This window comes from Vombatus ursinus, unplaced genomic scaffold, assembly GCF_900497805.2.
Source record: "Vombatus ursinus unplaced genomic scaffold, bare-nosed wombat genome assembly UNPS02014841.1, whole genome shotgun sequence".
NCBI classification, from domain to species: Eukaryota; Metazoa; Chordata; class Mammalia; order Diprotodontia; family Vombatidae; genus Vombatus; species Vombatus ursinus.
Window position 1 is genome coordinate 20,920,592 of NW_020954619.1, and position 72,089 is coordinate 20,992,680.

Below are 72,089 nucleotides of genomic sequence, written 5' to 3' on the forward strand. Positions count from 1 at the left end.
CACCACCACTCACAAAATTTATGGCCTAGGGCAAGATACTTAACCTCTATTGGCATCCATTTTCTCATCTATAAAATGAGGAATTTGGACCAAATAACCTCTAAAGTGGCTAGGTGATACCACTATACAGTGAGTAGAATGCCTGACTTGTATTCAGGAAGAAATGAGTCTTGTTTTAGACATGTACTAGCTGTGTAACACCCGGTAAAAAGTTTAACCTCTCTAAGCCTCAGTTTCCTCATCTGAAAAATAGGGATAATAATATCACATATATGTTGACTTTAAAGCAAATAACAGTGAACCTGCCTCTTTAAAAGTATATCCTAGAGGAAAAAGTCATCATTATGTTAGGGACAGAGAATAGAAGTGGGAGTGCACAATGGATAGAGTACTGGACCTGGAATAAGGAAAACCTGGGTTCAACACTGGCCTCTGATACTTAACAACTGTATGACCCTGGGCAAGTCACTTAACCTCCGTTGGCTTCAGTTTCCTAATTTTTAAAATAAGAGATAATAATAGCATCCAAATCCCAGGGTGGTCATGAGGATAAATGAACTAATAAATGAGAAAGTAGCAATAAATGCCAACTATTAGTAATCCTGAATTCTAGCCCTGTCATTAGCCAGTTGTATAATTGTATATAAGGTACATCTCATCTCTGAGCTGATTTCCTCAACTATAAGTGAAGAGTTTGGAAAAATGATCTCAAAGATCCTCTTTAGTTCTAAAATTCTATGACTATTTGAGGCATTTTATTCAGCCAAAGAAGACATGACCTTGTATGAGTCATCCCCCTTTGTGTCTTTCTATATCAAACTTTAAATTGCCACCTAACTCATGTGGATGCTAGGAGTTAAAAAAGATCCTAGCAAGAAAAGGTTATACTGTGGCTAAAAAGAAAAAATATTCACATAACACATTTTTATTAGAAAGAACCCACACACAATGTTTCTTCTCATTGTTAAAGTTTCTTAGTAGAGAATAGAGCTACTTGAATACAGCTTTCTGGAACATAGCAGCAATTTACAGCAGGCAGGCAGACTTTCAAAAATACAGTATCAATTTGCTATATTTAGACAGTACCCATGGTTTCAGTGGTGACTATAAAGGATCTCTCTTTGAACCCATATTTAATAGTTAGCCAAATTTTCCATATCCTGTTCTAGGCAGCTTCAAAAACATCTGTTTTGATTAAGAAAGAATCAGCAAAGTGCTCTCACATCTTGAAGGAAATGAGTTTTGTTTAATATGAATTGTTAAAACTATAAACTGCCTGCCCTCATTTCTAGCGGGTAGCTGTCACTGATGTCAGGGAACCCTCACAGTATGTGTCCTATTAGTCTGAGAGGTAGACGGCAACATGTTGACTATTTACTCTGGTTATGGAAAGAAGAATTGTGCCTAAAACAAGTTCTGGGCAAAGCTAAAAGAAGATTTTATAGGTCTGTGTGACCCAAAGTTGAGCATAGAGAGGCATGAGAACAGAATGCTGAGAGGTTTGTTCTGGAGAGACTGAGAATCATCCGTATGAGCTTGGAATTGGGACCATGGAAGTGGGTACAGTCCTCAAGAGATACATGACATAGTTTTATGCTCAATCATTCAGCAATATTTACAGGATGTTTATCATGTGTATCTTAATGAAGGAGTATCAAGAATGTGAAAAAGAGCAAGACATAGTCATTGCCCTAACCATAGTCAGGTAAGAAACAAAAAAACTAGAAAACTCTCACACAAACTCAAGAAACACAATAGTCTATGGTCATTTAGCAAAGGACAAACAAGTCAACATATGCTCATTGCTTTACTATAGCAGTGGTCTCCAAAACAGGAGTCAAGGTCTACTGAGAGGGGCAGTAACCTCACTCCAAGGCATATATGATCAGTCAAAAGAAACGAAGAAGGGTCACATCTCACCTTCAATCGCTTCTGGGTATTATCTTCAGTAGAACTATATCTATCCTTTTTGCCCAAGACTCTCCCATATCCCTCCCCTTCCACTGTGTAAGCTATCAACCTATTGCCTTTCCTCTACCTCAAGTTGGCCTCTAAACATACTGCTACCCATGCACCAACAGCAGCAGCCATTCAGGTACCACTGGGAAAATTCTGAACCCCACCACCAACATCATTCCACCACCACTTCAAATTTATAACAACCTTCTACCCCTCAGATCCACTTGTGGCTCCTACCTAAGGCCCTTGAAGAGTGGGTTTTGCTGTCTGAGGTTAGTAACTGGTGAATAAGAGCCCTTCCTTACCCCATTTGGAGTGAGACAGTGAGTCAAATATGGTAAACAGTTATGAATGGGCTGCAAAATATTACAGATTTCATTACATCATCTTCTTTCCCCAACTCATTCAGTTTCCAAACTTTACTATTAATTTCAGGACACCCTCATCCCTCCTGTCACCCAAGTTTACATTCTTAATGTAATCTTCACCTTTTCACTATCCCTCACCCTATATATCCAATCAATTACCAAATCATATTATTTGTTTCCACGTCTTTCTCATCTGACTCTCTTTACTCACACAGATATAACCCTAGTTCAGTCTCTCATCACTTCTCATCTAAACCATGGCAATAACCTCCCCCTGCCTGAAGCCTCTCCATAAAACTGCCAAAAATGATTTTTCCTAAAGCATAAGCAATCCTAATGGCTCCTTATCTACTCTAGGATTAAATATTATTTCATCTTTATTTCATCATTTTAAATTTCTGATTTTTGTGTCAATTTTAATATACACAATTATTGAGATAGTACATGTATACAATTTATTTTTTTAAAAAGTAAATATATGTAATTCAGAGAGTATACTCAAAAAATTTTACTAATAGGGGCATATGAGCAAAATGTGGCAATTGATAATTGATAACATGACTACAATGTGATAACTGGGCTTGAAAATGATCATAGATTTAGAGCTGAAAGGAATCTCAGAGGCCATCTTTCAAACTCCTTCATTTTACAGAAAAATAAAAAATCACTTATAATCGCAGTCTAAAACAAAGTAAATAAAATCTGAGGCAATTTCTCAAGGATCCTATGAACTAGGGTATCTGAAAGTAAAAGTTCCAAGTAAAGATTATCTCTTGTAGTCCCCACAAATGTGAAGGGTCCAGTTTTATCATAGACAAGGCCAGGCTGCTTGCTCTATCTTCCTCAGGATTCCAGGTTTGATGTGTCCTTTCTTAGTCTAAGGTCATCAGCGGGAGCACTCATCTATTGTTTTCTCCACTGTTAGCCACCAGTTCCATTTAAAATCTAGTTCCATTGAGCCATTTATCAATTAGCTTTTACAAAGAGACATTTACTTCAAAGATACAGCAATAACAAAGGTACAAACATTTCCTTCCAACACCTCAAGAGCATATTCTTCCCTATGCCATCTTGGTTTCTGGGGATGTAACTTAGATTAGCATTAGTGGTCCCACCAAATTCATGTCCATGTTCATGTCCAAATGTGGATTTCTGTTGGATGAGATCTCATCTCAGTCACTCCCAAAGGTCACTCTTTGTTCTCAGGGAACTGAGACTGTGCTGGCTATAACACCTAAAAGTTGAAACACTGGAATGCCCAGAAACTTAGAGAATCACCCTCTTGACCTTCCAAAACTCACAAAGTCTCCAAACCTTTTACCTAAAACAGAAAGGAACAAATGCAGAGACAAAGGACGAAGGCCCATTTCATCAGCTTCTGTGTTGAATTCAAGATGGGAGAAGGCCCAAGGCCTCTCCCCTTACAGCATCATCTCTTAACAGCAAAGAAAGAAAGAGATAATTTTCACCTATTTCTCAACAGTTCTATTAAAAACCCTCTCTTCCACCTCCAGTAAATCCCATATTCTCTAGTGTATGTAAATATATCCAATACTATAAAATATCCTATTGCATATCTCTTTCTATTAATAATTATTAACATTTATTAAACAATCAACATATACTAGATGCTAATAAAAACATGTGAAAGGACCTAGTCCTTAATCCCAGCAGTTTACAATGTCAAGAGTAAAGCACTGAAAAGATTGATAATCAGTGAATTCTTCTCCCAAACAAGACTTTTCTTTTGAATTTTTCACTCCACATGAGAGAAGAAAGAAATAAGACCATCCAGGGCTATATTGCTATTATAGTGGGTGGTTAGGTGACTGGATAGGGGAGTCAGAGGGGAGAAGGACTTGGAGTAAGGTTCTTGCTAGCAAAAGCTCTCAATTCTAACTACATGAACCTGTGACCCTCCAGACACCTCTTTCAGTAAGGGAAGTCAAGCTTGGGCAGAAATATGTGGAGACAAAGAAAGATACAACATAGTACTGTGTCCATGGAAAAAGTGAGGAAGCCAACACCAGAAAAAGAAACCCCTACCCAGGTCAATCAGGGATGCTTTTGGCTCCACCTCTGAAGTTGTCTGTAAGGACAACAATGTAAGGAACAAACAGTCAAGAACAAGGCCACCTGTTATACGTGGGAAAGAAGACTGCTGGGCCTGAGCAATGTAAGCAGCGCCTTCTTTCTCTTCTCTCCAGGTTAGTCCCACACCTGTGCCCTCCTTTGTATTGCAATGTATATGTATGGCCCCATCATTAAGCCTCTGGGCACTTTTATCCCAGGTTTCTGGCCTCTTGTGCAGCCAAGCACACCTGGCTTCCCATTCTATGCCTGTTTGTGAGTCCTGACAACAGCCCTAAGTTACTCTACTTAAATGGATGGTCGGAAAGGAGTTTGGAGTGGGGGTAGCAGGAATGGTTGCACAATTACATACCTGTTCTGGTCCCATTACTGTTACTATGCACACTTTTCTGCTCCACCTTATCCCAAGCTATTTTCAGCCTCACCCATGTGGAGTGAAACACCTGTAATTTTTCCCCCAAGAGTGTTCTTCTTATGGAAGAAAAGGAGCAGAGAAAATGGATCTGGCATTAGGGCTTATGAGTTCAAATCCCACCAATTCACTTAATTTGTCCAGACCTGTGTTTTCTCACCTATAAAAAAGGTAATGTCAGACCAGATGGATTTCAATGGCCCTCCACATATAGATCTTATTATCCTAGAGAGCTAGATATCTCAAAGATCTCTTTCAGCTCTAAATCATACGATAATGCCTCTGACCATTTAGCCCCTAAACAGATCATCTGTATTGGGGATTGTTTGACTGTCTAATAATCTCATGGAACCATGATCCTGCTTCAGGGAGCCGAGAAACTGGGAAATGGGAAATGGAGCAAAGAGCTAGGAAATAGGCTGACCTTGCTTCAGCTCTGGGTCAGAGCTGGGACCCCAATCTAACTGACCAGAGGGATCAATGATTTTCTATGTTGCTGCTTGGTGCCAGTTTCCCTTTTAATTGAGGTGGATGACTGAGCATGCCAGGCTATTAGGTATTTTGGTTTGGTTTTAGGGGTAGAACATGATAGGCCTGAATCACCACTTCTTTCACTTGAAATAAATATCTTTCTCTGGGCTTTTACGTTCCAACCCTCCACATTCAATAAATCTGTGCATGGGTAAAATTGATTAAATAGGAAACAAACAAATAAACAAAAAGCTTCTTGTGACATTCAGAATTTCCTGTAAATTCACTTTTACTCTTCCCTAGTATTACAAGATTCAATGACACCTAATGAAAGATTAAGAGTATTGGACTTGGCCAGTAACAATAGATGACTGTGGTAGCCCTGGAAAGTCAAAAAATACATGGCATTTTCATCAGAGAACCCTCTCAGCAAGTCATCATTCCTTGAGGACCAAATTTATCTGAGGGGCAGAGAGGAGATGTGAGGGTTGCTACTCACCCAGCATAATTTCTAGGACCCGAAAAAGGTCTGGTTGCTCACTTAAGCCTCCCTCATTTGCAATCTGGTGCTTGAAATTCCTTTAGGGCATAGGAGGAGGAAGGAAGCCTTGCATTCAACAATTAGGGATAAGGATTAAAAAGCAACTACACCTTGGAGGTGTAACACAAGGCTAAAATTCACACTATATTGTAAACGACTAATAACATACTTTTCAGACAGCAGATTTTGAGGGAACATGTTAGGACCAATAACCATCAGGGATCCTCCTTCTCCCTGACACATGGGTTAGGCCCTAAAAGGATACAAAGCTGGGACCTGATTTGCCCAGGGATGGGACAAGGCTCAAGCTGTACCTCCCTTAATGAAGCTTCCTGGTAGCTGCTGGCTACATAGAGGTGACTTATAGGCCTCCGAAGGGCATAAAAAGTTTCACTTGCAGGCACTCTTCAGACTTGGTGGATATATTGAGGCTACTTGAGTCACCACAATCTGCCCTATTAACCAGACCCATTTCTGTACGAAGACCACAGGGGCCATATCTACCAAAGCCAAGTGTTACTATATCCTTGTTTAATGTTGTTCTTATGAAGCCTAAGTAAACCACCTTTTGTCTACTGTTAAATGAACTCTGAGTCATCAAATCTGAACTAACAGGGTGCAAATGTCATGCCCACCCCTAACAGGGAGAAATCATGAACTAGACCTCTCAGGGAAAAGTAGGGAGACCTTTCATGGCAAAGGGATAGGTTCAAAAAGAGGAGACTGTGAGCACCAAAGGCAGGTTTTACCTGCTTCACAATTTTCCAAGCGCTTACCCTTTTTTACTTCTCTTCTCCAGACCCCTTACAAAGAGAGCAACTGAAAAATAAATGAAACATCAACAAGGTACATGAAAACACAGCAAGGAAATTATTGGAGTAAATGCATTCAACCTAAGGTAACTGCTATATCCCACCATGTCTTAGCTGCCTAATAAATAATGCATCAACCTATATGCTCAAAAAATCATGTTTTACACAGTGTTGGCAGTACCTTTACCAGGAGAGATGGCAACCACACCACTGTCCTTTATCCTAAGACATTCTTATCCATATCTTTCCATCAATCCTCCATAAAGCATCTACTCAACTTACTGGAGATTTTCCTTTGATATTTCTGCTATCTCCAAGGTAACAGCCATTCTGGTTGTCTGGAATCTTTCTTCTTGCTCCTGACAATCCATCTTTTTTCCTAATTATATGTGTCTCGATATTTTTATGCATTTCTTCTATATAAGTCACTATTGGGAATATGCCACAACTGACTTGCGTCTACCATGTATCTTCCCATTGCCCTTTGAATTATTTATAATTCTGATTCCTCTGAAACTCTGATGTTCCAAGATTAGAAGTCATGTAGTATTATTAGGAGAGCACTAATATTAAGGACACAGGCTTTTGCGTGGCCAAATGCTTTGGGATCACTGAAATTTCCCAAATTTGCAATTTGCCAAAAGTAAACCACCATTTGGGAGTACTACATACATTAATAAGAACTGCTATCTCTATAAAAGTAATAGAATTCTAGATCCAAGTTGACTTATGGGAAAATAAAGACAAGAATCACATAGGATAAAAAGGTATATGGAGAAGTTGTGATCTACAGTGATGGAAGGAAGATCCAAATACACTGATGAAATCATGGATCAAAGCAAAGTTGTATGAAAAACTAAATGGCTCAGTGGGTACAGTGTTGGACCTGGAGTGAGGAAGACCTGAGTTCAAATTCAGCCTCAGGCACTTATTAGCTATGTGACCCTAGGTAAGTTACTTAGCCGCTCTCTGACTCAGTTTCTTCTTCCGTAAAATGGGAAGAATAACAGTTATAGAGTTGTTGTGAGGATGAAATGAGATCATATTTGTGAAGTACTTTGTAAACATTAAAGCACTACCTCTGTATGTAGCTGTTATTATTATCATATTGTAAAAGCTCAGAGAGATCAGAATCACAGAATTTTAGGGCTGAAATAGATCAACTGGTAATACTAACATTAACACCAGGGATATGATAATGTTATCAACAATAATGTGTAATTAAAAGGTTTAACTAAAAGCTTGATTCAGGATCTGAGATAATTCCAATATAAACAGTTTTCAAATGGCAACCTGAATCTGAATGAACTCTAGTATGTCACCCTCAAAGGGAGTGGAACCAACTTTTGTTCTGTGCTCATCTTTTGAGGTTTGGAACTGTCAGGACTGGTCTCTAGATCAACTACACTCAGATAATCTTCTGAGGTTGGTTTGATTGTATGTGTGTGTGTATGTGTGTGTACATGCCTATCCCTCCCAATCTGTATCCTTATTAAAAGGTGGCTGCCAAGAGACCCCAAGGGACCATCACAAAAGAAATACATATGAATGTGAGTAGGACTGTAGCCCAAGAGAAACCTCCACACACTTTTTAACATATCTTGGGAAAGATCAGACGTTTCCTACCCACAGATTTGAATCAGTCCGAACTTAAAGTATTTGATTTCCATATTTATAGCACTGGTTGCCATTGGTATATAATACAAACCATCACAGGCAGCTGTGATTCAGCCATACACTGATTACGGTTAAACTACCCAGAATTCTAGCTCAATTTCAGAAGACAGAAATGTGCTTTTTTTTTTTCTTCTTTTGGTCATAAAAGATCACCCAAGGAAGTAGCATGACAAAATGCTTCCTGATGCTATTACAGGCACACAGCTGAAATTCAACCTCATACACATCTGTACAAAAACTGAGTAACCCACAAATATCTGAGCTTTCTGGCAGCATTAACACCCCTGGCATCAGTAAGCCTTCTGTTGCTAATTGTTTGAGACATCTGCAGGTTTGTTTCTATAACATTCTGAGCTGTTTATTAAAGAGGTTATAACATGAGAAAGTATCTGTGCCTTCTTTAATAAAGAAAAAAATTGGGGGATGGGGAGGAAAGGGAAGGAAAAATATTGTTGCAATCGAACAGCAATCCAAATTATGTCTATAAAGTACTTTAAATCTTTAGAAGAAAAGATCTATAGTTGAACAGCACAAAGCAGCATTATTCTTGTTGTTATAAAAACTCTCTGTAATAGTTTGTACAAATGTAATATACCTCATCCAAAGATCTCTAAGCTCATTATAAACAAACAAGAAACACCATTTTGTACATTGGAGAGGCTGGCAAAGGCATTGCCATCTTAATGAAACCAATTATTTCAGAATGTTTCCCATTTTCCCTAAATTTTGTAAACAAAGAGTCTTATGGTTTTGTTTTGTTCTGTTTTGTTTTTATTACTAAAAGAAAAGAGATGCCAAGGAGAAAGGTGACCTTAAGTTCTATTCTCAGGACAAGAAACTTCTAAAGTCAAATACTGGTTCAGTAACAATTATTTTTACTCATGCCTTAAGTGACTAAGCAAAGTCTTTGTCTCACAAGAAAACTGGAAAACAACCATGTACTATAAGAGTTTTATGGATATTCTTTTAATAATTCATACCTATGAGTGAATTAAAATAAATATCCTTTAAGGAAACATTTCACAGCTGAGGTTTCAACACCAGATAACATCAGCGTTAGCTGCTAAGATAAATGAAGAACAATGGGCTAATTGAAGCGCTGTTGTTGCTGACTATTATCTTTTGGGGCTGCAGTGGATTTACCTACCTTGCCGCTGGAAGCCTCAGAGCTCAGAGCTAACTGCACTACACATTCAATCTTGGAAAGATTGCCATTATGCCAACTACATCGATTGTTCTTGCTTTGTTCTTGATTTAGATGGGATCTCATTGGCTAGAACGCGGAACTTGGTCTTTAGCTGGGATGTGCTTCTAGGCATTCTGAATAGTTAGGGTACTCTTAAAAACTGGTCTATAAAGAGCACATAAAGAATCACTACCCTATTTGTCAAGGGTTTTCTTCACCTGAAAAATTATTGTAATTTTAAGGTGTTTATGTGGAAAATACCAGGAGTTTGGGGACTGGCTACATTGAAAGAGACAGTGCCTCTAGGAAGTGAGAAGTTATAGTAGTCTCATCGTACTCTTCTCTCATCAGATCTCGTCCAGAAAATTGTGTTCAGTACTGGGCACCAACATTTAAGTAGTACATTGTTAAATTATGGAGGGTCCAGAGCAGAGTAACCAGGATAATGAAGGGCCTTGAGTCCATGGCATATAAGGCTAATTTTTTTTTAAACCAGGTGTGTTTAGTCTGGAAAGGAGAAGACTAAAGAGATACATTATAAATATCTTGAAGCTTCTGAAGAGCTATTAAATGGAGGAGAAATTGGACTTTTTCTGTTTGGCCCCAATGGGTAGAATTTGCGAAGAGGAAAAAATTGGCTTAATGTCAGGAAAAACTCTCTAACAATTTGAGCTGCCCAGAAGTGGAATGGGCTGCCTAGAGAGGTGGTGGGTTCCCCTTAAACAGAAGCTGGATGACCTCTTATCAAATATGTTATTATGAGAATTGCTTTTTGTGTATAGGTTGGTCTAGACAGCTGCTGGTGGCTACTTCCAACTCTCAAATTCTGTGATTCTGATTTGAATAGAGATCATACTTTCCTCCCAAATCTGATTTGCATAAAATAATAAGAATAGTAATAAGGATGTTGTTATTGCCGTTGTTGTTCATCCTGTGTTTTCAAAGAGGACCAATGACATCATGCAGCGATGACTTGGATTTAAGTGAGGCAGAGTTGCACAAAGTCATCAGCCTCACTCTCTCTTCCAGAGTCATCAAAGTCCAGTGGCAAGATGAAAAGTCAGGACAACTGCCAATGGCTCAGGATTCAGTGGGTAACCTTGGCATCTTCAATCTCTGACCCCTAACTAAGCACTCCACAGTGCCTGCTGCAGCCACTTTCATGACCATTGGAACAAATTGTTCTCAATGATATTAATAAATAATTAAAATAACCATCATTTAGATTTGTTGTTATTGTTCAATGTTTCACTCACATCTAACTCTTCATGACCTCTTGGAACATAGAGTGCCAATAGTGTTCATGGGCTTTTCTTGACAAAGATACTAGAGTGGTTAACCATTTCCTTCTACAGCAAATTAAAGCTAATAGATGTTAAGAGACTTGCCCAGGGTCACACAGCTAGTGAAATTCTGAGAGTGGATTTGAAGTCAGGTCTTCCTGACTCCAGGCACAACACTCTATCCACTGAGCCACCAAACTGCCTCCAACATTTAGATACCACTTAATATATAAATGTTAGTTATTATTATTTTTTTAATCATTATTTCAAGAACAGTATGTAAGAGATATTGTTTTCCATACCAATCATATTGTAGCTGGATCTGAGATAATATATGTAAAGCACTTTGAATACCTTAAAGTACTATACATAATTGTTAGTTATAGCTATCACAAATATGTGAGGAGTCTGTAGGTATAGATACAGGTTCCTGAAAGCTATTCCAGATCTTACCACTGTAGAAACGCTTTGAGGACTGGTCAGGTGGCAGATAGACAGTGTTGGCTATTCAAGGACCAGCCTAGTCAAATTTTTGAGAAACTCATCTCCAGGCTATCCAAAGGATGATGAAATGTTCAGCCACGGTAGTTCTTGAATACTACTTACTATGTTTATAGGATTGTAGAATTAAAATGAGAAGGGATTTTAAAAGTCATCTCATTCAAATCCTTCATCTTGAAGATGAATAAAATGAGTCCCTGAAAAATCAATTGACTTGCTTAAAGTTCCAAAGTAAGAGGTAGAACCAGGATTTGAAATCAGGTCCTCTGTCCTCAAATCCAGCATGCTTTTATTTCTGTGTTAGTGGCAAGAGCACCCGTACTGGCTGTTTACAGTGAGGTGGCACAATGGTTAGAGTACAGAGCCTAGAGTCAGGAAAACCTATGTTCAAATCCAGCCTCAGACACTTACTAGCTGTATGACCCTGGGCAAGTCACTTAACTTCTGTCAGCCTCAGCTACCTCAACTACAAAATAAGTATAATAATATCTGCTAGCATTGTTGTAAGGATCAAATGAAATAATAATTGTAACACACTTAACACAGTACCTATAACATTAATTACTATATAAATGTTTATTATTATTGTTGTTGTACTTAGATGTGTAGCTTCTATTCAAAGGTAATAACTTTTATATTTGCCTCAAAATAGACTATTTGGGAACAATGTGGGTGTATCTCTTACTAATTGTATAATTACCTATAGGCTATACCAAGATTGTTAGGATTTATGTAAGAGTCATTCTTTACTGGAAAGTTAGGGTAAAATACTTGTTTTTCTTCAAGGCCTTCAATCACAGATTAGAAATCTTTAAAGTCATGAATTATCAATCATATCTGTATATTTATCTCCTTAAAGGATCAAAAGGCATTATTCTATAATAATTCAATAGATGGTAGAATAGAATGAGTACTGGATCTACAGTCAAAGGAACTCAATTCAAATCATAGCTCTGCCTCTTACTGCTGTATGAACTTGGGCAAGTCACTTACCATCTCTGGGCCTCATTTTCTCCATCTTTAGAAAGAAAGTTTTGAATTACATGACTTCTGAAGTTCCTTCCAGGTCTAGAAATATGATCTTAAAATTTCAAGAACTTGAATTGTCACTGGTATGAGTATTCTCATCACTGATGCACATCACAATGGGGCTTCTTAATCTAGAGGGTTTTTTCATATTTTAATATAATTGGTTTTCTTTTTAAGCCTAAGCATTTTATTGTATTCATTTGAAAATATTGTTGTAAAAAGAGGTACACAGGCTTCACGAGATTGTTAAACAGGTCCATTACACAAAAAAATCCTTGTTCTACAGGTTGGCAGATTGTCTTCATGGGTTGTTGCTGTGGCCAAAAAATTTGCCACCTTAAGGGCAACATGGTTAGGAGCCTCTCCAAACCAGGAAGGTACTCAAAGCCTCCATGTGGTAGAACTTAAAAGGAGGTTATACTTCCCTAGCATAGCCTTCTCTGAATAACCCAGGTCACCTCCATGCCTTGACGAGCCACTGGAAGAGGCCTTTAGTAGAAATACTTCATAAAATAAACTTTAAATGACCAATGTTTAAATCCTAGAAAGTGACATTATGCCTTAAATCAGGACCAAGAAGACATAGGCCTGAGGGTTTTCCTGCCTAGCTGCTTATAAAATCCTAAAAAAGTAAAATATAGGTGGCAATCTCTTGCTCTTCATCTATCTAAGTTAGTGTTGCTAGCTTCCAGAAGAAAAAAGAAAGAAAAAGTTCATAAATAGTGCAAAGCATTGACATTTTAGTAGAAATCTTCTTCTGCTCTTGCCCCCAAACAGCCACCAAGTCAGATGATTCCAGTAAAAAAAAAAACTATTTGCCATGCGTGTTATCATTCAGAATGATCTTCATGAGTTTATGTAATTTTTCAAACTTTTGAATGTTTTATTAATCCCAGTAATTTCCTCAGAGAATTTATTTCCTGCTAAATGATGTCAATTTTTCCCTCTAAGCTTTTTAATCATTTTCATGACTCTCCTCAGAAGTTTCTCCAAGTTCTTTAAATCCCTGTCAACTAGTGGAGCCCAGAACTGGAAACAGCTCTAAGCACAATGGGATGACTAGCCTATGGTTCTTCTATGTGCCACCCTCATAGTAATCCCCAAATTATGCTTACTAATTCATGTTCTACTACTTGTCCACTCAGACCCAAAGTTCTTTTTCCTGATCTAAGACAAACATTCCATATCTTATATTGGAACAGTTTGATCTTCCTCAGTTTTATTTGAATAGTCATTTATATTTTACAAAGCGTTTATTTATACATTATCTCGTTTGATCTTCCCCAAAATCCTCAGAAGCAGCTAGGAAAGCTATTACTATCAAGATTTTACAAATGAGGAAACTGAGGTTCAGAGAGGCTTTGAGACTTGCCCAAACAAGACTCTCCCCAGACAATAAATGGAAAAAGTGTGACTATGCTGAATTGTTCATTAACGTACTATTGACCTGGACCCACTTCTCTAACTTTGTTGTTGTTCAGTTGTTTGAGTTGCATCTGACTCTCCATGACCCCATTTGGGGTTTTCTTAGCAAAGATAAGAAGGTTTACCATTTCCTACTCCAACTCATTTTACAGATGAGGAAACTGAGGCAAATAGGGTTAAGTGACTTGCCCGGGGTCACACAATTAGTAAATATCTGAGGTCAGATTTGAACTCAGGAAGATGAGTCTTCCTGACTCCAAGCCTGGCACTCTATCCACCATGCCACCTAGCTGCCCATCTCTAACTTTATGTCATTTCAGTGCTAATGTCCAAGATATTAACCAACCTTTGTCACTGAGTCATAGAGTCTGAAAATTTGGAGAGAACCTCAGAGTTAGTAGTCAGTCAATAAACATATATTATACAAGAGCATGATGGAAATGGACAATTGCAAAGAAGTGCATCTGGGTGGGAAATGAAGAGATTAAATGGCTTAGGCACCCTTCCTAAATTTAGATTTGGGGAAGAGCTGTCCACTATATCCTGTAATCAGAGAGTACTGATGAGGTATGAGTACCAAGTCTGATGTATTTTTGCAGGACGATGAGGCTCCAGGTGGCATAATGGGGAAGTCCATAGGAGTGCCGCTGCGGGCAAAATGAATCTAATCCAACCTATGCCTGAAGAAGGAATCCTTAAAAATTGATCATCTAGGGGGCAGTTAGGTGGCGCAGGGGATAGAGCACCGGCCCTGGAGTCAGAAGGACCTGCGTTCAAATCTGACCTCAGACACAAAGCTGTGACTCTAGGCAAGTCACTTAACCCCAATTGCCTCACTTAAAAAAAAATTGATCATCTAGATGCTGCTTGAAGATTTCCCCAAAAAGGAACTCAACTATATCCCAAGTTATCTCATTCCATTTCTATCAATCATCTTGTGAATCAAGAAAACATTTTAAGATTAAAAATTATTCAAAAATATCAAATAAATTCTTGATTTATTTCATATGAGAATAAATGAAATCATAAAAGCAAATTACCAAAACTCTGTAAGCATGGGATAGATGTCAAATACCTTTAATCTTTTAATAGACCCAATTAATGTAGATCCTGTTCTCAACAATGCAGAACTCAATTCATTCATACCTTCTTATCCTTGATAAATCCTGTCCATGTTCTCCCATAAAACTCCCACAGGGTATCTACCCAACATGCTAGGGGCCTTCTTCTAGCTCTCTTGGCACTGCATGAGCATCAATGGCAACCTGTCCATTAACTATCCCTCATACTTTCTATGTAATCCTTTTCCAGTCATATGAAGTGATATAAAGGATGCCTGATGATATCATTATACCACTTCATTAATTTTTCAGTGGTAGTATGCAGCAACTTTTTCATACATAGACACAGAAAAAATGAGCTTTTCTATTGGCCTTTTGGTGACCTGAAACTTTTATTTTTTGGAGACATTGACATTTTATGACTTAAAACAATACAGTAACAATACTGATGGTAAAAACAATGCATCTTTATTTTGGGGAGAAACTCAGGCTACGTAAGAGAACTGTATCTTTTCCCAAAGGCATTTCAGCTGCCTCTGTTCGTTCTATTCAGTTTTGTGTACAGGTTGTTGTGCATTTATAGATGGCCCCAAAAAGGCATTAAAAATTGGTAATAACTTAAATGACATAGATATCAATGGGAGAAAAGTTGGACACAAGGCCAGTATATGGTCCATAACAAGGAAGTCAGTCAAGAGTCATTGATAGAATGTGGTTTTGATGGGTAACCACATTTATAAACAAGAGCTCAGGACTTGATCCCTTCTGTTTTACCAAGTCAATGTGAGTTTTGTCTCTTTAAGAAATGCAGAACTTAGCCATCAAGTTGATATTCCTATTGAAGAGAAATTGTTTTATGCTCTCCCTTCATATTTCAAAATGACTGTATAAGTGGTATGAGTTACAAGTGATATTCCTTGCATTTTTCATCCATTTTCTCCAGATATTGACATTTGAGATATAACCAGGGACTCCACATCACATGGATGAAGTGGTGTGTGCTGATTAATGTTCTTTCAGTTCTGATATGAAACATATGGACTGTATTATGGATATGATGAATGAATTGATACATTGGAAACTGCCTTCCTATTAGAGGAACATGACTTACTAAAGCCAAGAATGTCCTAATGATTAAATCCTATCCATGTATGGGAATCAACAGATTTCTTTCTGGAAGAAGTCCATTGAAACAGACTACATATATGATGGACTACCACTAGTCTTTATCAAGCCAAAGATCTTTATGTTCATTGAACAGAAATAATCATTTGCTCGTGCAACTTTGGAAGTGAGAAATTAGGCTGACAGTGTAACAATAAATTAAGCTCATTTGCTCCTTGATCGTTTTAATTTAAATCCTAGTTCAAATATGAAGGAAGTTAAGAAACACTAAATACAAACCAAAAGCTTGTGTTTTTATGGTTATGAACTTTCCAAATGAAGTGATGACTTCATTTTTTTCCAGCTTAATGGAGACTTTTGGGGGTGTCTACTGAGTATAAGATAGGGTCTTATCATTAAATCAACATTTTAAATTTCTCTGTTGGTAAAAATCTATCTATAGACATACAGTAACAACAAATTAACCTCAATCTGACATGAATGAAAAGAGTTTCTAAGTGGTTATAGTTTCTAAAACAGAATCTATATACAATAAATGTAATTATTTCACTGAAATTGTTTGCACATGTTTCTTTTCTGCAACAGACATGTTCCCTGTACCATCTTTGTGGCATTCATCTGTTACTTAGCAGACCTTTCTTTGCCTGTATCCTTGATTTAAATTTATCATGACACATTTTTAAACAATAGCAGGAAACCTCACTTATGACTTTAATTATAAAATGGTGTTATAAAATTATATCCACATTTTCCTTTTGGCAGTCAGCAATCCTCATTTAACATGAATAACCCTTCTTGGCCCCTGTAGTTCTCTTTGGTTGATTTCAATGCTTACTGTATGTAATTGATATAAAAACACAAGGTTTAGGAAGCACTTATTGGAACTTGTTAAAAGAAGTAGCCAAGTTCATAAATGCATTCATTTTGCTATAGAACATGCCAAGAGAATTAATAACACACTTGTGGGAATACAGGAGAAATTCTGGCTTTTTAAAAGAAAAACTGATTGTAGCTACAGTATTCCACTCCTGTGTTAATTGTTTGGCTCAAAAGTCTAGAGCTTTGTTTCTCTGCAAATCACAGCTGCTTCTAATATGAAAGGAAAAAAGTGACATACATAAATAATGCAGCTGTGATTATAAATACCTGCTAATACTTTAAATAATTCTGTTGTCCTGTATTAAGGAAAACAAACACAAATATGTCAGTCTTCTGGCATATGGAACAGAAAATAATAGAGGAAAGACCATCCCCAGAAAAGTATAGTTTAATTCAGCTCAAGATTAAGATTCAGTTATTTTCTAAAATAGCATTTACAGGGAACAAAAATTAGTGATTCATTTCCATTAACCTACTTAGGCAATTTTAAATATTCTTAAGGCTTAAGATTCAATTTATCCCTTAATCATAACAAGAAGAAATGGAAAAATCCAAGGGGCTTTTTTTTCTTGGCTTAAAGGGCATAAAGAACATGGGGAGGTGCAATAGAGAAAGAACAAGGGAGAATGTGAGTGGGGAAGTAAAGAAATGAAAAATAAGAGAAGGAAAGGCTTTTTATAATCATAAAACAAAAACCCTATGTCTATTCAAACTCCATTGTATACACTAATCTTTAAAAAATTCCAGTATATGCCCAAGTGAGACTGTCAGCAACCTGCATGCTCTGGTATCCATCAACCAACAAACAATTATTAAGTGCCGACTGTAGGGCAGGCACTCTGCTAGGCAATGATAACACAATAACAAAAAAAAAATAGTCTTTGCCTTCAAGAAACTGACAGTCTATCTGAGAATTTAGGGGAATGTTCCCATAAAAGAGAAGGGGCATATTCCCAAATGACATTTGAACAATTGTTAATATATGCAGTGGCTAAAGAGTCAATCTATAAATCGTCAGCCTGAATCTATTGAGGCTTACTGTGTGCTCCATGTTGTGCCAGGCTCTTTGAAGAACGCAAACACACAGAACACATTCCCTGCCCTCTGGTAGATTTAAATCTAACATACATGGAATTTGGGAGAACCATAGTGTGATAAATTGTATGACATTAACAATAAATGCCATATGAATGATAATGGGAGAGATTAAGTTGGAAGAGGCAGATAAGACTTCAAAGACAAGGTAGAAATTGACCCATGTCTTCAAGAATGATAAAAATTTAGATAAGCAGAGAAAGAATGCAGGTATTTAAAAAAAAAAAGGAGTTACACCATGAGCAAAGGCACAGAAAAATAATATAGTGGCCACCTTGGAATATCATAGACTACAAAAGGATGGTCAAATGACACATGATTATCAGCACACTTCCACAAAGAAACTAAATAAACAAAAACTAAAAACTGCTGTTGAAAATTAACCTATGGTCAAAGGATATGAAACAGTTCTCAAAATAATCATTCTAAACTACTAACCATAAGAAAAATTGCTCCAAATCACTAAAAATAAAAAAGGCACATCTAAACCACTTTAAGGATTTCAACTCATACCCAGAAACTTGATGAAGATTACAGAAAATGGGAAGAATTAATTTTGGAGGGGCTATGGAAATACAGGCACAGTAATGTGACATTAGTAAAGCTATGATCTGGTCCAAGCATTCTGGAAAGCATTTTGAAATTTTGATAATAAAGTGACTAAATATATTCCTCTTCTAGATATTTTGACCACTAAGAAGGTCAAAAACCAGAACATATAAAGCAAAATATTCCTAGTTGCAAGGCAGGTAGGTGGTACAGTGGATGGAAGGCCTGGAATCAGGAAGATGAATTCAAAATCAGCCTCAGACACTTACTAGCTATGTAGCCTGAGCAAGTCACTCAACCCTGTTCCCCTCAGTTCCCTCATCTGCAAAATGAGCTGGAGAAGGAAATGGCAAAGCACTCCAATATCTTTGCCAAGAAAACCCAAAAGGGGTCAGGAAGAATCAGAAACAACGGGAAACAACTAAACAACAACATTCTTAGCTGCAGTTTTTGTGGGAGGCAAAGTAAATACTCATCTATTGGGAAATGACTAAACAAATTTTGCCACATGAATGTAATAGCATTTTACCATCACATTAGAAAGGATGAATATGAAAAATTCAGAGAAGCATGTAAAGACATAGGAACAGATGCATAGATAAGTAAGCAGAACCAGAAAAGCCATATACACGACTGCAACAATGTAAACAGAAATAATCCCCCCAAAATAAAATGAATGACATAAAATTAAAATGACCAAGTTTGTTCCCAGAGAAGAGTTGAGAAAATGCATATCCTTCTCTTTACTGCATAGGTGGAATATTGCATATACCATAAGACACAAGTGATGTGTCAGTTGGTTTTGTTGAACTGCTTGTTTTACAAGGTTGAGCTTCCTTGGGTTGGGGAAAGGAGATATATGAGGAAATGAAGGTGATGTAAAAACAAAAGCTATCAAAAAGATTATTTTTAAAATACTTTGTTCTGGTGGATATGCAAGCTGAATAGATCAAGTGACAAAATAGAAACAGTGTTTGAAAGGAAATGACCACAAACCATTAAAAAAAATTCTCTTTCATCAATTACTTCATTTCCACTCCGACTGTCCCAGTTCTAGTACAGGCAACTAACATAGGCAGCTAGGTGATACAGTGGAGAGAGCACTGGATCTGGAGTCAAGAAGACCTGAGTTCAAATCCAGTCTCGGATATTTATTAACTGCATGACCCTGGGCAATCCAGGGTCTGCTTGCTTCAATTTCCTCATCTGTAAAAAGGAGATAATAATAGCGGCCTCCCAGGATTGTCATGGAAATCAAATGAGATAGTGTTTGTAAATTGCTTTGAAGAACCTTAAAATATTGTATCAATGCTACTGTTATTATTAATTATTATCCAGGTCACCATTACCCTTCACCTAGAATACTTAATAGTTCCTGACTCCAGGGACTATTTTCCCCTCTCCATCCTTAATAATATTGCAGCATTGCACTCGCAGTTGATTGTTTCTGTCCTTAAATGGATTTTCTAGCTACATAAGACGAGGTAGAAATTGACCCACGTCTTCAAGAATGACAAAAATTTAGATAAGAGGAGAAAGAATGCAGGTATTTCAAAAAAAAAAGGCTCCAACACAGCCCTGGTCAGGTCCTATCTCTTCTATTTAAGAGTTAATTAATCAACTAACCAACCAACTAATTAAGAAATGTTTAGAGTTTATTGAGGACCAGAAAATTACTAAGTAAATAAAATGTAATGGGAAAGGAGAAAAAGAATTGAATTCTTTGGCATGAAGAAGTGAATATTCAGAGGTCATAAAGAGCCATTCTTCAAGTATTTTGCCACTAATGTAAAACTCAGAGAGTTTCCTAGGACACTAAAAAATACAATGACATTCCTAGGGTCACATAGCCTGAATGTATCATGACCATGAACCCAGGTCATCCTGACTCTGAAGCTGTCTCCCTTCACCATGCTGCCTCTAGTTCTTATTTTTGGATTGAGTATGGTGACCAGCTGTTCTGTATCTCCTTTGGAAAGGTCAGAAAAGGAAATAGCTAACAATAGCTAACATAAAGTTAAAGCATAAAGAATTTAGACTAAGTGTAAGGAAGTCTGTCCTGACAGTAAGAGTTTCCAAATTCTGAAATAAGTAAATTTCCAATTTACTGAAACAGCTTTTGGGGTCTCCTTTAAAACTCAATCTGTCATAGTTTGTGTATTATCCCATCCAAAGCAGGGTTTTCCAATATAATATGCTAGAATCTGATTCATAACTTAACAAGTCTGGCTCCCAGGGTGAGCAAATCACACTTCAGAGCAAATAGAAAGATGCCCTCAAATTAACTTTTTGAGACAATTCGGTGGGAAGTGGGAAAGGAAAACACCCACAATCTGGAACACAAGGTCCCATGGGGGGAGAAGAGAGTCTGATGCACTATTTGGTAGACGGAAATCAAAGAGACCTACAGCTCGCTCCAAGGCCACTACTGGGAAGGTCACTGACAGAGGAGGAAACAAGACAAGACAAAAGAAACGAAAGCACCTGGGATGTGGCCTACAGGGTGAAAAGGAAGAAAGCATGTCATCTACTGTAAACTTCCAATTGTAATGAGTTATTCTTTCTAAATAGATGTTAAACTCAGTTATTCCTAACTCCTAAGGAAGTATAAGTACTCTTAGAACCCTCTAAATTCTGGTACCCTGGGTTGGGGGGAGCAAAGCCCCAGTTGCCCCACCCTGCTTATGGCTCTGGCTTGACCATACCTATGCAAACTATCACTTACTTTATGGATGGGTAAACTTTTTTTTAACAATAGCTCATACCTCGAACAAAGCCTCGGCTAAAACCATAACACTTGTCACCTTCCCACCCACTTTGATTCTCTTCTCCTGTTCTCAATTTTCTTTCTTTTCTCTATTCATTTTCAAAGTCAAGTGTACACTTTGCAAAGTATATATACTTTGAGTATATAAAATAATTTCACAGCTTTAGGCAGCCTGTTCTAGATAAGAGTATTTGACTGGGAAACAGGGAAGAAAGAAGTGTTAGTAGATTAAATTACAATTAACTTCACCTCTAATTGCTGTGCCTCTTTGAGTGAGTCAGTATTCATTAATAAATGAGGATAAGAAGAAATGAAAATGTCCTAAAGATTGATGAGGGTTACTACTAACAGGCCTGTGACAACCCATCTTGGCAGCCAGATGTTTACATATTTCCGTTATTTGAGTGAAAAATACCAGAGAAAAGGGGGAGGGAGAAATAATTATTTAAGTAAATAAACTATTACCTACTCTTTGAAAAGAAGGTCTCTTTTTCAGTTTTGCCACATTTCAAATCACATACTTGAGCTGTTCTATACCAGGAAACGTGGGTAAATTAGAACCAAAATTTCAGATTTGTCCCAATCAGTTTTTCCCATCTGTATATTATCATACTAAATCAAGTCAGAAATTTTAACGGCCAAAAAATATCATGAACCAAAACAAACTGGAAGTGTAATTTCATATTTGGAGGGAAATTAATGTATAAATTCAAGCAGAACAAGTTTAGCATCTCACACATCCCCACCCCACCCCTAAAAATAAAAAACCATTAGCACCATAATACAGCTTTCTTGCTCAAAAAAAAAAAAAAAGTACCTGGAAGTAAAGACTGGACTTGGGACTTAACTATTATAAGGATCCCCCGAACAAGAGAACTCACTCAACCAATGTAGATCAGCATTTTCTATGGAATTTGTCATCTTTGTGAGTTGCCCATAGAACTGAGGTTAAGTGTCCAGGCCATAAGTCAGTATAGGTCAGAGACAAGACTTGAACCCATCTTCCTGGCTCAGAGAACAGCAATCTATGCAAAACACCAACCTGCTTCTCCTGAGAAATGAATGAATTCAGGTCACAGGTCCATGGAACATAGGTTTGTTGTTTTTTTTTTTCCTTTGGATGAAATTAAGTGGTCTGTATAGAGGTCAAAGTCAAAAAACTCGGCCTTATTGTTACCATAATGTAATCTTTACAGATATTTTAGTATTATGCAGAACCATAACTGGGGCAGGACAACTGAAACTTTGTTTAGGAAGCTAAGATTTGGAAAGCGGCCAGCTCTTATGGTCACAACTAAGTTTAGCAACTAGTTAGTAAAAACAATTAACTAAAATAGGAAGCTGCCAGATGACCATACTTCCTCTCTCCTCCACCTCCAGTAACAATACCTACGGCGGACTCTACCACAACCAGGTACAACTCTGTTCCCTCTCTAGCAATAACTTCCATGTGTTTTAAGACATTCACCCATGGAGTCTTTGCCTCCCCACATTAATGGGGTCTACACAAACCCTTCCTCATATATGGTCTCGTATGCAATGTCTGCACTCTCTCCGTGGCCACTCAACTGAATTTGTCTTAAAATGTTGATTTGAAAGTATATTTTTTTCCCGGTGGAGCAGTCAGAACACATACCGCATTTATTGGTTAAGTTTTCCATATTATATGGACATGGTATGGTGCCCCAAAGCAATTACAATTGTAACATCAAAGATCACTGATCACAGATCACCATAACAGATAGAATAATAATGAAAAAACTTAAAATATTGTGAGAATTGCCAAAATGTGACACAGAGACACTATGTGAGCAGATGCCGTTGGAAGAGAGTATATTTTGTTGTACTTGCACCAGGTACAAGAATATCTAGTTATAGCTCTGGTGTCATAAGCATATTTGCTTTGAGCACCATATATTGAAAAGGATGGTTGAGAAAAAAAATCACCTGAAAAATATTTAACCATTGTCCTAAAATAGAACAATGTCCAACAAATATATATATTAAACATACGCTAAATTCTATGCTGAGTTCTGGGGATACAAAGACAAAAAGGAAAAATATTTTCTGCCCTCCAGGAACTTACAGTTAACTGAGGAAGTCAGGTAAATCACACACACGCACACACACACACACACACACACATACATATGTACATATTTATTAAATAGAATGTAATTTGAGAAGGAAGTACTAGCAACTGGGGAAATTAGGGAAGGCTTTGTAGAGAAGGTAGCAGCTGAACTGAGAGATCAACATCAAGGACAATGAAGAGTGAGAAAAGGCTGTGAACAGAGAGAAATCAAAACAATCCATCCCGCTTCAAAAGATGAGCAAGAAGACAGAAGGTATGTGAGTTACACAAGAAGCATCATGCAGTATATGAATGTAATGGAATACTATTGTGCTAGAAGGAATGCTGAGCAGACAGACTTCAGAAACACCTGGAAAGCCTTGCATGGACTGATGCCGAGTGAAGTGAGCAGAACCGGGAGAACGTTGTACACAATAACAGCCTTGTTGTGCCATGACTAACTTTGACAGACTTAACCCTTCTCAGTAATGCAAGGATCTAAGACATCTCCAAAACTCTCATGATGGAAAATGCTATAGAGTTTGAATGCAGATGGAAGCATACTATTTGCTCTTTTTTCTTCTGTTTTGTTTTATTTCCTCTTTCTTGTGTTTCCTCCTATTTGTTTCTAATTCTTCCTTACAACATGACTAATGTGAAAATATGTTTAATAGGAATGTATATGTATAGCCTATATCAGAGTGTGAGCCAATTTGGGGAGGGAGGGGGAGAAAAATTTAAAACTCAAAAGCATATGGAAGTGATTGTTGATAAATCAAAATAAATTAATTTTTAAAAATCTTATAGAAGTGATTGTTGATAACTCAAAATAAATTAATAAAAAATTAACAATGTCAAAGTACCAGAAAGTTCACTATAAAAAAAGCAGGAGACAGGAGATGGAGTGCTGTTTGTAAGGAACAGAGAAAAGTTGCCAGTTTGGCCAGACTGTAGAGTATATTCTCTTTTGCCCCTCGTTGTATCCCCATCACTTAACACAGTGCCTGGCATATAGTAAGTACTTAGTAAATGCTTATTGACAGACTGAAAAAAAGAAGCACCTTGCAGAAAGCTTTTTTTTGTTTATGGCTCAGGTGGGACAATCACATGAACCTTGGTCTAGCATCACCATCTACTATTGGTTTCTCTTCAAACCCTGGTGGGCCAGGGGTGGGGGAGAGGGAGTTAGAAGGAGATGTTCCATCAACCAAGAGTAGCACCTTTACTCAGGACCATGCCCCTCCTCCTTCCTAGAGACTGCCTGTGTCCTAAGTGAACAGAATAGCAAGGGAGGGGCTGCCAACCACTACAAGTGACTTCAGGTGGCTTATCTATAATATGAGCAGGGAGTTAAACTAGATGATGTCTAAGATCTCTGTCAAGTCTAATATGCCTTCTATGTTACAATAGTTCCAGGAGACTAGATGCCTTTGCTCACCATAATTCTCTAGGCCCTGGAACTACATTCAGGCTTCCCAGTTTTATGTGACCCTAAATGAGAATGGCCTTATCCAATGTCACCTCTTGTTTTTGAGACCTGCCTGGCAGGCAGATTCTCTCCTTCCAGGGAAGTAAGAACCCACCTACTCCCCTTAGATGCCAAAGTATAAAGGATTTATTAAGGTGTCAGTTCTTCTAAACTACATTTCCATGGGAAATCTTGATTCTAAAGGTCATTTAAAGGCGGCCGATGACATTTATCTGTAACCACTTTTATAATATACCACAGTGACTTCTGTAACATCCCTAGAAAGCAGTACCCCAGATGGTATTTTTGGAATCTGTAACCCTTGCAAAGGGCTCTTGAGATGCAAGGGGCACATAAATCTGAGTTTAATTTCTATGTTTTGGGAGCTCAGTGATTCCTGTTCTCTTTTGGCAATGCAGGGCATTTGTAAGTGTTCACACACAACCAAAAAGCTGTCATGGAATACACACAACACTCCTCTGCCAGCGAGGCTGTGCATTTGCCGTGGAGGCCACACATACGTCTTTCTTTCTCCAACAGATGTTGCAGTGTTTCTGGATAAACAGAAGGCTGGCTGCACCTAGGCAATGGAAGAAATGACTACAGAAGCCTCTGATACCCGGGGGACGTTTGTGCTTCCTTGCGCCAACTTTGATTTTGCTATTTGGGTTGGGGGCTAGTCAAGAAAAAGTTTTTCTTTCCTTAAAAGTAACTATTGCTAGCAATATTTAATGGGGTTTCTGTCATGTTATTGCTTAGCATTGTAACTCCATAGGATCAATTCCACTTTCACCAAAAAGATTATTATATACTTGTGTTCTTCCTCAAAGCAAACTTTTCCTCTGAGGTTGCTAATTTCGAGCACAACTTGAGAATAGTTCAGAGTAAAATAAAAAAACAAAGATATTTCATCAGACTTGCAATCAGAAAAGCATTGGTGAGAAAACTGAGGCATACTGCTTCAGTGATTCTCTACCTGGGGCTCTGGAACTTCTGTGGGAGAAGCCCTGTCCTTGGCTCTTTTCCCAAGATGGAGGGAAATGTTGTGAGAGGTCCTCTCTTGACAAAGTCAGTCTTGGTCCTGGGAAAATGGAAACTTTAAACAAAGGAAGGGTGAGACCACAGAGATACGTGGGTGGTGGGAACACCACCTGAGCCAAATATCTCCAAAATGGTGAGAAGCGTGGGATCCCAGAGAGAGAGAGCCCTACAATATCCAGCCAATGGAATACTGTTCCCTTGGTGGTTCTGAGGCATCCTTTTCACAATGACACTGTTATAAAAATCATTCCACACCAGTATGAGGTAGGGCTTCCACGTGCTGAATGCCACTGGCCTGAGTAATTCTGCTGCCTGTTACATGGTGAGGTTTGGCACTGAAAAATATCCGAGGTAAGCTTCCATTGAGTTAGAGGCTGGTTTAGTGCCTATATCTCTCCTCTGACAATGCTCTCTTTTGAAGTGACAACCTTATATGATGCTCAGTTCATTATTAGCTTACATTTAAAGAGGAAATGTGTTTGGTCAAAGAAGGAAAGACAAAAGCCTCAACCATCCAAATGGTCGAGGCACAGTGAGAAAGGAAAAAAGGAGTAGGAAGAGGGAGAGAAAAGGAGTAAGGAGATACGGAATAGAGAGAGAAGGAAAATCTGACCTTCCGTTTTGATCTAGTCATCCCATTAATGGGACAAAAAATCCTAAGGATGTTATGGCACACAGGCAGGCAACAGGCATTTATTAAGTACTTACTACGTGGCAGAAACTATGCTAAGACAGTCCCTGCTCTAGAGGAGCTTACATTCTAATCCTAGAAGACAAAGCTGAAAAGCAGAAGGTGAAGGGAAAAAATGCCTGCAAGGAGGGGGATGGTGTCAAAGACCCAAGAGTCAGAATCACAGCTGAGAGAAGGATGAAACATAACCAGCCAGGGCTCATTCCCAAAATGAAAGTCCCTCCAGAAGAAATTCACCAGAGATGAGATAAGACGGTAAGGGGAGGTTTCAGTGTAAGAAGGCCCCAGACACTGAGGAAAATCCCAAGGTGAGAAGGCAGCTGAGTCACGGTGGTAAATTTTGGAAGAGTAAGAAGCACAGCCAGGAGGATAATGAAAAGGAAAGAAGTCCCTTTGTGTACAACAATATGTATCACAGATTTATTTATAAAAGTGAAACATGGTAGACAATATATATTTGGGAAATAATTCAATGAATTGTGATCTAGACATAAAATGTCATATTACTGCATCATAAAGTAGGACAAAGAGGAATGGTATAAGGAAGCATGAGTAGACTCACAGAAAGTGGTACAGAAAGAAAGCCGCATTAGAAGTGAGAAATGTTGACTTCACAAGAAAAGGGAATAGATGGAAGAGCAAAGCAAGTAAGAAGTTGTAATATTTTGTTAAAGCTTACATCTTTCTTTTTTTTTTTACTAAAAGTCTGCATGAAGGGGTTGGACAAGGTAATCTCTTAGGTCACTTTCAACTCTAAATCTAAAAATCTTATGATAAAATACTGAAGGTGCTACCAGTTAAGGTAGTCCTCCCTGAAAACATTTACAAGAAGAAAATTAACAGCTCTGAATTCAAGGTTGCAGGGGTATAATAAATGATCTTACAAAAACAATTATAGACTTGCATGAAATAATGAAGAGCAAAATGAGCAGAAACAAGAGAACATTGTATAAAGTGATAGCAATATTGTTTTAAGAACAACCTTGAGGGACAGCGAGGTGGCGCAGTGGATAGAATGCCAGCCCTGGAGTCAGGGGAACCCAAGACACTTGACACTTACTAGCTGTGTGGTCCTGGGCAAGTCACTTAACCCTGATTGCCTCACCAAAAAAAAAAAAACAAAACCTTTGAACAACTAAGTCATTTTGACTATTATAAATACCCAAATTAACTACAAAGGTCCTATGAAGGCAGATGCTATCTGCATCCAGAGAAAGAACTGATAAATAAAAGTATGTATAGAATGATTTTACATATATATACATAATAGTAACTATCTCTAGGGTGGGAATGGGGGTATAAGGAGAAAAGAAAAGAGAGGAAAGAAAAAGTTAAATAATAACTTTATTATATATTTAAAAGGAATAGTAAGTAGTACATGATAGATTTGCAGTTTCATGTACAATCATCTTTTTTTCTACAATGTTATGGAAATGCTTGTTTTATTAAGTTCAGAATAAAATATTTTTCAATGTAACTGAAGTTAGAAGATCTTGGTTCAAGATACACTCATATAAATTTAATGTATATAAAACTTGCATGTTATATATGTAACATATATAATGTATAATATGTATATAAAATCTTTATATGTAAGATATGTATATGATATATATATATATGTAAAGGTCCTTCTCTGCTGCCTACAAACTCACTCCTCTCTTCCATCCTTAAAAAAAAAAACCTTCATGTGACCCACCACCACCTCAAGCTTTTATTCTACATCTCTCTTCTCAACCAAACTCCTGGCAGCAGGGTGGGGCACTGTCTATATTCATCACCTCTCCTTCCTCCTCTCTCTCTCTCTTTGCAATCTGGTTTCTTATTTCATCATTCAAATTGCTCTCTCCAAAGTTACCAACAATCACTTAATTGTCCAATCTGATGGTCTTTTCTCAGTCTTCATCCTTCTTGACCTCTCGGTAGCTTTTGATACTTGACCACCCTGTTATCCTGGATGCTATCTCTTAGGAGTTACAGCAATACTGCCCTTCATTGGTTCTCTTCTACTTATATGATCTTTTCTTACTGTCTTTTCCTAAATCATCATCAAAATCAGATGCCCATAACTTGAATGTTTTCCCCTAAGGGTCTGTCCTAGGCTTACTTCTCTTGATACACTCTCCTTTTTGGTGACAGCATTGGCTCACTTGGGCTCCATTATCATCTTTGTTTAGATGAATCCAAAATCAAGCTCAGCTCTCTCCCGAGTTCAAGTTCTGACACACCAACTGACTGTTAGACACTTCCAACTATATGTCTGGCAGGAATTTCAAATTTAATTGTCTCCACCCCAACCCCCACCACTACCTTGGTCTCATCTCCTATGCAAATCTATCCCTCTTCCATACTTCACTCTTGGTATCAAAGTTCCCATTACCCTTCCAGTGACTCAAATTCACGACCGCAGTGCCTGGAGTCTTTACTCGTTCCATATATCCATTCGGTTGCCAAATCTGCCATTTCTACCTCCACAATTTCTCTATTATCCATCTCCTTCTTGCCTTGCCATTCACACAGCTATAAAACTAATTCAGGCCTCTCATCTGGATTGTCACAGTATCTTCTTCATTGGTGTCCTTCCCTCTCCAAGCCAACCTCCACAAAGTTGCCAAAATGAGTTTCCTAAAGCGTAGGTACAACCCTGTCTCAACTCTTCTCGATACGCTACAGGAAATCACTTCAACCACTAGGAACAAATATAAACTTCATCTGGCATTCAAGGCCCTTTACAAGCTGGCCCCAACCTATGTTGCCAATGTCATAACACATTATTCCCCTTCATGCACACCATGGTCCAGCCAAACTACTCATTACTGCTCCTCATCCATGGCGCTATATCTTTCATACATGGGCTATCCCCCATCCATTGAATGTACTCACTCTCCACATCTGCCTCTCATAATGCCTAACTTCCCTGAAGGCTCAGCCCAAGTACGATCTTCTTTGTTGCAGTTGTTGCCCAGTCCTTCAGTCGTGTCCAACTCATCAAGACCCCATTTGGGTTTTGCTTGGCAAAGATACTGGAGTGGTTTGCCCTTTCCTTCTGTAGTTCATTTGAGGAACTGAGGCAAACAGGGTTAAGTGACTTGCCTAGGGTCACACAGCTAGTGAGTGTCTGAGGCCAGATTTGAACTCACAAAGATAAGTCTTTCTGACTCCAGGCCTTGTCCTCTATCTACTGCACCACCTAGCTGCCTTTTCTATTCCCCTCCAACTACTATTATCTTCTCCGAAAAATTACATTGCATCTATTTCATATGTATCTTTATATATGCAAATTGTGCCTCTAGCTAGATTATAAGACAAGGACTGTTTGGCTTTTGTCTTTTGTATCTCCAGTGCCTGGCATGTAGTAGGTGGTTAATAAATATTTGTTAATTGATTGCTTGATTAATACTTTGATCCTGGAACTGCTGGGGATAACAGCTATGCTTTGCATGCTTTATCAAAAATGGTAAAGTTTTTTAAAAAATATTTAACTGAGCTTCACTGGTAGGAAATTCATTAATCAAAGTATCACTATATTCCAACAAACTTTTTACAGTGGAAAGAAAACAGAATTAGAAACAAGTAGGCCTAGATTCTGGTTAGTCATGCCACTAACTAGCTGCATGACCTTAAACAAATCACTTCATTTCTAAGCCTCAGTTCCCTATCTGTAAAATGGCAGGGCATGGGAGAGTTCCTTTTTGGGTTTTATATTCTTTGAATTTGTGACGAATATAGATACAATAGGCAAGCATCTGTGTCATATAATTTAAAGGGACGATGAGAAAAATAAACACAAAATATTTTCTCTACAAACCTGTTACTAAGACTAAAATTCCAAATAGACATATTTTTACTACAAGTTAAGGTCATTGTCTCTTGTTAAAGTGTAAATGTACTAAATTATAGGAATAAGAATAACTAACCTTGATATAGAGCTTTAAGATTAGCAAAGTGCTTTGGCAAATAGTATCTCGTTAGATTGATACAACAATCTTGGGAGTTAGGTTCTATTGTTTTACATATGAGGAATCTTAGGCCGACAGAAGTTAAGTGAATCTTGGAGCCAATAAGTATGAGGGGTTGGATTTGAATTCAGATCTTCCTTACTCAAAGTTCAGTGCTCTACACATTGTGCCACTTACCTGCCTCAATAAACCACTATCCATCATCAACATTTTTACAAAACTCAGATCACTACAATAATTCAGATCTGGCAAACAACTCAGTAATAATCTCTAGTCTAGTGCTTCAAGGATCTATAATTGGTATGCTTATCAGTTTGCTGATGACACAGAGTTGGGGGTGCAGCTAACATGTTGCAAGAGAGAATTGGGATCCAAAAGGTATCTCAGCAGGCTAAAATTGTGGGCCAAATCAAGTAAAATGAAATTTAATAAGCATATGTAAGTATGTACATATATACATATATATGTGTATATATATATATACACGTGTATATATATATATATATATATATATGGTTCTACTCCCTTTCTTATTGTTTACTGTCTCCCTCCCTTTCATATATCTTGAAATTGATTCCTCAATGCTCTTAAAATTCTATCAGTTTAGGTCAGTGGCTTTTACTTCTTCAACTACTTTTTTTTTGTTGTTCAGTCATTTCAGTTATGTCCAACCCTTTGTGACCCCATCTGGGGGTTTTCTTAGCAAAGATGATGGAATGGTTTGCCATTTCTTTCTCTAGCTCATTTTACAGATGAGGAAACTAAGTCAAACAGGGTTAAGTGACTTGCCCAGGGTCACACAGCGAGTATCTAAGGTCACATTTGAACTCACAAAGGTGAGTCTTCCTGACTCCAGGCTTAGTACTATATCTATTGTACTGCCTAGCTGCCCTCAACTACTTTAGTTTGCTTCTAATTTTTATCTGTTGGTCATCCTGAGTTTCATATCTTACTGTACTTGGAATGGCTGGCCTCAGTTGAGTCTCACACCAAACTTTCTTAAGACATACCTTTCCTTCTCCTTGCTGTTTTGTGAAGTAGTATGACTTATATTCTTCTATGATCCATTTCTGTAAAATATTTTCAAATTATTTATGTTGTAAAAATAGTGTTGCCCTTAACAGCTATGTCTCTCTGGATCATGTTTGCTGGCTTCATCAGATTCTGGATTCTTCTGACTTCCTCTGTGTGGCAACTGCTTTATGTTGTTGAACTCTGAGAGAAAATGATGTTATCTCAATATCTTTTTCCTTTACTATTTTCTCATTATTTTTTTTGCATTGATACCTTATGTAAACAGGTCAGGTTTAGAATATTGTTAACTACACACAATCTTTTCTCATCTATAATCTTTTTTTTTTTTTTACTAATTTGGTGTTTAGATTTTTCCTCCAACAAATTGATAGTCTTACTAGAAACAGCCAATCCTTAGGTGACTCACATTAGTAATTAGTAGTTACCTACCTGTTAAGATATAATTAAGTACACTTTTTTGCAATAAACTTTTGCACCTGCCATGCCTAGCACCTGCCAGCTCTCCTCTTTGAGGAAAGTATTCATATTATATAGGTGTCAGGCTTTTGAGTAGTCTCTAGGTCATTGACCTCTTTTCTTTCTTAATCTCGGGCCACATTTTCCAACATATTTCATAGTCCTCTCTGTGCTCACCTCTGTATTGAAGTAACTGAGTATCCAAGTATACATTGGCTTGGTTTGGTGAATTTGGATGAGTTCTTCATAGAGCTTGTCTACTTTATTCTCTGCAACAAAGGTTCTATTTTTGCTTTTGCTCATCATGATCACTGCATGGTGAGGTGACAAAAGACTCCATGAAATTATGGTTCTTGATGCACAAATATTACCTGCACAAATACCTCTTTTATCCATCTCCCTAAGAAAGACTTGGGAGTCATGCTTTAATTAGCTGTAGATTTTTACATTTTCTGGTTTCATTTAGAGTAAAACTGTCAATATTGATCTGATTCTGCTCCTCATTGTCAATCAACAAGCCAAGTTAACAAGCATTTACTATGTACCAAACCCTGGAAATCAAAGAAAGGCCAAAAAAAATTTTCTACCCTCCAAGGGATTAAAAATTTAATGGAAAAAGAACAAAAAAAATTTAATGGAGTAGACAGCATTCAAAAAACTACATACATACAAGAAATATATAGGATAAATTGGAGGTAAGCTCAGAGGGAAGGCACTAGCTTCTGTTTGGGGATAGGAAGGAGGGATGTCAGGAAAGGACTCTTACAGAAGGAAGAATTTGAAATGAATTTTGAAGGAAGCCAGCAGGTTCACACAAGGACAGTGAACATTGTAGGCATGAGCAACAGTTAGTAAAAAGACATGGGGTCATTGCTATTTAATGATTTATCCACTAAACAAGAATCTTGCATTTAGAGTACTAACTGTTAATATATAGACAATCTTAGCACCTTCTGTCCCTTTTTTCTGCTACTCTGCTACCATCACAGAAGCCACATAGGAAGGAGGGTCACTTTGTAGTTTTCATTCACAGATGGCCATGGCCAAAGTATTCATCACCCAGTGGCCTATTTCCATGCTGTTAGGCTAGTCCTCTTTAAAAAAAAAAAAAAAAAAGGATAACAGTTTGTCTTTGGAGTCACATTTATATCACATGGTACTGGCTTTAAGAACTTTGGATCACCTCCATGTCACAATGCAACTTCGGAGTAGAGCGTTTGGAAGGAAATCTGAAATATGTAAACAATTGAAAGCGAAGTATATATCTGGATAACATGCACATGTGAGAAATCAGTAAGACAGTTAATCAACATGCATTTATTTATTAAATACTTAACATATATCAGGTACTGTGCTAAGTGCTGGGCACACAAAGAGGAGAAATACGTTTTCCGCCCTAAGGAGCTCACATTCTAAGGGAGAGCTAAAATGCTATGTGTGAGTGTATGTATACACATATAAGCTATACACAGTGTAACTGGAAAGTAATCTCAAAGGGAAGGTACTAGCTTTGGAAAGTTGGGGGTGAAATGGACAAATTTTTTGACTTCATCTTTAATGAAAATCTCTTTGAAAGAATGTCCTAGGGCAGTTATTATAATATCATGTACTTGTTATAGTAGTAATAATAATAATAGCATTTGTATAGCACTTTAAGGATGACAGGTAAACACTATGATTGTCCCCATTTTATTGATGTGGAAAATGAGGCACATAAAAGTCAAGTGACTGGCCCAGTGTGACACAGCTAGTAAATGGCTGAGACAGCATTTGAACTCAGGTCTTCCTAACTCCAAGTCTTGTGCTGTATGCACTGCACCACCTAGCTGAATCCAAAACAATTATCTTGCATCAAGACAAATATAAGTTTGAATTATGGGCCTTTAAGTAAAATTGTCTTACATTTTAGGCAACCATCCCCAAGAAATTCCCTTGCTCCCCCTTCCATGGACTCCTAAACATTTCAAGAACTGCTGGCGTGGCAGCTGCACCTGAAATTACATTTCCTCCTAAAATTCCTGATGTCTCGGTTCAGCCAGATCTCCAGTGATTGACAGTTCTACAGCCGGAGAGCTTCAATTGAGAAATTTCTTCCTTTAATCCTTCCCCTGGTTATTACTAGGTATGGCAGACAGATGTATGTCAAAAGACTGGTGTGTCTGATGATCCCTTGTAGTAGAATCAGTAGAATTTAGCCTCTCATTTGGTAGAAACGGAGGAATTTTAATCAGCAGAATTCAGTAAGGTACTGTAAAAAATGAGAGACATGAGCAAAGAAAACATGGACAGGTAAAGAAAGTATGGGGACCACAAATAACTTTTCTTTCTATCAAAAAAAATTTTTTAAAAACTCCAAAAAGGCATAAATACAAACTAGGAAATGAGATGGATATAGACTGTCATATCTCAAAAGACATTAAGCCAACAAGACATAAAGCAGGATTTAATCCTTTGGGTATAGAGACAAGAGTAATGCAATATTCCCTATGTGCCTTTTTAGAGAGCCTATGAAAGTTGAGTAGATATGCTTTATTTGAGTTTGGGGGGCAGGGTATGGCTACTACCAATTTAAGCCCCCAAGTAGACCCAAATCTTATTTTGTTTTTCTCTTCAGCTCTTAGAAAAAGTCTTATTCCCTCTCATTAGAATTTTTAAAAATAATCCTTAATTATCCACATGATGCTTATTCACTTCAGGAAGTACCTAAAGACTTAAATAATAATATATTGTATTTACATTGTGCTTTTAATTTGTTAAAGCACTTCTGTATTTGCTATTTTCTGAATCACTTAAAAATTTCATCCTTTCAGGAAAAATTATGTCTCCTATCATGAGGGTTGTTTCCATGTACAAGAATTATCTTGATAGATTACAATTTGTATTCAGCTAGGAATTTCCCTGATGATTTATATACTTGTTAGTCCCCATTAAATCTCTACCCCCAACTCCTGAGCAAATTTTTCTATTTATTTAGTGGCATTCAGCCCATCAAACATTATACTGGCCATTGCTAGAAAGACCCATACAGCATTCATCCTTAACATATCTGGAGTGTTGCCATCTCATTAACAGGCTTTTGGCGGGGAAAAAGTGGGCAAAGTATCAGCCAAAGTCTAAGTACTCATAGCATCCTTCGAGCTATTATCTAACATCCCTCTTCTGGTCCCTACTAAATTTCTAAAAAGAGTTCTATAGTCACTGCTTTCATTTATTTCAACACCCACTCAGTCCTCAAACCCCTGCAATCTGGCTTCTATCCTCACCACAACCATCCTAACTTTCCAATCTTATTTCATACTATACTCTTTCAAATATAACTAAGAGTTCAGAACCACAGCCTATGACATTCAAAACAACCTCCTTATGCCCATCAATTGGTGAAGTTTTGAATAAATTTTGGTATATGATTGAGATGCAATACTATTGTTCTATAATAAATAATGAGCAGGAGGATGGTTTCAGAAAAACTTGGGAAGATTTATATGAACTGATGCAAAATGAAGTTAGAAGAAACAGGAGACCATTGTGGACACAGTAACAGTAACCTTGTAAGGATGATCAACTGTGAAAGACTTACCTACTCTGATCAAGACAATGATCCATGATAATTATAATAAACCCATGATGAAAATTGCTATCCACTTCCAGAAAGAGAACTGATGAACTCTGAGTGCAGATTGAAGCATACTTTTTTACTTTATTTTTCTCTTGTGTATGTGTGTGCGTGTGTATGTGCATTTTCTTTTGCAACTTGGCTAATATGGAAATATGTTTTGTATAACTTCACATGTATAATCGACAACATATTGCTTGACTTCTCAGGGGGGAGAAAAATAATTCGGAAAAAACTATTTTTTTTTGTTCTGTTATGACTTTATTATCCCAAAAGGGTAGGTTTAATAAGACATTTGTTGATGTTGGTTCAGAAAAGTGACAGGTGTGCTAACTACCTTTTCTGACCCTCTGCACTCTTGCCTGATGGCATAGACCTTGAGTCCATGTTTCTTCCAATTATCTTCTAGACAAGGGAAGGCAGCTAGGGATGCTCACCATTAGGGGTGGGTTTTCTGGGTCTTGTGGTCATTATTTCAGAACCTGGAGTTAGCAGGGATCATACAGTCATCACAGTTGCCTCTACCTGTATTTTGAAGTTGGGGAAACTGAGGGAAGCGATTTTCCAAGGTTATGCAGCTAGTAAGTTGTTGAATCCAAGCCTCGTGGCTCCAAGGTCAGGGCACCTTCCAGTAAACCAGAAGGATCACTGTGTTGTCTCCAAGCAGATTAGGCAATCCTGGTCCTAGTCTCTTCTCCCTGCCCTAGTCCTCCTCTGTGCACAGACCTTGAAAAAACAGTGGAAGTTACCATAAAGGGTTAGCCATGAGGCCGTCTTGGCAGCATGCCTTCTCCTTGCGAGGAAAGTGATCGTCCCCTTTCTCTCTCCTTGCCTTCCCTCCATTGTTTCTTTCTTTTTTTTTTAAGTTTTCAACATTTACTTCCACAAGATTTTGAGTTCCAAATTTTCACCCCATCTCGCCCCTCCCCCCACCCCAAGATGGCATGCATTCTGAATACCCCTTCCCCTAGTCTACTTTCCCTGCTATCTCTCCCCCGCTTCCCCTTCTATTTTCCCATAGGGCAGGATAGATTTCTGTACCCCATTTCCTGTATTTCTTATTTCCCAGTTGCATGTAAAAACATTTTTAAATGTGTTTTTAAAACTTTAGGTTCCAAATTTTCTCCCTCCCTCCCCACCCACCCTCATTGAAAAGGCAAGCTATACATGTGCAGTTATGCAAAACACTTCCATAGTAGATATGCAGTGAAAAACTAACTCTGTTTCCCTTAATCCTATCCCGTGCCCCCATTTACTCTATTCTTTCTTTTGACCCTGTCCCTCCTCAGAAGTATTTGCTTCTGATTACCCCCTTTCCCAATCTGCCCTCCTCTCTATCATCACCCTACTCTCTTGTCCCCTTCCCCTCCTATTTTCCTGTAGGGTAAGATAGATTTCCACACTCCATTGCGTATGTTATTCCCTCCTTAAGTCAAATCCTATGAGAATAAGATTCACTCACTCCCTCTCACCTTCCGTGTTTCCCCTCCACTGTAAGAGCCTTTTCTTTTCTGTTTTTTTTTGTGAGATAATTTACCCCATTCTACCTTTCCCTTTCTCCTTCTTATAGTATAATCCTCTCTCACCCCTTAATTTTATTCTCCAGATACGACCCTTTCATCTTCAACTCACTCTGTGCCCTCTATCTATCTATCTATCTATCTATCTATCCTCATACATACATACATATAATTTTTTCCCTTCAACTACCCTAATACTGACAAAGGTCTCATGAGTTACAAATATCATCTTTCCATGCAGGAATGTAAACAGTTCAACCTTAATAAGTCTCTTATGATTTCTCTTTCCTGTTTACCTCTTCATGTTCCACATGAGTCTTGTATTGGAAAGTCAAATTTTCTATTCAGCTCTGGTCTTTTCATCAAGAATGCTTGAAAGTCCTCTATTTCACTGAATGACCATTTTTTCCCCTGAAGAATTATACTCAGTTTTGCTGGGTAAGTAATTCTTGGTTGTAATCCTATCTCCTTTGCCCTCCAGAATATTATATTCCATGCCCTGCAGTCCCTTAATGTAGAAACTGCTAAATCTTATGCTATCCTGATTGCGTTTCCACAATACTTGAATTGTTTCTTTCTGGCTGCTTGTAATATTTTCTTCTTGACCTGGGAGCTCTGGAATTTGTCTACAATATTCCTAGGAGTTTTCCTCTGGGGATCTCTTTCAGGAGGTGATCGGTGGATTCTTTCAATTTCTATTTTGCCCCCTGGTTCTAAAATTTCAGGGCAGTTTTCCTTGATCATTTCTTGAAAGATGATGTCTAGGCTCTTTTTTTGATCATGGCTTTCAGATAGTCCAATAATTTTTAAATTCTCTCTCCTGGATCTATTTTCCAGGTCAGTTGTTTTTCCAATGAGATATTTCACATTATTTTCTAATTTTTCATTCTTTTGGATTTGTTTTACAGTGTCTTGATTTCTCATGAAGTCACTAGGTTCCAATTGCTCTATTCTAATTTTTAGGGAAGTATTTTCTTCAGTAATCTTTTGGACTTCCTTTTCTATTTGTCCAAAATTTTTTGCTTTTTAGGGCATTCTTCTCCTCATTGGCTTTTTGGACCTCTTTGGCATTTGGGTTAGGCTATTTTTTAAGGTGTTATTTTCTTCAGTATTTTTTGGGTCTCCTTTAACAAGCTGTTAACTTGCTTGATTTTCTTGCATCACTCTCATTTCTCCTCCCAGTTTTTCCTATACTTCTCTTACTTGCTTCTCAAAATCCCTTTTGAGCTCTTCCAAGGCCTGGGACTGATTCATATTTTTCTTGGAAGTTTTGGATGTAGGAGCTTTGACTTTGTTTTCTTCTTCTGGTTGTATGTTTTGATCTTCTTTGTCACCAAAGTAAGATAGTATAGTCTGACTCTTTTCGCACTGCTTGTTCATGATCCCAACCAACTACTTGAGTTTTAAACTCTTTGTTAAGGTAAAAATCTGCTTCCAATGTGAAGAGTGTACTGTCCCAAGCTTCGGCGGTTTGTACAGCTGTTTCCAGAGATACTTCTAGGGACCTGAAAAGTGCCATTTCTTCCAAGGTGCTATGATTAGGGGCGAGGTGTTTCCTCTCTACCTCCACAACAAGCTCTGCCACACCAGTGCCCTCCTGGCCAGCGCCCTTCCTCGCCCCAGGACTGCCCGTCAGAACTGTGACCCAGATCCAAGCACGGGCAAAGCAAGAGATTTCTGCCTCAGCCCTGGCAAAGAGATCCTTGCAAGACCCCTCTGATCAGCCACTTGATCCGCCCCCGTCTGTGGGCCGGAAGCTCAGGACACAGCCATTGCCCCGAGGGCACGCTCTGGACTTGTGGCTGAGATCTAGCTTCTCTCACCCCAGTCACAGGCTTTTCCCACTGACCTTCTAAGTTGTCTTTGGCATTCATGGGTTGAGAAGTCTGGAAACTGCCACAGCTGCCTGTGATTCAGTCCTCTGAGGCCTGCTCCAGGGTCGCTGCGGCCTGTGCGCCCACACCAAACTGCGTTCTTCTCCCAGTCGGGCTCAATATACCTTTCCAATCAGCCATCCAGGTTGTCTTGGGCCAGAAATTTGTTTTACTCTGTTTTTTTGTGGGTTCTGCTGCTTTAGAATTTGTTTAGAGCCATTTTTATAGGTATTTGGAGGGGTTTGGGGGAGATCTCTAGCAAGTCACTGCTTTCCCTCCACCATCTTGGCTCCGCCCCGGAAAAAACTATTTTAAATGAATGTTAATTTTAACAGGTAATTAGGAAATATTTAACAAAAAAAAATTTTAAATAAAAAAACAAACCCCTTTCCCTTTCTGGTAGTTTTCTGCCTTCCCCAGAGACCTATAAAGTACTCCAGACTTATAGTACTACTCTAGGTCCCTCATCACCATTAAGGGAAAGTATTCAAAGTTGCTAGAATCTTAAGAAATACTTCCCTCAGGTGAGTTCCACTTTCCCAGGGACCACTATGGTCCTACAGACTTCCAGTACTTTCCTTAGGGGGACATATCAACAAAAGGGAAAAAATTAGAATTACCAGAAAGTCAAGCAACCCTCACTTCTGGTAAAACCCACCTTCCATCGGGACCAGCCCAGTCCATAAGACTCACAGTACTAGGGAAGGGATAGATACCAGTAATATCTCCCTAAAATGCCAATCCTTTTTCCCCTTCACATCTCCAGGCTGAGATAACTCTTTCTGTCCTTCAGGATCTTCGGTTCAGCCTGTGTCTGTATATATGACTCTAGTTCTTCAATTTAAGTAGTTCTCTAGAGGCCTATGTGGTTCCAATGTACTCTTTCCCAGCAATCAAGTCTGTGTCTATGTGTAGCTCACATTCTTTCAGTTGCAATCCCTCTCCAACTCTCTTGAGTCTGCATTTAGCAGCCTCCTTTGAAAAGCTAAGCCCAAGCAGACAGGGACATGAACTAGCTATGAGTTACACCTTTAAACTGAATAGAATGGAGATGAGAGAACACCACCTACATATCTCCACCAAGTTAGGCATCACAAGCATTGGAAGAACCTCCCTTTCACCCAGGTTCTTGTGCTTTGAAGGACCCTGCTTATCATAAGGACAAAAATTAAGATAAAAATGAAATATGCAGGATAAAGCAAAATAATTATGAATGACCTGCGCAACAACAAATCTTCCCATATTTATATGGGTTGTATTGCATGGGGCCAGCCAATTATCCTGCATTATGCAGTGTGAAGGTGGTGAAAAGGTAGAAGTACAGCAACATGTCTTGTAGTAGAATATGGGGGCCATAAGAAAAGTGTACATTTGGGGCTGAGGCAGCAGTCCGTCCAATCTAGAGACAAGCTCTGCTCTTCACCTGGTGCCAGTTTGATCTGGATGAGCTGTTGGAGCTTGTCCAAACAAGTTTAATTCATTACCTCCTTCCCCCTCCGTAGACCCAGCTATTCCAGCTCAAACTGGAACTTGGTGGGTATAGGAGGGAGGGAGAGGACATCCTCATGTTGCCCCAACTCTCAAGCCACCTGGACCAGGACTTAGCCCCAGAAATGTCCTCCACATACACATTGTTTGAACAAGAAGATGGTGGGTGAGGGAGTAGGACCATGCAATGGGGACAGGATCAGGCAACTGCCTATTCCATGGGATTTGCAAAGTCCTCCGTGTGGTGCAGAAAAACAATATAGGCAAAAGCATCATAGATCCTCTCTCCAACAGCAGGATGATGACACTAAAGGTAGGAATAGCCCATCAATGTCATGTTTCTACATTGAGTGCCTGTTTCCATCATACCCCCAAATGCCATGGGATGGACCCAAGCACTCAGTGGAAACATTTTTAAATAAACATTTAATAAGCACCTATTATGTGCCAGGTACAGTGCTAAGTGCTTTACAAATATCATTTCATTTGATTCTACAAAAACCCTGGGAGGTAGGTGCTATTATTATCCCCATTTTACAGATGAGGAAATTGAGGCAGACAGATGTTACATGGCTTGCCTCATGTCACACAGCTAGTAAGTGTCTGAGGCAGGATTTGAACTGAGGTCTTTCTGACTCCAGGCCCAGCACTCTACCTACCTTCCTGCCTTCCTCTATCTACCTTCCTGACTTCCTCTATTCACCTTCCTCTATCCATTCTGTACCACCTTCCTGCCTAGTAAACATTGCCATATGTCTGTATCAACTATTTAAAAGTAAGTTCTACTTGATTTCATTTTCTTAAATTATAATTTTGATATATTCCATATTTAATATAATTATTATTAATTTCAAGAATGACGGAGTTATTGCATCTAAAATTTCAAAAAAACAGGATACTGTGAAACACACAGTATCACCATTCCATTCTCTGTTTTATTTGTACTGTCAACATTACAAAAAAATTTAAATAATGATTTAAAACAATAATTTAGTGTAAGAGGTAACAAAAATTTTCTTTAAAAACATCTGTTTCATGAAAACTAATATTATCAGGGCTTTTTGTAATGCAAAATGTACCAAAACAGAATTCCAATCTGTGATTAAAAGTTTTCATTTATTGTGTTTTATTCTTTAACATACTGTTAAAAAGGGGCAACAATTTCAGTTTTCTTGCAATGTGCATTATTGGTGAGCCATACTAGGCTATTTGATGTATTCTTAACCTGCAGTTATCAGCTATTGAATGGTGTTGAAAGTACTTTCTGAAAATGTAACTGTATCAGGTATTTAGGGCATATTCAGGAACTGTGGGCAGAGTAGGAAATAGATGAGTTGTCATGGTGTAAACTATTTTTTTTTTAATATAGGATGAATAGTGTTGCAGATGGCCAGGAGGATGATTGGGAAGATTCACCCTTTCGCAGTCAGTGGTCCTACGTGCTGCAAAGAATTGTAACATGAATGGCTCAGCGAATTACAACAGTAATCCAGATTTAGATGGTTATTTCAGCTCTGTACAGTTTAGTGTTTTAAATCACAGTATCTCTTATGAAAAGGGCCCATGAATTTTGTTATAGATTTTTTAAATCAAATTATTTCTATAGATAGGGTCCCCCACAAAAAAAAAAAAATTTGCCTGGCTCACTAAATACCCTAAGGATGGCCCTCAGTATCGATCTTCAATATTTTTATTGTGTATTCCTATTAGTCCCAAAGACTTGAGCATGTGCCCTCTCCATATTTATATTTATTCATAAATTATATGCTTATACTACTGTGCTATCAGGTTTTTTTATTTTTTTATTTTAGACAAATACTAAAACTTGAATACATAATAAGAAAAGAAAAAGAAACATTAAAAACTTAAATATAAAAGAAAAAAAGAAAAAAACACATCATACATGCAACAGAAGATAGGAGAGGATTCAGAATATATAGCAATAGCTTTCCATTTCAAGAAAGCCTATATATTAAATACTGTGCATTATATTGAAAGCTGTCCATCTTTTCTTTGCTTCCTTGTAGATTGCTATCAGATTTGATAAGTTTAATATTATGTAATTATTTTTAGAAATAAAAAATTTTTAAAGGATGAGCTAAATGTCAAATATACAATAATTCAAAAATAACTATTTTTAATTCTATAGTACAAAAATGTTTTTTGTTCTAACTAAATCAGGGAAACCCACAGCCTTGAGACCACATGGAGCCCTCTAGGTCTTCAAGTGCGGCCCTTTAGCTGAATCCAAACTTCACAAAACAAATCCCCTTAATAAAAGGATTTGTTTCTGATAAATAATAGTATAGTGAGCAAAGTAATTTACTATACTTTAGTATCTGAAGGTCTGTTTCTAAGTTCATTTTATTTCGATATTTGGTTTTAATAGCTTTCAAATCCGAAAAGATGCCTCAAAAAGATACATAGGACCAAATGGAAGAATTTCATTATTGGCTGTACATTACTGAATTTCAATATTGTCATAATACTCATTTTTTTCTCTTCCCACCAATTAGGTAAAGATTTCAACTGAAACTCAGCTAGAACTTCCATCTTCACTAATGTCAATCAATTGTTCTAGAAAACTAATACAAAAGTGCTGCATTGATGTATCTTTCACAAATAGGTTCAAAAATCCTCCAAAATTCTTCATTTAAGATATTTTTAAATAGGTTTAACCATCATTTTGAAGTTTTTAAAGTGTGAAGTTTCAAAGTTTGCTGTTAGGGGCAGCTTGGTGGTATAGTGGATAGAGCTCCGGCCTTGGAGTCAGGACGACCTGAGTTCAAATCCGGCCTCAGACACGTAACACTTACTAGCTGTGTGGCCCTGGGCAAATCACTTAGCCCCACTGCCTAGTCAAAAAAAAGAAAAAAAAAAGTTTGCTGTTGTTATTCAGTGTTTTTTCAGTCAAGCTCAACTCTTCATGGTTCGATTTGGGGTTTTCTCGACAAAGATAATGGAGTGGTTTGCCATTTCCTTCTCCAGTTCATTTTTACAGATGAGAAAACTGAGGCAAACACAGTTAAGTGACTTGCTAGTAAGTGTTTGAGGCCAGATTTGAACTTAGAAAGATGAGTTTTCCTGAATCTAGGCTTGGCACTCTAACCACTGCACCACCTAGCTGCCCTAAGAGTTTTATAGGTAACCCATTTATATCATTTTTGGCAGGAAGAGTTTAGTTTTTAAATGCCTCACTAATAGTAGTGACTTCATACTATCATTTGCTAATATCTCAAGGCATAATACATGTAAAGGAAAAGATTCATCTTTAATGATAGTGGATATGAATTCATATTTCAAATAATCTTATTAATAATTTTGGAGGCCAACTTCTTGTCAGTTTTAACCTCCAAATGAAGAGCTCAATCTGGAACTAAAAATGTCACTCCACCATTTTCTTAGTCTTCATTCATGTTTGCCTTCTTAGTATTATTGTCAATCTGACATTTTTTGAGTAATCTTTTTAAGCCACTTGCCTGTTTCAGGAGAGCTATTTTAAATAAAGATAATATCATCCATTAATCCACTTAAATGGACAGAAATAATCTAGAATATATCACAACAAGCTGAAAATGAACAAACAAGTATGGGGCTTGCTATCCAACCCACTATGTTGCAAACTCCCACTCTGCTCAGAATTAATAACAACAACAACTACAGTACTTGGCATTTACATGGCACTTACTGGCACTATGCTAAGCACTTTGCAAATACTATCTCATTTCATCCTCACAACAACTCATGGGGTTAGGTGCCATTACTATCTCCATTTTACAAATGAGGAATAGAGTTGAAGCGGCTTACCCAGAGTCAATGCAGTTGTAAATGTTTGATGCTGGATTTAAACTCAGAACTTCCAGACTCCTGATTCAGTGTTCTATTCACTATACCACCCTACTATTATCAGTAGTTGCCTGAATTAGAGTGGAGGCAGTGGGAATGAAAAGAAGGTAATTAACGGAAGAGATCTTGCATAATTTAATGATCTGTGTTCTCTATCTTTGGGTCCCCTCCATGCATGTTCTCTATGTGTGTCCACTTATCCCACTCATGATGAATATACTTGTAGGACAGTGTGCCCCTGGTTTGTGGTGGAAATGTTCTATTACTATTTTTCTTATTATGCTTGTTCACTAAATGCCTTGCATTCATACCTATCATAACTGTTAATCAATAAACATGTATTAAGTACTATATGCCAGGTCACTGTGCTAGCTATTTATTTACAAGGACAAAGGATAAAAAAGTAAAAGTCAGCATTCCAGAGGGCCTTTGATCTGGGTAGCTTCTTTGAGGGTCCCTCGTGCAAGAAGGAGTTCTCTAGGTCCTAAAAACAGGTTTTCAAGATCATGTTTTATTACTAGCTATCCTCAGTGTCCTCAGATGGTCAAAAGGCATTTGTGATCCTAGAGAAAAATATATTTTCAATGAGGATTAAGTGCAGTATTTGGTCAATTAGAGTAATATGAAATTAGAATAGGAATCGAAAGAGACTTTATAAACCAACCCATACATGAATGAAATTCCCCTCTACAACATTGCCAACAATTATTCATATAATACCTATCTAAAGACCACCAGTGAGAGGGAATCCACTATCTTCTAGAGTTCATCACACTTTTCGAAAATCCTGTTTGGAAGTCTTTCCTTATGCAAAAAAAAAAAAAAACAAAAACAAAAAAAAACAAAAAACAGAAATCTGCTTCTCTCCAATTCCAACATGTTATTCTTTGTCCTATTCTTAGGTACCAAGCTTTAGAACATCTAATCACTTTTCCCAAAGATTGCCCTTCATATACTTAAAGTCAGCTATTCTGTCACCTCTCAGATTTGTTGTGCCAAAGGTTTATTGGTATATTCCTGGTTTAAAAACAGGACTGTGAAGGTCAGTGGCTAGAGAAAGGCCAACAGAGGAAGAAAAGACTTAAAGGAATTGGGAAGCTTATATATGACCAAACTAGACAGAGAAACCCTGAACTGGACCATTCGTCTTGGCAAATGGGCCAGTTTAGAGATGTACACAGATTCACAGATCAGTTGTAAGTGGATTGGAGGCAAGCAGGGAAACATGGGCTACCCTAACTACATTTGGACGGCTTCATGATAGCTCCATGTTTCCAAGGCCAATTAGGCTTAGAAGGAAAAACATAGCCAAAGAAATAAAGGAATTAAAGATACACTCTAAGGGGAAAACAGCATGACTTAGAGAGTGGTAACACTTACAAAGGGATCCAGCCAAGTACCCCATGCCAGAAAGTGATCTGAAGGTCTCCGGAGCCATAGATTTGGAAAGATCCCATTTTCCTTTAAACAAGCCCATCAGTTTGACTTCCTTGATTCATTCTAAGTCCCAGTTCTTCCCTTTTAGCCAATTCCTAGAGCACATGGAACCAAAAAACAAGCAAGTTACCATTTTTACCTACTCATACCCCTCTATTTCTACTCCAAAGATTTGAAAAGCCAAACAATCATAGAAAAGTGAATTTCAAAAACATTTGGTTCAGATTCAAATGGTTTTGGGGGGATTTGGGATGGTTTTCAGGGTTTTGTTTTTGGTTTAGGGCAAATGTGTTGATTCATTTAACCCAAATAGTCATATCCATCCCTGAGATAAAGTATCTGACAGATAGCAACCATCAGCCAAGTCTGTCAGCAGTTAAGTTGTAGTAAACATCATTGGTCTTGGTGATAGCAAACCTGAGCTATCAGGCACTGAGTTCCTGGCTGCCCAAAGAAAAAATAGGCCACGCTATTATAGCTATTGACACTATGAGCATCTAGGATGGAACAGTAGCTCTGTCTATAACAACTGAGATGGAGCCAGATAAAAGCCATAGGAACTATATATCATAATATCATATATTATATAATGGGTTATCATCACTCTACATACGCAGCAGTAAACATTCTGGTGATAAACACTGAAGAACCCTGACACTCTGGGCAAATCATTACAAGATTTGTTCTGCTAAAGAACTTTACCACTGAATATCTAATGGTTTAATCCTTCATCAAAGGCACTGTTAGTCCTATGTATCCTGCTCTCGGGCTGGGCCAAATGCTATTAGTCCAGGGCAAGTTCACCATGTCTTCTGTGTGTAATATCCAATTCTCTTAGGCTCATGTCCATAGGGCAAATATTTTTGTTTAATGGCCCACATTTATAATAATTCTGCCTTTGGAAGGATAGTTACAAAATAGCTCATGCTTATTCTTCAGTTTAGAGAACAAAACTATAACAATGGGTTGGAGGGTGGAACTCCCAGCCTTGCCTTAGGAAAGATCACTCTCTCCTGTGTGGCTTTTAGAGCTCTCCCAGCCCCTCTTGCCAAAAACAGAGACTCCAGGCAAAGTAAGGACGGGATCCGCCACAGGTGTTTATGGGAAATAATATAAAATCCAGCAAATGTGTTCTGTAACAGAATAAATTTGAAGAACTCAATTAAGCAGAAGTAAGGTAAGAGCACAATAAAGACCACTTTTCCTCCTGTCTGGTGTTCTCTCTATGTTCCCTCCTCCTACTGGAGTGAGGGCAGTGATTACGGACACAAGCACAGACACACTCACAGAGTAACACACCTCTCCCATTGTCCATTCAAAGGTACTCTTACGGTCTTGAAAAGGGAATTGTAAATATCACAGACATCAGCTGCAACGGTTGGGCTGCTGCCATGGAATGACTACTCCTTCTTCCTTCTCCTGTCTCCATTTTCCAGTTTCTTTGAACTTCCTACTGTATCCCATACAAGTGATAAATCTCTATCTTCCCATCTCAGGGATGGGACTGATTTGGCCATTACAGATGGCCTGTTATGCATGGCTAAATGAAATTTGACCCTAATCCTGAGTCAGTTGAACCACTGATGGGTCAGAGGTCCTGAAAGGTGGCTTGCAATCTAGTCCATTCCTGTCTAATAAAATATGACACAGTAAATAAAGCACTGGACCTAGAGTCAGGAACACTTGCATTGAAATCCAGCTTCAGACACTTACTAATTTAGTGAACCCGGGACAAGTCACTTAACCTCTTTCTGCCTCAGCTTTCTCGTCTGTAAAATCGGGATAATGATGGTCACCTCCTGGACTTAATACTGTAATATAGGTGTTACAGAGATAATATTTGTAAAATGCCTCACAAATCTTGAAGCATACATAAATGCTAACTATTTTTATTATGTTATGAGTCTCTATATTTGCCCATTACAGCGATTGGGAAATAGGGGAAACTCCATGTCTCTCTAGATCAGAATGAGTCATTTGGAATTTGTGAAGCTAATCCCAGGCCTGGTGTTTATCAACTAATCCACATTCTTTCACAAAATTTTGTGTCATCCAGGTGAACCAAGGCTTTGATGATATAAGGGTGGAGGTTGATGTAGTGAATTGATAAAATACCATACTTAAATGTCTTAACAAGGTAAAAAGATGTTTCAATCAATCAATCAGCCATAGGCTTTAGATTAAACATGAAAATATCTTGTGACACTGCTATGGAAATGTGTTTAGACTAGCTGAGGAAAACTGGCGATGCCCATAGGCCCTATAAGTTTTGAGCAAGTGGAGAGAAAAGAGTTCCAGCTAAGACCAAAAACTTAGCTATGGAAGGAATCTTTTGGAGGTAGGGAAGGGAGACCAGAGTCCTAGACCTTAGTCAAAGTTCCAGTCTCTTTCACTCTCCTTCCTTTACCAGAAGATGACCCTAAGAACTTCAAAGATTTGGGGAACTCCCTACCAGCATCCCAAGATCAACTAATAGCAGTATCTGCATTTGCAGCCAAGCATAGACTTATATACATTCACAACTCTGTTCAGAGCCCAGCAGAAAACTCCATGTTACCTAAGTGGAGCATCTTGAGGCCAGAAAAGGGATTTCCAAGAGTTGTGACATGTCCTTTGTCACATATGCTCTCCAAACTACAGTCCACTTTCCCCTGTATTCTGTATATACCTGTAGGAAAGAATGTAACAGACTTGTGAAGAGAACTATAAAATTGTAGTAAAGATTCCTTCTTAAACGCTTATTAAGTCTGGCTGAATAATTGATATCAAGTAGTGACCAGTACAGCTAGATGGCTGAGTGAATAGAGCTCTGGGCCTAAAGTCAGGAACAGGTGAGTTCAAATCTGGACTTAGAAACTCACTAGCTATGTGACCTTGGGCAAGTTACTTAACTTCTGTTTGCCTAGGAGGCAGCTAGAAGTTTCAATGGATAGAGTGCTGGGCCTGGAGTCAGGAAGATTTGAATTCAAATCCAACCTCAGATACTTACTAGCTTTGTGACCCTGTGAAAGTCACTTATCCTTTGTTTGCCTTAATCCACTAGAGAAGGAAATGGCAAACCACTCCAGTATCTTTGCCAGGAAAACCCCGTGGACTGTATGGTCCACAGAGTCACAGAGATTCTGACACAACTAAACACTGACCAGGGCAGGAAAGACATGGGGGCTGTAGGGGGTCATTAGCTTTGTGAGCTATACAATACTAGACAAACAAATCCTTAGAACACTAGGAGACATGAGAGGCAACTCTCCCAACTCCTAGTGTTCTAAGGTCCAAGTGTGAGTTGGGGTAGTTGGCTTTATAATATGTTCAACGATGGAAAAAAAGGAGAAAATACTCTTGTACAGTATTCATGAGTCTTTTGAATTGCAATCATGTCTCAACTAGGAGTAGGTAACATCTATTTATAATTTTTTTAACTAGAAATAGAGAATTTAAAAGCATCCAGGACACACAGGTCTTTCTAAACAATCTAGTGGCTGGAGGTGGGAGGGAGGGGGAAGTAGAGGCGAACGCTATGAAAAATCAAGATACAGATTCATTTACCCTTAAAATACAGTTGAATTTCAAAACTAGGATGAAATAAGCTTTGGCAAAAATTAGTTTTACCAGGAGCCAAAACATTTCAAAACTACTTGAAGATTTCTGGCACATTTACAAATGGAAGATGAAAGAATGGTAAGGCACCTAAGGTAACACAAAAATTCATTAAAAAAAAGAAAAAAGGATTGTCTAATCCTGAGCACCATGCTTGGCACATAGTGGATATTTAATAAATGTCTATCTAAGTGAATCCATTTCCCAATTCCTAGTACTCTGTTCTTCCTCAAATTACCTAGTATTATATTTACCTGTGGATGTTATATCCTCCCCCCAAGTAGAACATAAGTTCCTTGAAGGTAAAGACCATGTATCTACTTTCTTTGTTCCTCCAGTGCCTACTATAAATAGTGTCTTGCATATAGTAGACTTTTAATAAAAGTTTGTTGAATTTATTTGAAGTAAAACAAGTATTAAAGCCAAGAATGTCCTAATCAAGCCACTTTTCTAACTCCATTAGTTAGAAAGACTTGGATTTTGTTCGAAGCTGAGCTCTGTCTTGATCCTGGATCAAATCTCATAGCCTCTATGCCTTGATTTCCTCATCTGTAAAAGAGGCAGTTTGACTAGATTGTTCCTAAGGTCCCTTCCAACTCTCTAATCCCATTGCTGCATATTTCTCAACCTACTTTAGGATTTTAGCATTTAAAGCAGGAAACAAGTTTGGACGCCATCTAGTCTAACTTCTATATTTTACAGATGAGGAAACTGAGGCCCAGAGAGCTTATGACTTTCCCAAGATCACACAAGTAGCAGGTAAATATCAGTTCTAGGATTCAAACCATGTTGCTGATACACAGAATGTCAGAGAGTGGTCAACTCCTCTGACAACTGATCTCTCCAAAGCTTTCATTTTTTACTACGTCTGAGTGAGTCCCCATGCCAAGGGATGACACGCCACAGCCTGGGCCTGCTGTGCCACCTTGTGACTCAGACTGAGACACTCTTGAACCCATCCTAAAATGGTGAACTAGGAAAGCACAACACAGTGGTAGAGTGTTGGACTTGGAGTCACGGGACCTGGGTTCAAATCCTGCCTCTGATGCTTATAACCTCTGTGATTCTGATCAAGTCACTTAACCTCTATGGGTCTCAGTTCCCTCATCTGTAAATTATAGGAGCTGTACTACCTGGCCACCAAGATGTCTTCTAATGTTAAAGGAAGTAAGTGTGGTGTGGTGGAAAGTACTACATTTAACGTCAGATAGAGCCAGATTCAAATTTTAGTTCTGCCTCCTAACTTACTACCAGTAAGACTTCTCTAGGTCTCAATTTCGTCATTTTTAAAATAAAGAGGTTGAATTAGACCAAGGGTTCTTAATCTGGGGTCCGTGAATAGATTTCAGGGGCTCTGTAAATTTGAATGGGAAAAAAATTACATTTTAATTTTCATTAACTTCCAATTAAAATGTAACATTTCCTTCAATTATGAATGTAGGTAGAAAACATTAGTTTGAGAAAGGGTCCATAGGCTTCACCAGATTCCTAAACGACACAAAAAACTGTTAAGAACTCTAAAGGTTAAGAATCTTATTCATCTTTGTTCCCACCAGAGTGCCTAATGGCAGTTCAGTACCTACGAGGCACACAATAAATATTTATTGAATAAATGAATTGATTAATTAATTGCTGTTGAAGCCAAAATAAATTTGGGCGCAACATTTTTATGACCTGCTATCAACACAAACAGGACGGATTACCATATAATCAGCTGACAAAAAGGTGTTGGGATAAATATCATTAGAATTTTAACACCTTAATTTAACACCTGGTTGAAAAACAAACTTGACAATTTTTTTAGAGCTGTTTTTGGCTCTTAAAGTTTATTCACTAAATGTACTTAGAGGTAAATAACTTCAAAAGACTAACAAAGAGATTTGTTAAATAATGCTGCCCTCTACTGGAAAAAGTTTTCTTTTCAACTATTGAAATAGGATCTGTTCCTTCACTTAACACACCAAAGTAGGTGAAAGACTGAAGGGGACTGGTCAGGGAGTGATTCGAATGTGATGCTAGGCATATCAGCACCGAGAAATTTTAAAATAGTCCTGCCCCTTACCAATACTAGGTGGGTGACCCTAGAAAAGTAATTTAGCCTCTCAGTGGTATAGGCAACTCTCTAAGTCCATAAATTACATAGAAGGTGCCAAGCTACACTGGAAAATGGATTTTCCTTAATTGGAAATTTCCTCTACCGATGAGATCACAGGTCCAGTCCCTGACCCTAAGTTGGTAATTTTAAGAATAATTTTACACCAAGCACAGGTTAGAGTAAATTCTTAAAGGCAGCAAACCTAGGTATGGAAAGATACTGAGACAACTTGTGGTCCTTGAGTGCAAAGTAAATTTTAGAATTTTCCTGGGCTTATTCATTAATTCCATTTTAGAATACCCTTTTTTTAATCTGTTTTAGGAATAAAAGCATTAAGTGTAGTCTCTGGCTGAATTCCATTTTGGATAATTACATTCTGCTAAATAAATACATTTTCCCTGAAAATTCAACCAAAAGTAGTATTACTCACTTCCTGTCCTATCCTGATTCATAGCAATGAATGGTTGTATTTTAGCCTACAGGGGCTTTATATTGTATAATATGATCAAATATCTGCTTCCTATATTTTTTTTTCAGTCTTATGTCCTCTGCTTCTCAGAAAAGGAGTCCCTTTACCTTTAGGTAATCTTTATACTATATCTCTCTGCCTTATCACTGGGCCCTGTAAGACTACACAGGAATTTTCCTATTGACTACTGGGACTGGAAACAAAACTTGGGTAAGACAAGTAAGGTGTCTGGCTTAGAATATATGTCAAAAGTAAAGACATGTAGGTCCAAGAGAATAGATCAGGCTGGTTCTTCCAGCAATCGCTCCTGCTTTGTTACTCTCCCCCTCTCCACTGGCTTCCTTCCCCTCTATCTATAAACATGCTTAGGTTTTCCTTGTCCTGAAAATAAAACTTAATTTGAACCTGCCACTTTCTCTAGCTTTTGTCTCATTTTTTCCTCTATTCCACTGAAAAATTTCTAGGAAATAAAAAGTCCGTATCACTGTCCATTAGGTAGACTCTGGAACAACCACTCCACTCCACTGAAACTGCTCTCCCAAAGATGACCAATGACACCAATAATCTTCTACCTGTCCAACCTAATGGCATTTGCTCAATTCAAGATCATTTTAATTCGATGAATATTTATTGTGTCCAATTTGTGCCATGCACTATGCTGGGTACTAGAGATAAAAGGATAAAAAATCAACAAGGAACTTGATCAGAGCACAGATCAATAATAATAAAAACAAGATAATTTCAGGAGGAAGAGAACACTGATTACTATGGGGTTCAGAAAAGGCTTCACAGAAAAGGATCTTGTGAACCAAAACTTAAAGCAAATAAGGATTCCGAGAGTTGGTAATGAGGAGGGAGTGTATTCTAGGCATGAGAGACAAGCTGCGCAATGATCCAGAGGCAGGGGATAAAATATGATATTGGCTTGACCTGGAATGATCTCATATAGTAAATATATTGAAAGGCAACCGGACAATAGGGAGATACAAGGTTCTGTCTGTAGTTTTATGAAAAGGACATTTACTCCAGAATATGCAAAGGGAAAACCATTTTGACCAGGTAGTTCTCTTTGGAGTAAAGAGGCTGCTAGGTGGTGCCATATTGCACAAAGCAATGGTCCTGGAGTCAGGAAGCCTGGAGTTCACTTCTAGTCTCGAACATTTACCAGCTGTGTGACGATGGGGAAGTCACAACCTCTGTAGGCCTCAATTCTTTCAACTGTAAAATGGGGATAATAATAGCACCCTCATCCCAGAGCTGTTGGGAGAATCAAATGAGATATCACTTATAAAGTACTTTGCACAGTGCCTAACACATAGTAGGCACTTCATAAATGCTCATTTCTTTCCCTACAGGCCTCTAACAGCTGGTAGTAACTATTGTGGTGAGGCTATCCTTCACTACATTGGGGTGTCATAGTGTGGCTCAAAAGGAGACCGAATCAATATCTCTTCCCTCTTCTCCAACCCTTCTCCAACAAGACTTTAATCCCTGCCAGGAAGGGAAGCAGCAGGTTGGAGGCCAGATGTTTGGCCACTCTGCTCTCCTCGGAGAGAGGGGGCACTGGGCTAGAATTCTATCTATCTATCTGCTCCCTCAAATACTGTCAGTCTAGGGGATTTGATGTTCAGGCTTAAGCTAAACCTCTGATCATTGGTCATTAATTGGGAAAGGAGAATTCAAGCTTTATATTGAAGGTTCACCTCCCTTCCCACCAAATACTAGTTCCACAGTGAACACAGATTGCAAGTAGCAAAGAAACACATTTATCCGAGTCAGTAGCAAAACAGAATTCAGAGAAGGTATACATAGGAGAATATATACCAGACAATACAGAATGAAGGAACTCTCCCATTGGGAGCACGGTAACTCAGGTTGGCAGAGAGAGTCCCAGATCTCAAGCAAAAGGAAATTCTCCAAAGTCTCTAGTGTAGCAAGCTGGAGAAAGGAAGATGATAGAGACTGCCATCTCCTCTCATGTCAGCTTCTTCCCAAATGTTAGCAAATGGAATGTCATATGTGAAGAATAAGCAGAAGGTCATTTTTACAGAAAAAAAATGTGAATAAAGGGGAATAGTGTTTGATAGGCTAGCATTAGATGGGAGCATAGTTGTAAAGATTTTTTAATGCCAAATGGAGGAATTTGTATTCAATTCTAAAACAAATAGGGAGCCACTGGAGTTTATTGAACCGGGGAGGAACATGATCAGACCTGTGGTTTAGGAACATCACTTTAGCAGCTATGTGGAGGGTGGATTGGAGAGATCATGATTTCCATTTTGGATGTTTCAAGATTGATATGCCTCTGGGACATCCATCTGGAAATGTCCAACATGCATTTGGCAAACAGCCCTGGAACTCAGGAGAAATAATGGAGCTAGACATAGAGATCTTGAAGTTATGTGCATAAAAATGATAATTGAACTAATGGGATCTGATGCGGTTACCAAAAGAATGTGGAGAAAGAAAAGAAGAAGGCCCAGTGCAGAGCTTTGAGGTACACCCAGAATTAGGGGGTAGAGTATAAATAATAGGTGGCAGCTAGGTGGCATAATGTATAGAGCACTGGGCTTCAAATCAAAAAGACATCTTCATGAGTTCAAATCTGGCCTCAGACACTTACTAGCTGTGTGACCCTGGGCAAGTCATTTAACCCTTTTTGCCTCAGTTTAATTCCTGTTTTCATTTTATTAATTCATTCATTTATTTATTTATAATTGTCTGGAGAAGAAAATGGCAAATCACTCCATTATCTTTGCCAGAACCCTCCAAATAGGGACACAAAAGTTGGATATAACTGAAAACTATTTTAATATAGTTTCCTTTGTATTTCTATGTATTTTATTTATACATTTTAAAAAACATGAATCTGAGATGGGGCCCACAGTCCTCACCAGGTTGCCATAGGGGTCCATGACACAACAAAGGTAAAGAATCCCTGTGATCCCCACCTCCTGGCAGAGAGGGGACGGACTAAATATGAAGAAAGAAACACACATTTTTTGGCATGGTTTACATGGGAATTTGTTTTTACTTGACTATGCAAATCTGTTATATGGTTTTGGTTTTTCTCTTTTTTTCCCAGTGGAGGAGGGGAGAGGTGGAAGGGAAAGAAAATCAATGCTTGTTAGTTGAAAAAACTTAATTTAAAAAATGAACCTCTGCTATAAGTGATCAGATTCTACAGATGTTCTTGTTGGCAGATGACATTATGCTAATTGTAACCAGCCCCAAAACATTTCAGATCCTCCTTACATTTAGATCCATGACCACCCACAAGGGATTGGCCTACTCATATGCCCCGCTCCAAAAAAAAAAAAAAAGGTGGATGAAGAATATTTTTTTTTCTTTTGGGTGAGGCAATTGGGGCTAAGTGACTTGCCCAGGGTCAAACAGCTAGTAAGTATTATGTGTCTGAGGCCAGATTTGAACTCCTGACTTCAGGGCCAGTGCTCTACCACTGCACCACCTAGCTGCCCCCTGAAGAATAATTATTGACCAGACTATGACATGCAGCTCATAAAGCAAATCCTTCACTATGCACAGTTTGGACAGTGTGCCTAGACAATAAACTAGATCCAAAATTAAATAGAACAGTGAGCTTTGGGAAATTGCATAGTACTTTTAATGACATGAAGCTTCTGCCTTAAAAGCCAGTGGTTTTAACTGTAACATTAGTCCAGTTATGCTGTATGACTTTTGAGTCAAAGAATACCACAGTCTCTGAAGAACTAAATCTTAGGGACACTCAGAGTAGGGGAGAAGCTTATGGTGGACGTGAGTAGACTATAATAAATTATTACTAGTATTTATATAATACTTAAAGGCCAAAGGGTATCAATATTTTAATAATCTTATTAGCACAATTCCAAATTTTTTTCCAGAATGATTGGACCAATTCACAACACCAACAGTATATTAGTACAAATATCTTTCCTCAGCATTTTCAACATGGAGTATTTCCATCTTTTGTTATCATTACTAATTATTTTTTGTTGTTGTTGTTTGTCTTTCATTCTCAAAGAGGACCATGGCATCAAGGAGGTGATGCCGTGTGCAAGTGAATTGGATTTCAGTGAGGGAGGGCTGTGCAACGTCACCAGCCTCATTTTCTCCTCCAAAGCCATTACTAATTAATTTGGGTATGAAGGGACACCTTAGAGTTCTTTTGATTGTACTTCTATTATTAGTGATGTGGTATAATATTCTTATGCTTGTTAACAGTTTTTAATTCTTACTTTGAAAACTGTTTCTTCATGTCATTCTACTAATTTTCAATTAGGGAATGGCTTTTGATATAATATATCTGTCATAGAATCCTAGAGATCTTAGATATCAGATCCTTGTCAGAGTTGATGCAAAGGTTTTTGGAGTTTTATTTTTAACAAATGAAACTTCCTTTCTAAACCGAGCTGCATTGATTTTGTTTGCACAAAAGCTTGCAAATTCATAAAATGAAAATAGCTATTTTATCTTTTTTTTTTACCTCTATTCATTATTTGGTTAAGAACTCTTCCCCTATCCATTACTGTGAAAGTTACCTGATCTATCTTCTAATTTTTTTTTAAGATGTGACCTCTCATATTCAGATCATGTATCCATTTTAAAGTTATCATAGCATATGGTATAAGCTGTTGGTATAAACCTAATCTGTACCATATTTCTTTCCAGCAATTTCCCAGCAATTCTTGTCAAATAAGGCATTCTTCCCCCAAGTGATTTATGTTCTCAAGGTTACAGAACACAGTGGTATTGCATTCAAATGATTCAACAATACATACATATACACACATATACATCTCTACATATGTGCTGGGGGACTATCTGACATTTTTAATTATGTCTCCAGCACTGAGCATAGTCCTTCACACATAGTAAATATTTAATAATTTTTTCTCATTCATTCATCTAATCTCTTCCATTGACTTATTTTTCTATTTTTCAAAAAGTAGCAAATAGGTCTGATGATTTCTACTTTATAGCATAACTGGAGGTCTGAAAATGGTAATCTCCCTACATTTCCACTTTATTCGTAATTTCTCTTGAAATTCCAGATCTATTGTTCCTCCAAGTTATTTTAGCTACTGTCTGGTTGAGTTCCAAAAAGTTTCCCAATAGTACTTTGATTATTAGAGCAGTAAATCTGTAAATTAATTTAGGCAGTATGATCACTTTTATTATGATGGTATGGTCTAACTATGAATAATAAATCTCCCTCCAATTACTTGCCATTCTCTTTTTTCATAGAATGTTTTAGGATAGTAATTAGTTAAAACAAGAGTGCTTTGGTAGATTGACTCAAAGATATTTTATGCATTTTTATAGTTGTTTTGAATGAGAATTGCCTTTCTGTTATTTCCTCCTGAATTTTGTTATATAATGAGAAATGTTAATAGATATGTTAATTTTCAAATTTTATTTTATTTCCTACTACTTTCTTAGAGGCATTGCCTTAATTAGTTGCTTTGCCAATTCTCTGGGTGTTTCTTTGAATTAACCGTCATGTCAGCAAATAGGAACAATTTTGTCTCCCTTTTGCCTCTATCTTTATTATCTGTAATTTCACTTTCTTATATTTTTACTTTCATTACCATCTCACTCTCGAATAAGAAAGAGTAGAGAAGGCATCATCGTATTATTCTTAAATTTATTGCAAACGCTAAAAATGTCATCCTAAGCTCTCTTTCCTCTCGGCGCAGATGGAGGCAGCATGGTAAGTGCAGTGGTCTTCATACTGCTAGAAAGCTCTGAAGCCACAGGAGAGACCAAAAGTGGCATGACAAACAATATACGAAAGCTCATTTGGGCACTGCCTTGAAGGCCAATCCATTTGGACGAGCATCTCACGCAAAAGGGATTGTCTTGGAAAAAGTTGGTGTGGAAGCCAAGCAGGAAGTGTGTAAGAGTCCAGCTGATTAAGAACAGCAAAAAAAATCACTGCCTTTGTTCCCAATGATGGCTGCTTGAATTTTATTGAGGAAAATGATGAAGTTTTGGTTGCTGGATTTGGTCGAAAAGGTCATGCTGTTGGTGATACTCCTGGAGTCCGATTCAAGGTTGTAAAAGTTGCAAATGTTTCTCTTCTGGCCTTGTACAAAGGCAAGAAGGAAAGACCAAGATTATAAAAACTGTATGTCTTTGTCATAGTAAAAAATTTTCATGTAAAAAAAAATGTCATCCTAATACAAATAATGATAACTTTTGGGTTTAGTTATATACTTTTATAATATTTATCACTAGGACAAGAATTTTAAAATTCCTTAAAGGATCAAGCTGCATCAATTAGCATTTTATTTAATAAGGCAAAGAAAATAGAAATAGTAATAAGATCTATGTTTATGTATTATATATCTATGTATGTTTAATCATTTCAGTCGTGTCCAACTCTTCATGATCCCATTTGGATTTTCTTGGAAAAAAAAATTGGAGTGATTTGCCATTGTCCAGCTCATTTTACATATGAGGAAACTGAGGCAAACAAGGTTAAATGACTTGCCCAGAATCATACAGCTAGTAAGTGTCTGAAGTAGGATTTGAACTCAGGTCTTCCTGACTCCAGGCCTAGTGCACTATGCACTGCACCATCTAACTGCCTCTATTTTCATTTAATAGTGCATCTACACAGATAGAAGGAATTATAGTAAACTATAATAAAATTAGTTTTATATGTTGCATCAAATTGATGTGTTTGGTCCTTCTAATGACCCTTCTATGCCTATCCCTTGTAGGGTTTTTGGTATAAATGAATATTATATTTTGTCAAAGGAGAAATTATTATAGAGTAGTAAATAGAAAAATGGCTTTGGAGCCAGGACGATATGAATTCAAGTCTTGCCTCTGAAACATACCGACTGTGTCACTTACCCTCACAAAACTATAGGCAACTCTTTGAGATTTTAAGTTTCAGAGAAGATGCTAACTTCCATCGTTAAATGAAATATCCTCATATGGGAGTTCTTTTTTTTTGTTGAAATCACAGGCCCAGGCTCTTATCCCATCCCAATTTTTGTCAAAGGCTCTTCCTGTATCTAATCATGTGCTTTGGGGTTATTTGGGGTTTTAGCAGGATTAATTATCCATTATTTTCCTAAGGTTGAACCATCCATGCATCCCTGGTAAAACACAGTATGATAACAGTGAACTTTTATGATACATTCTGCAGTCTTTTAGTTAGAATTTTATTTAAAACGTTTCTATCATGTATATGTAGAGCCTGTAACAGATTGCAAGCCTTCTTGGGGAGGGAGGTGGACAGGGAAGGGGAGAAAATTTAAAACGCAAAAGCTTATGGAAGTGAATGCTGAAAACTAAAAGTAAATTAGTAAAATTTAAATAATTTAAAAAAATAAAATGTTTCCATCAAAATTCATTAGTAATATTGGTCTATAGTTTAAGACTCTGTCCCATAAAACAAGTTTGACAGAATGTTTCCTTTGCCAATTTTTGAGAACAATTTATGTAGCATAGGTTTAATTGTGCTTTAAATATTTGATAGAATTTACCTGTAAATCTGTATGAATTAGGGTTTTTCCCCCTTTGGTAGCTCTTTGATTGTAAATTCAATTTAATTTTCTAAGATTTGATTAAGATCTTTATTTCATGTTCTGTTAGTTCAAGTATTTTATATTTTTGTATGTAATTCACCATTTCTTTGCAATTAGCATTATTGTTGTCAAATTATATGCATAGCAAGTTCTAGTCATTCTTTTTATTCCTTGTCTGCTTGTGATTTTACATCAATGATTTTTTTTAATTTTGGTAATTTTATTTTTTTCCCACTCTTTGCTCAGGTTAGCTAGAGTTGTATTGACTTTGTTAATCTTTTCAAAGAATCAGGTATTAATTTTGATTATCAATTCTTAATTTAAATTGTTTATGTTTTCTTCTAACATTCAAGATTTCCTTTTTTGAACTTATTTTGGCTTTGTTTACTTTATAATTTTAATTGCCCATTCAGTTCATTCATCCTCTTATTCTATTTTGTTTATTATGTTTTCAGAGTTATAAAGTCTGCTTTAGTTGCATTGGCATGTTTCATCATTATACTTCTCTTTCATGTAATTATTATTTCTATAAAAGAATGTTGAACATTGAATAATTTATAAGTTCAAACATACGGACTTACTTGAATAAAATACCATCATTATATGCCCTCAACAATAACTTGAATAAAAGATATATATGTATATACATATACATATACATATATACATACACATGTATATATACATACATATATGTATATTTTTAAGTGAGAATTTGAACATCTGAATAGGGAATGAGGGATTATGGGAGTTTTATTCTACATATCTCATCAATTCTTGTTCTCTTATAGGGCAAGAAAAATTAATGATTGCCAGGAAAGGGACAATGCAATGGAAAATGGGGATGAGTTGGAGAATGGAAAACCAATATCCAGCAGAAAGCAGTATGGTAAACTTCACCAAAGGAAATTACTGCTCTTTGGAACTGGGGATTTGAATTTCCCAGGCATACATTCACTCTGAACACCTAGGCCATATGTGTGTTCCCATTATTCATGTTCCCTGGCCATACCTGTTCTTTATGGGTTTGCTCTCTCTCTGCATGTGTCCCTGGTCATGCTCTCTCTATATTCACTATATGTAGGTCCTCCATATGTATTCAGTGGTCGTGCCTATTCTGTGCGTCCTCCCCTGATGTGGTAACTCAAAACCCCTTCACAATCCTGGTTGCCCTCCTCTAGATACTCTCCAGCTTATCAAAGTCCTTCTTAAACTGATACCTGATAAGAAAAGAGTACTGTTTTCAAAACAATCACTGTCTATTCATGCTTCTCAGGTCTTTCTGACTCTATGCCCAGCATTCCATTCACTATGCCACCTAACCTCCCGCATTGTTGTTCAGTTGTGTCTGAATCTTCATGACCCCATTTGGGGTTTTCTTGACAAAGATACTTAAGTGGTTTGCCAATTCATTCTCCAACTCATTTGACAGATGAGGAAATTGAGTCAAATAGCATTAAGTGACTTGTCCAGTGTCACACAGCTAGTAAGCGTCTGAGGCCAGATTTGAACTCAGGTAGGGCAGCTAGGTGGCACATTAGATAGAATGCCAGGCCTGGAGTGAGGAAGACTTCCTGAGAAGTAGGTGCTTACTAATGTAATAGGTACTTAATAAATGCTTGTTCCCTTCCCTTCCCAATTGTAAAACTTTACATTATTTATAGTTAATTTCATATTTTATATCTTCATTCTTAACATGACTGCCTAAAATTTGTCTTCATTTTAACTTGATACTCTTGTAAAAATTTCTCCTGACATCTAACATTCTGATACTCCATAACACATGGACATTTCTTAAAATATTGTCTCTATGACAAATGCTTACATTTTTATATTCAGCCTAATGCTTCAATCTCTCAAGATCTTTTTGGATTGTGACTTTTGTCATCCAGCTTATTAGCTACCCCTTCCAGCTTTTTGTCATCTACGAATTTGATGTCTTTATCCAAGTCATTGATAAAAATTTTAAACAGCACAAGGCCAAGCACACAGGCCTCAAGTACTTCCCTTGTCTTAACAACTACTCTTAAAGTTTAACCACATGTGTGTAGAGGAACAGCTTTTGTTTTATCAAATCTGTGATGCTGTTTGAGTAAATGTCTTTTGCTTCAACTCAATTTATCTTCTCATTGTCTTGTAAAAGTGCAGACTCACAAACTATGATTTTGAGTGGGTGATAATTCACAGAATACCTGGAACATGTGTTAGTTTTCTATGACCCAAGCATGGGCCTAGAAATTTTACAAATATAAATGTTAACATGATAAATTTAGTACAATTCTACAAGTAAGAAACTTGCAATAAAGAGTCTATAGACAAAATCAATAACATCTAACCAGAAGCAAAAAGCAGCAGAATGCAAGCCACATTCAGATTCACCTAGTATCACCTGAAATGGACACTGAAGTAATGGCATCTTAATGGGAAGTAATGTTTTCGTCATTTGGCAAAAGCATAGGAAAAAATCAGTAAGGTAGAGAAGTATGGTATCCTCATAATGGGAATCGGTTTCCTACCCCACTTTATACTTCTCCTGCTCTGAACATTTTAGAAAGGGATCCATAAAAATTATGCTAAACACCCAGAAAAATAATACAGCCAACTTGCCAATAATACTTGGCTATTTCAAACTGGTTTAGGTGGAAAAAATTTAAGGTTATCTAATAGCAACGTAGAGTCACTAAGTGACTTAGTCACAAAGCAAAACTAGCAAGACAGCTGAGAATTACTGACTAGATGTTTCTGATCAATTCATCTTGTAAAATTGCTCCTAAATCTCTATGGGCAATGCCCCTGAAATTAAGCTGATATCTTATTGATGAAATGGAAAAGTAATCAGCTATAACACTGAACAGTCAATAAATGGGGATCTGAGAGAGAAGTCCATCTTCTGACCAAAGAGAGTTTGTATTTTTAAAACATATTTACTATGCTTAGAATCAAGGGTGGGGAACTTGTGTCCTTGAGGCCATACATGGCCCTCTAGATCCTCGGCCATACTTGAGGACTGAGAAGGCCACATGTGGCTTTGAGGCCACAGGCTCCCCACCCCTGGAGATATTTCAAAATACTTAAACCACTTATTTTCCCAACAACCACAGAAAAATCTCTATATGGAGGAATAGTGTGCTAAAGCCAGTGGAAAAAATGTGTTGTTTAGCCCAACTCTTCTACCATAACCCATATAGAGCACCTTTTCCAATATTTGGCCTCCAACTGAGACAAGGAAACATTTTTAATGCTTTCAATTGTGAGCTCAGAAAAATCCAAGTATACATTTTAGAAGTCATGGGTGGGAAAGAGAGAGACAAAGAGGATAAAGGAAGAGAGGAGGGTAAAAGAAAAATAAAAAATTTAGTCTGGAGGAGCTATTTCTGGGTACATACATACACAGTTGCAGGGTAAATAAATAAAATTGAATCACCCCAGTCCAGATACAGCAATTAAACTGGCTTTTATTCTACTAGCAAGTAATAAGCCAAATAAGTAAGAAAAAAAAAACAGAAAATGATGGAGATTTCTTATAATCCCCCATGTCATATCTTCATTCTTAACATGACTGCCTAAAATGTGACTTCATTTCAACTTGGTATTCTTGTAAAATTTTTACCCAACTTCAAACACTCTGATACTCTTTAACACATGGACATTTCTTAAAATATTGTCTCTATGATGAATACATTAACTAAAATTTTTCTCTTCTTTAGATTTACTACTTTAAATTTTAAAATTCAACATGTATGCAGAAGAACGTGTTAGGGACAATAAAAAATTTAGATAAGACATGAGATCAGCCCTTGTGAAATGTATAATCCAGTAGGATTATATAATACATATTAAAATGACTCTTCTATAAAATAATATGAAATGCCATGGGAGTTGCAAAGAGGAAAAGGTTATTATCAAAAGGTGAAGGTCAATATCAGAGAAGATTTCACTGGGAATGTGGGATTTAAATTTTAATTTGGGTTTAATTAAGTCTACAAGCAGCATCTGGGAAGGGGTGAAAACTCAAGGCTTGAGAATTAGCAAAAGCCACAAAGGCAAAAAAATGCAGGACATGTACATGAAACCTATCTTTCAGAGAACATATAGTACATGAGGGGAGCAGTATGAGATAGGGCTGGAAAAATAAGATGGTGTCATAGTTTAATGTCTTGAGTACCAAGGAAACGAGTTTGAATTTCACTTGCCTGGCAAAAGGAAGACATTAAAGGTTTTGAGTAGAGTATGACCAAATATATTCACCTGGAAGATTAGTCTGGCAGCAACAGAAAGAGGAATGAGAGAAAAGGAGTAGAAGCAGGAAGATCAGTTGGAATGCAATTACAATAGTTCAGGTCGATGGTAATGACGGTTTGTGAATGCTTATACCAGGAGAGTAGTAGTGGGAGAGAAGAAAAAATACATTTAAAGACTTTGTAGAGGTAGAATCCACAATAACTTCTTGGAAATAAGAAATAAAGGAGAGGAAAAAGTCGAAGATAAACCCAAAGTCAGAAATATGGGAAAATGAACAAGCAATTATGCCACTGAGGAATGAATCCTGAAGAAAGTGTGGGTCTGGTGGAAAATTCAGTTGATTTTGTATTTTTAAGACATTTTTACTATGCTAAGATATTTCAAAATAGGTAAGCCATTTGTCTTCCCAACAACCACAGGACATCTCAACATGGAGAAACAGTATGCTGTTCCTTCATATAAAGACAAACTAGGGTTATAAAGTCCTAGACCTAGACGGTACTAGGTGCTAGAGATACAAAGGAAAACAAATTCCCTTAGTTCAAGGATCTTATGTTCAGGGGCATAGGGAAGAGGAAGTGGGACTTCACAGGGCCTTTCCTGACTCCCCCCAGTTGTACCTTCCCTCCCTCAAATCACTGAGTGTATAAATGTATGTAGATGTAGAGATGTATGTATTGTGTGTATATATGTGTGCATATATACATATACATATATACCCCATGTTTACTTATTTGTGAATATACTGTACCACCTCCCCCCAGTAATTAGAGGCAAAGATTCTCTTTGTTTTTGTATCCTCAGTACCCAGCACGATGACTGACAGAATAGTTGTTCAATAAATGCTTATTGATTGAGTGATTGATTGATTGATTGATCTTGGAGTTCCAAAAGGTGGGAAAAAAGGAGGGAAAGCATTCCAGGCGTGGGGAACAGTCTGAACAAAGGTAAAGACATGGGAGATGGAATGTTCAAGGAAGCAGCAAATAAGTCAGTTTGGCTAGAATGTATTGTGTCTGAAGGGGAGTAATGTGAAATCATCCTGCAAAGACAATCTGGAGTCAGATTGTAAAGGATTTTAAATGCCAGAAAACAGAGGATTTTGTATTCTATCCTAGAGGCAAAAAGGAGTTAGTGTATTTTCTTGACAGGGTCAGACTTGTGCTTTGGAATATCAATTCGACAGCTAGATAGAGGATGGATTGGAGCAGGGAGAAAAGGGAAAAGGGAGACCTAGTAGAAGTCTATAGCAATAGTACAGGTGAAAGGCCTGTACTACAGTAGTGGCTATGTGAGTGGATTAAGGAGAGAGATGATAGAGATACTGTAAAGATAGCATCAGTAAGACTTGGCAACTGGGTGGCTATGGGAAGACAATGGAGAGTGAAGATTCAAGAATGATTCCTACGTTGGAAGCCTGGATAACCAAAATACTGTTACTCTCAATAGAAATACGCCAGTGAGGAGGAAGGCTGGCTTTAGCAAGAAAGAGAATGCGTTCTGCTTTGGATATGTTCTATTTAGTATGCCTATAGGACATCCAGGTAGAGATGTCCACCACGGTTTTGGAAATATGAGATTAAATTCAGTAGAGAGGTGACAGTTGGATATAGATTTAGGATATACAGAACTAATAACTGGACTCATGGGAGCTGAAGAAATCACCAAGAAAATGTAGAGCAAGAAAATGATCCATGTTCATTTGAAAATTTTATAGGGAACGAAGTCCAGTAGGGCTGGGAAGCTCTTAAGAATGAAATTCTGAAGACATGAAGAGAAAAAATTCTGATAAGGTAAAAGAGAGTGTGTCTAAACATATTGATATAGATGTATAGGGAACTTTTCAACAGCCTTAGATTTTAAATAGACTTACATTTTAAGAAGATAGTAGTAAAGACCGGTAATACAAGAAAAATGTGGCATGATCCTATGTATGGTGTCAGAAGTGCTAAAGCTGAGAATAATCTAAGGCTGGAGAAGAAAATTCAGGACAACAAAAAGTTGTGCTTTTTTCCTGCTACAATGCAGAAAAGAGGAGGGTCAAAGAAGGGATAGGACCACTGCTTGGGATAGATGAAGCTATAAAAACTTAATATAGAGAGAAGACAGAACGACTAAATTCTTACTGTTCCTCTGTTTTCTCTGACAAAGAGAATGATTTTTGGACTGGGAAAAACAAATGAAAAATGGCTTAATAGAGAGGTCATGCCCAAGATAAGTAGGGAGCTGGTAAGACAGCAATCATTTGTTTTTGATAAATTCAAGTCACTAGAGCAGGATGAACTTCATCCTAAGATATTGAAAGAACACACAGGTGTGACTGCTCCACCATTGTGAGTGATCCTTGAAATATTTTGGAGAATGCAGGAATTTAATTAGGACTGAAGTAATTAAAATCAGTATTGTTTTCAGAAAAGGGAGAAATGGAGTCTGCAAACTATAGGCCAATCATGTTCATTAGCATGTAGCACAGTGCCTGGCACATAGCATGTGCTTAATAAATGTTTATTGATTGTTTATTGACTGATCAATTTATTGATTGATTAATTGAATTCTATTTTTGATTGACTCTTCTAAAACTCTTCCTTTCTTCTCAAACCCCACACATGTGTAGAGCATATGTACATGCATATAAATGGTGATTAAACCCAGAGAAGCTGATAAGAACATTAAGGGAGATAGGAACAGAGTGAAAACAGACAGAACCTTCAGGGGAATGCCCAAAAGGCTCTTAACAAGTCAGCGCATTGGGCTGAATCTAGTAAGATGAAATTCAGTAACGATCAATATAAAGTCTTACACATGGGTACAAAAATTCAACTTCACAATACCAAATCCCTTCCAGCTCTTAGTCTGTGATTCATTCTGTCAATTGACAGACAGTAGGATCTCACTGACCAAAATAAAGTTCCCCCAAACTCTCCCATTTTCTGAACTTCTCTGTTACTGTTGAGAGCTCCACCATCCCACCCCGCTCCCGGCACCCAGGCTGGCCACCCCAAAGTCATCCTTGGCTCCTCATTCTCATAGACCTCACATAACCAATCCATTGGTAATCTTTTGATTTCAACCTTTACAACGTCTCTCACATGCTTACCCTTCTTTCCACTCCCACAGCTACCACCCTTGCATACATAGGCCTCATCACCTCTTGCCTGGACTGTTGCAATAGCCTACTAGTCTCCTTGCCTTAAGTCTCTCTCTACTCCAATCCATCCTCCACTCAGATGCCGAGGTGACTTTCTAAAGCATAGATCTAACCATGTCAATCCCCTGCTCAATAAGCTACAGTGGCTCTCTCTTACATCTAACATCAAATACAAAATACTCTGTTTGGTGTTTAGAGTCAAATTATTGATACAAAGAGGGTAACTAGGATGGCTCAGTGGTTAGAATGCCGGACCCAGAGTCAGGAAGACATCTTCCTGAATGCAAATCTGGCCTCTGACCCTTATTGGCTGTGTAACCTGGGCAAGTCATTTAACCCTGTTTGCCCCAGTACCCTCATCTGTACAATGAGCTGGAGAAGGAAATGGCAAACCACTCCAGTATCTTTGCCAAGAAAACCCCAAATGTGGGGTCATGAAGAGTCAGAAAAGATTGAAACAACTGAAGAACAACAATAAAATTGATACAAAATGTTAAACAGGACAGGGTCAAGCCCAGAGTTCTAACCTTAATGACTCACTAACCATAATTCTATATATCCACCCCATTTCCAATGCTACCAAACTGACAATCTGCAGCCCTGGGTCACCATAGCATTAAGACTGGATATGGAAGCTAGTAAAAAGGGGGATATGAACTGGGATAAGAGGAAAGTATCGAAGGACAGCTGTTAAGAATAAAACAAAGTACAAGTGCAATGTCAACAAAGAAGGGGTAGAAGTAGAAGAATGGGAGGATCTAGATCGTGCTACCTGAATACAACGTCATAGAGTAAAGGCTGGAGACAGTAAAATTCAGGTTTTTTAAATAAATAAATCCAGGATTAGTTTAACCTTTCCTCAGCATACTAAGCATGTTTCATGCAACATTTGAATGTTTTACAACTAAAATATCACAGATGCTAGAATCAACTCTGTCAGTTCCTTCAAGACTCGAGGTAAAAAAGAAATTAAAATTAAAATTAATGCACTCCAAGTCACTCTGTCTGAATATTTTTTCCTTTTGAATTAGAGAACCAGTCCTATTTGTCTTCCTTTGTGAGGAGGTTTTTTAAAGAATGGAATCATTCAAATTGAATTCTGTCTGGAAGCAGAAGGATTTTTTTTCAATTTCCTCATCATTACGATGATTTTTATTATTACCAAGAGTACTATAAAACAGAATAAAGAAACATATTACTGTGTAAGCCTATAGACCAACATACCATAACAGCAAAACTAATGTTCTGTGTTAGTAACCTAAACTGAAAAAAAATTTTGATTACAAAATAAGTTCATGGAACCAAAGGTTATAAGAGGCCTAAGAGGCCCGCCTTTCAAAATGACTGATCTTCAAATATCTCTTCTATTTGAAGATGAACTCATGACCTTTGGTTTCCTATGAAGGAATTCATAATTAGTAGAGGCATTTTTCAGGTTTCTTCTACCAGTTTTACTCATTCCCACTTGAATCAGAAGCAGTAGACTACGACTGGTAGGTCTTATAAGTTTCCATAGGGTCAGGCATAACCAGGGCAACCTGCTGTAAGAAAACAGCCTTTATCCTGGTTGGCTGAATCCAAATTCTTCAAAAGGGAACCACTCACCAGTATAACACATCTCTACCTCATTAGCTCAGTAATAGGAGTCTTCACTATTGTCTTGATTATACACTGACCCCTCTCCTTGAATCTCTCATCCAATTTTTACTGTTGAATTCCTTGACCTATTATTCCACCAAAACTCTAATTTTGCCAACCCTTGACCCTGACTTACCCCCAGTCCCTCTGCTTCCTCTACTCCTACCTCTGTTCTTCTGAATGCCACTTGAAGCAGTCACACAACACAACTGTGTCCACTACAAAGTCATGTCATCCAATTCCAACTTGGCCCTTGCTGTGGAATAGCAATCCATTTATTCTCTCCTGATTAATTTTATCACACATAATATCATTTCCTGAAACGGCTATTCCAAGTCCTCTCCTATCTCTTCAAGCATCGTGTGCCCAAGAAGCCATCTCTCTCAGCAAAGGACTCACCTCCTACTTTACTGAGAAAACTGAGGCCATCCCCCAGGATATCTCTCTTCTCTAATACCTCAAAATCTTTCTAAATTATCTCCCATTTTCACCTCCTTTATTCTAAAAAAAAAAAGAAGTGACCTTTCTTTCTAAATTGTTCCCAATTAATATAAAAAAGAAACGGCCCTTCACCAAGGGTGTGCTAGTAAATGTTTAACAAAAGGCTCTCAAAATGTATACATTACATACTTGTTTAATCTGCGTTATCAAAACTTTTTTCATTACTTTCTTAAGTCTAGACAATCCACAAAACAATAAATCAAGCATTGATTTGTAGCATTTTCCAATTTCCAAGGTGTAAATGCTCATGGAAGTGAATGTTGAAAACTAAAAATTAATAAATTGTTTAATTAAAAAAAAGGAAAAAAATAAAAAAAGTGATGTGATAGGCTAGTAGTCAAGATGTGAAAATTTAACATCTCACTAGCTACAGCACACTGCCCTTCAACTTTCCAAGGACAACCCCTCAACTTGTGTTCTAGATTTCATCTACTTCTTTCTCTTCCAGGGGAGTTCCCTTTTAATCATTCCTTCCCTCTCTCATCTTCAGTTTCTCCTTATCAACTGGCTATTTCCTTGGAGCCTTCAAACATGCCTAGGTATCACTTATCCTTTTAAAAAAAACCCTTATTATACTCTACCATACCCCTGTGTTATCATCCTATATTTCTTCTCCCTTTCACAGCTAAACTCCTAGAAAAAGACATCTGTGGTCATTGCCTTCACTTGTTCACCTCCCACTCACTTCTCAATTCCTGGCAATCTGGTTTCTGACATTTTCACTGATCTAGAAGTGTGCTTTCCATGATACAAATGATTCATTTATTGCTAAATCCAATTGCCCTATCTGTCCTCATTTTTCTTGCTCTTTTTGCAGCTTTTGAAAATGTTGACTGCTCAGGAACATTCTCTCTTCCCTTGGTTTCTGTGACACAGCACTATCCTAATTCTCCTCCTATCTACCTGATTATTCCTTCTCAGTCCCTTTTGCTGGATCATCAGTCATGCCCTATCTCCAAGAAAAGTATCTACCAATATTTTGTCTAAGACCTTTTTTTCTCTATATTTTCTCTCCTTTGGTAATCTCATCTCAGCGGCGGCTAGGTGGTACAGTAGATAGAGCACTGGTTCTGGAGTCAGGAGTACCTGAGTTCAAATCCTGCCTCAGACACTTGAGCACTTGATACTTAACTAGCTGTGTGACTCTGGGCAAGTTGCTTAATCCCAACTGCCTCGCAAATAATAATAATAATAATTAATAATAATAATAAAATTTAAAAAATCAAAGGTAATCTCATCTGTTTCCAAGAGTTCAATTATCATATCTATGTGACTCCCAAATTTATATATTCAGCCTTAATCTCCCACATCATCAACTGTCTGCTGAACACTTCCATATGAATGTTCCATCAGCATCTCAAATTCAATAGGCCCAAAATGGCACTCATTTGGTTTCCCCCTAAACTTACTCCTCCTCTTAACTTACTTTTCGTTGTTGTTGTTGAGGACACCACCACCTTTCCAGTCTCACAGTTTCGCAACTCAAAATAATTCTTGCCTTACAGCTCCCCCAGCTCACTATCCAATTAGTTGTCCAGGCAAGTCTACCTAACAATGTCTCCTACATTCGTACGCTTCTCTCTGCAACCACAGCCACTGGCCTACCACATCACTTCTTTTTCTCTTTTTTTAAATAAACTATTTATTAATTTTAAGTTTTCAACATTCACTTCCATTAGACTTTGAGTTTCAAATTTTCTCCTTTTCCCTCTCCTCTTCCCTATCTAAGACGGCATGCAATCTGATATAGGCTCTACTTCTACATTCGTATTAAACACATTTTCACAATAGTCATGATGTAAAGAAGAATTAGAACCAAAGAGAGGAACCACTAGAAAGAAGAATCAAAACAAGACAACAAAAGAAAAGGAGAGCAAATAGTATGCTTCCATCTGCATTCAGATTCCATAGTTCTTTCTCTGGATATAGATAGCTTTCTCCATTGTGAGTCTTTTGGAGTTTTCTTAGATGCTTGCACTGCTGAGAAGAGCTAAGTCTATCAAAGTCAGTCACCGCACATTGTATCACATCACTTCTTGACCAGACTATTTCTTTTTTTTTTTTTCAATTTTTTTTTCCTTAGGCAATTGAGGTTAAGTGACTTGCCCAGGGTCACACAGCTAGTAAGTGTCAAGTGTTTGGTCTGAGGCCGGATTTGAACTCAGTTCCTCCTGACTTCCAGACCGGTGCTCTATCCGCTGCGCCACCTAGCTGCCCCTTGACCAGACGATTGTAATAACATCCTAGTTGGTCTCTTTCTCTCCTGTCTCTTTCCCCTTCCTGCTCCTCATCTTCCACTCAGCAACCAAAATAATGTACTAAGACAAATGTCTAACCATATCAAACCCCACCTCAAAAATCTTCATTGATTCTCTATTGCCACAAGGATAAAACAGAAATTCCTCAAGATGGCATTTAAAACCCTTGCCAATGTGGCTTAACCTACCTTTCCAGACATTTCTCATCACACTTCCCCCTTCATACATTCTATGTTCTAGCCAAACTGGACTGCTAACTGTTCCCTAAACCCAACATTCCATCTCCCTTCTTCGTGTCTTGGCACAGGCTATCCCCCATTTCTGGAATGCAATTCCTCCTCACCTCTACCCCTCAGTCTTGACTTATTTCAAGGCTCAGTTCAGGTACCACCTTCTTCACAAAGCATTTCTTGATCGACCCAATTTTATGGATTTCTTCCTTTGCCAATTAACTTATATTACTTATACAAAAATACTATCTCCCCTAAATTAACCCTGAACTGAGAGGATGAAAGGGTAGCTATCAGCAGAATACTAACTTCTTGATGGCGGACATTGTTTTATTTTTGGCTTTGTATCTTCAGAACTTAGCACAGTGCCTTTGCTCAAAGTAAGCACTTAATAAGTGCTTGTTGGACTGCTTTTAATCCACACCTGCTTGCATGTTGGTTCCTCCTTTTTGTTCCATGGAATTTGAAATATTGCTTCTTCTCTAAAAAATCTGGATTCCTAATCTATGGGAAGACCACCACCCAGACTTATTACATAGTTTCAGTGGTTAAAAAATTTCTAGTGGAAGCAAAGAATTTTCTAGCTTTTCATTATGCTATTATTGCTTCTCCTTTGCTTTTTCCTGACACATCC

The 72,089-nt window shown here is 37.7% G+C and overlaps 1 long non-coding RNA gene across 1 annotated transcript; it reads right to left on the minus strand.

The window, feature by feature from the left end:
- Positions 1 to 36,162: 36,162 nt before the first annotated feature.
- On the minus strand, positions 36,163 to 48,365 carry LOC114026532. Its single transcript, XR_003567131.1, has 3 exons — positions 48,291 to 48,365; positions 45,677 to 45,828; positions 36,163 to 36,294 (listed from the first exon to the last, which is right to left on the minus strand). It is a non-coding gene; the product is annotated as an uncharacterized LOC114026532 (long non-coding RNA).
- Between the last annotated feature and the right edge of the window lie 23,724 nt (positions 48,366 to 72,089).